The sequence below is a fragment of the Grammomys surdaster genome, unplaced genomic scaffold (genome assembly GCF_004785775.1).
Source record: "Grammomys surdaster isolate TR1022 unplaced genomic scaffold, NIH_TR_1.0 126313, whole genome shotgun sequence".
In the NCBI taxonomy this organism is placed as follows: Eukaryota; Metazoa; Chordata; class Mammalia; order Rodentia; family Muridae; genus Grammomys; species Grammomys surdaster.
The window spans coordinates 3,122,514-3,192,157 of record NW_021621113.1 but is presented as its reverse complement, the minus strand read 5'-3'; the positions used below and the strand labels follow the sequence as shown (position 1 = coordinate 3,192,157).

General features: G+C 53.2%; 2 protein-coding genes across 6 annotated transcripts in view; both read right to left on the bottom strand.

Annotated features, from left to right (window-relative positions):
- The window catches only part of Col16a1 (collagen type XVI alpha 1 chain), a 52,487-nt gene extending 42,545 nt beyond the window's left edge, over positions 1–9,942 (bottom strand). For 3 of the 4 annotated variants that reach the window (XM_028759735.1, XM_028759737.1, XM_028759738.1), the window contains exons 1-13: positions 9,812–9,942; positions 8,173–8,279; positions 6,199–6,273; positions 5,996–6,113; positions 4,939–5,062; positions 4,412–4,678; positions 3,756–3,836; positions 3,513–3,638; positions 2,773–2,826; positions 2,472–2,498; positions 1,960–1,995; positions 994–1,020; positions 1–55 (exon numbers count right to left, since the gene is read on the bottom strand). The exon at positions 1–55 is cut by the window's left edge and continues 8 nt beyond it. In XM_028759735.1, the coding sequence (XP_028615568.1) occupies positions 1–55; positions 994–1,020; positions 1,960–1,995; positions 2,472–2,498; positions 2,773–2,826; positions 3,513–3,638; positions 3,756–3,836; positions 4,412–4,678; positions 4,939–5,062; positions 5,996–6,113; positions 6,199–6,273; positions 8,173–8,245 (1,063 nt within the window). In that variant the 5' untranslated portion in view covers positions 8,246–8,279; positions 9,812–9,942. Of the gene's footprint in view, positions 56–993; positions 1,021–1,959; positions 1,996–2,471; positions 2,499–2,772; positions 2,827–3,512; positions 3,639–3,755; positions 3,837–4,411; positions 4,679–4,938; positions 5,063–5,995; positions 6,114–6,198; positions 6,274–8,172; positions 8,308–9,811 lie in introns of all 4 variants that reach the window. The other variant, XM_028759736.1, reaches the window with a different exon arrangement.
- Positions 9,943–35,070: 25,128 nt separating this feature from the next.
- Adgrb2 (adhesion G protein-coupled receptor B2) lies at positions 35,071–65,262 on the bottom strand. Of its 2 annotated transcripts, XM_028759634.1 has the most exons (28): positions 64,449–65,262; positions 52,315–52,398; positions 51,864–52,028; positions 49,708–49,872; positions 49,457–49,624; positions 49,278–49,379; positions 49,020–49,126; positions 47,952–48,146; positions 47,807–47,875; positions 47,619–47,727; positions 46,989–47,325; positions 46,157–46,262; positions 45,928–45,971; positions 45,571–45,697; positions 45,141–45,244; positions 44,944–45,046; positions 43,902–44,052; positions 43,656–43,725; positions 43,177–43,243; positions 42,929–43,014; positions 42,533–42,631; positions 40,307–40,478; positions 39,920–40,015; positions 39,600–39,639; positions 38,290–38,909; positions 36,297–36,332; positions 35,883–35,981; positions 35,071–35,378 (listed from the first exon to the last, which is right to left on the bottom strand). In XM_028759634.1, the coding sequence occupies exons 1-28, from the start codon at positions 65,251–65,253 to the stop codon at positions 35,190–35,192; spliced, it is 4,515 nt and encodes a 1,504-aa protein (XP_028615467.1). In that variant the 5' UTR covers positions 65,254–65,262; the 3' UTR covers positions 35,071–35,189. The 2 variants fall into 2 exon arrangements, with proteins under 2 accessions (XP_028615467.1, XP_028615466.1); XM_028759633.1 differs by lacking the exon at positions 42,533–42,631.
- Positions 65,263–69,644: the final 4,382 nt, after the last annotated feature.

The following is a 69,644-nucleotide window of genomic DNA, read 5'->3' as shown; positions in this document are numbered from 1 at the left end:
CCTTCTCTCCCTTGGGGCCTGATGGTCCAGTCAGGCCTCGTTCACCTTTCCCTCCCTGTGGGTAAAACCAGAATGAGGGTTGTGCCAAAAGGAAGCCCCCCAAAAGTGTCCCCCATTGCTTCCACTCATCTACTATGCAAACGAACAAACACACACACACAAGCACACACACATACCCTCCTCCTACTCCCCACACCATGCACTCATTACACGCAGTACATGGGTTCCAAATACACCAAAAGGCAGTTTGGCAAACCTACAGTTTCACACAGGGAGTGTCCCTTCCCCCACACCCACAGGCATGCACATTAGCAAACACAACAGCATATCCTCAGCACGTGAACACGTTACATAGACATGCAGGATGACATAAACCCATGACAGCTAATTGTCAAGTTTCCTGAGCTCAAGCCCCGTGCTTGCTAGCACAGGACTCGAGGCAGAGGCAGGTCACCTCCCTGAGACTCAGATTCTCCATCAATAAAATAGAATTGATGCAACACCTGTCTCCAGGCATGAGTCAAAAAGATGGGAGTGCTGCAGGCAATACGATGAGCAGAGCCCATTGTTCACAGCCGGCGAAGGAAGTGCAGCATCTGCCTGCATGAGCCAGGCTTGAGGCCCACTAGGCCCACAGGTATATACGGGTTCAGCCTGTGGCCACATGGGCGGAGACATGTGTTCCAGAACATACAGGCACGTTCACACACAATCCCTCTGACCTATGACTGACACAGTGAGCCTTCAGTCCCCCCTGATGCCAAAGGGGAGCACTTGCCTCCTAGTATGGGTATTGTGCACACAGAGCACAGGGCCTGCTACACAGAGGGCCTCAACAGAGGGTTGTTCTGGACTCTATACACACAACCCACTCATGCCAACACATGCTTAAGCACACTGGGGTAGTCCTGCTATAAACACAAGGCTACTGAGCCACATGAAGTAGGAAGGAACAAGGAAGATAGGGGAGTCCTGTTCACTTCTAGGTCTTACCTTGAGGCCAGAGGGACTGAGTGTGACCTAAGGGAACAGAAGAAGGAAGAGAATATTGAACTTCAGGGAGCAACCAGCAGCCCAGAGAGAGTAAGCAAGTCAGCCAGGTTCACACAGGATGACAGCAGGACCTGAGTCCCAACGCCAGTTCTGCCTCCTAGGTCAATTAGCATGCTGATTATTTTTTTCAAGGCTATAAAAGCCAACATAGGGGTCTACTTTCCCCAACCTGCCTGCTTTTGGCCAGCCCCACCTCAAATTGTTAGGCTAACATGGTCACTCAGTTGCCATGGCAACCCCAGCGCATGTGGGATTTGATGGGAAACTGGGTAGAAAGAGAGGCAGGCAGGCAGGAAGAAGTGTGGGTACTTCAAATTCCCCCCAGAATTAAGGGGTTCATGCCCTTTGCAAATGGATGCTCAAAACACAGTAACTCTCCCTGCCTATGGAAGGGGCATAATGGTACCAAACGGCTCACATGGGCCCTGAGCCCTGTTCTTCCAACTCCCAGTGGGAAGGCTGGGCTAGGCTAGTTTTCGAGGAGGGGGAGAGGAGAATGCCCAGGCTCTGAGCTGTGTGCCCAGGCTCTGAGCTCCAGGAGCACTGGGATGTTCCTCCCCTGCTTTAAGTCTCCAAGGTGGCATATGGTACCTTCCGATCAAAGTGGGTCCAAAACCCAGAGGCAACTGCACAGCTGAAATCAGCAACCAAGGTCCTGTTCTCTGCCCCACCCCATCCCCTAAGCAGGCTACCACCCTGGATCACAACACTCCATTGAGATTTCAGAGCCAGGGTAAGTCAGCCCTGGCTTGGTGGGCTTATGGGTGGGGACAAGCCTAGCTATGGGAATCAGGCAGGGGAGTGATGGGAAATTGAACAAAGCCCCCCTTGTCCTCTACCAGGAAGCTCCAGTCCACTCCAGGCAACACCCACTCCCAGACTGGCTATGCTCCTTCATTGACTCACATTGCTCTCCCGGGCACTGTGGGCACAGGGTGGGCACTGAAAAGGAAGAACAGGCCCGCAGGTCAATTCTGAGCCTCTGAAATTAGCCCTGCCCATAACACACACACACACACACACACACACACACACACACACACACACGCACACCTCAAGGCCCAAACAGCACCTCTTCAAAAAGAACAAAAGAAAGCCGAGACAGAAACAGTAAAACAGTAACCAGCCCAAGGCCACACAGTATGTATGTCAGCAAAGAAGGGTTTCACAGCTAAGACTTAGATTTTTCCCATGATGCCCATGGGCACTGGCCTCCAACTCAGCAGGAATGGCTTCCTGGACTTCCACTCTACAATCTAGGGCAATCAAGGCAATCTAGGGCCCTCAGGAATGTTGGGTGCTTCAGTTATCCATCACCCCCACACCTTAGGCTCTATGCCTCAAACCTTTATCCAGAGAATACGTGCTGACACCTCCCTCCCCAGAGTCCAAGAGTCCAGCCCAGAGAAAAGGCTCACCTCATTGACTCCAGTCTCCTGGTGGGCCTGAGAAAAAGGAGGCATGGGAGTGGGAGAGGAACCTGGGACTAAACATCACTACAAGCCCCTGTACGAGAGCAGGCAGGAGCCAGCTCTCTAGAGAATGCCCAGTATGTGTCCGCCCAGTCTGTCTTCCCTTCTCAGAGCTGGCAGCACGCAGCTGAGCTCTGTCCAGACAGGAAGAGAGTGGGAGTACAGCATCTTTTCCAAGGGTTTTATAGAGGGAATGCAGGGCAGACAGAGGGCACCGTGGGCTCACCCCCTCAGCCACCATCTCTACCTTTGTCCCCCGTTCTGCCTTCTGGCTGCTTCTTCCCACCAGCTGTGTGTCCACCTGGGCAGACAGAGGGATAGTTCTAGGGTCTGTGCTGGAATGGCGCATCCAGGCAGAGCACATGGATGCCAGGTACCCCCTCAGTTTGGCATCTGGCACCTCCCAGATCATCAAGGGTTTGCTCAAGCCACCGAGGCTGCCCCCACGGGCACCCCTTCCCCCTCCCTTGTGATGTCGTAGAAAACAGGCTTTGAATCAATGGGATCTTGTGTTTCTGCAGCCAAAGGCTGGGCATGGTGCCTGGGTAGGCAGGGACACTGCCCAGTCTGAGGGTGGGGCTGAGGGAAGGAAGGGGTTCCCCTGCCATCTCCAAAGAACCTGAGAGTGGACAGGGCAGCTGGCCATGGTGCTGGGAACTTGAGAGAGCCCAGAGTCCAGTACAGCCTGGCCTCTGGGCCCAGATATCCCTGTATAGGAGAAACTGCAAATGGGGTCCTGCCCTCCACAGGATGGTCTAGCTAGAGTCGGAAGTAGAGCAGCACAATGCTCGTGCCAACAAGTAGCAGGCACAGGGTTACCCCATGGGTTCACTCTCTGCCTCCCTGAGTTTCATAAGGTAAGATCTACATTGAGCCCACATTTGAGGGACTTCCCCAGCCTAGGCCCATGGTCAGCTGAACCTGGTGGCAGGCCTCAGCCAGGTTAGGGGTGGAACAGTCTCCCCTGTGTCTCCCCTGCTCACCCACCTTGCTGCTCTGAGGTTCCTCCAAGCAGAAGCAGCGGGTGTAGACCTTGCCCTCTGTCTGAGGATTGATCTCAATGAGCTCATTACTCTGGGTGTCCCGGCGCGACTTGGAGGTCTCTGGGGGACACTGCTCAATATGGGAGGAAGGCAGCCAGGGTGAGTACAGAGGCAGATGCATCCTTAGACCTTTGCCATCCCTGTGCAGGCTGCCTCCTCTCCAGCACAGCTCGAGCCGGCTACTCACCCCTCCCGGTAAGATCTCACAGCAGCCTTCCTCCAGCACCAGCTCAGGGTCACAGTAGATGTGCGCCTGCTGAAGGTCAAACTGCAGGGAACACAGAAGTTCATCTTATTTCAGATGATCAAATAGCTCTTCCACGGTCCCCAAAGAAGCTCAAAGACGTCTTTGCCCCAGGATTTGACTTTAGGGTCTTTCCAGGCTGGTCGGGGGAGGCCATCAAGAATAGAGCTGTTGCCAAAAGCAGAGAGAGGAGGGGGGGAAAGGAATGGGGAGAGAGAGAGAGAGAGAGAGAGAGAGAGAGAGAGAGAGAGAGAGAGACAGGCAGGCAGATAGACTATATTCCCAGAAGAACACAGAGGAGGCTGGCAGGAAGATGGGCTCCATTCAAACTGGGCCCAACCTGTAAATGAATATACAAGGAAAAGCATTGCAGGTAAAGGGAGAAGCGTGAGCAAATATGCAAATTTAGTAGGATCAGACTAGCATGGATCAGACTCAATAGAGAGATGAACCCAGATGGTGGAGGGCCTGGAATGTCAGCTTAGCTTGGTTAGGCCACATAGGTAAGGCAATGGCTCCAAACCTGGGCTCTGAAACACACCCTCAGGAGTGCAAGGCTCCCTGAGAGGTGGGAGCAGAAACCAGGACCCAGTACTCACTGAAACTGGCTTGCCCTGCTCAGCATCCAAGCCCAGAAATACATGTCCCCCAGGCTGGATGGATTGCCGGGGCCCCAGAGGCTGGGAGGAGGCTGAGACGCAGTCCACGTGTACAGAGGCCACACGGCCTGCCACGCTCAGCATCAGCTTGTGCCAACGCAGATCGAAGAGCTGGGGCACTGGGAAAATGCAGGACACAAAGTCACCATCTTGGCCCTGTGCCCGGAGCTCTAGACTCCGCTCCTGGCTGTTGACTTCCAAGGAGATCTGTGACAAATTGGGAAAGAGAAAGGACAGAGAATCAGAGCTCTAGAGTCATAGCTTGGCAAAGTTGGGGCCTCAAGCTCATCTCAGAGGAGGAGAGAAAGCTAGCTGGGTCAGCCAGCTCCTCTGAGAGCATCCTAATAGCATGTGTCAGGCGCTTCTCTTGATGGAGCAGAGAAGCCCAGAAACCAGTTTGAATAGAAGCTGAGTTGGACTAATACAACCATTGCCTGAGGACTAGGGGAGGGAAGGAGTGGACTCACCTGTGGGTACCCATTTGCATCAGTCACTTGGAACAAGTACCATGTGTTCCGGTAGGTGTGCTTCTTCAGAAGGACTGTCAGGACCAGGGCAAATTCCTCTGGGAGGCCCCGAGGGAACACTCGTCTGCAGTGGTGAAGAGAAGGCACACTGAGAACTGATGAGCCTGCCGGAGACAAGCATAGCTCACACCTCCCAAAACATACACATGTTCATCCTAACATATTCACCGAGCACCTTCTGGGTGCTAAGGGTTGGCTGGGTGCTAGGATAGCCATGGGTGAAATATGGAAGAGCTTATCCCCATGAAGTCTCACGGGGTCTGATGGAACAGAGAAGCATTACCAGAATCCTTGAATTATGATCTCAGATGATTGGAAAGATAGCTCAGTGATTAAGAGTATTGGCTGCTCTTCCAGAAAAATCAGGGTTTGATTCCCAGCACCCACAGAGCATCTCGGACCATCTGTAACTGAGGTCTCAGGAGGTCTAATGCCCCCTTCTGGCCTCTGCAGGCACTGCATGCATGTGGTGCACATCCATAACATGCAGGCATTAACACACATACACATAATAAATAAATGTTTTTCTATCTCAGCATTACATTCCAACTTTGACAAGGAGGCTCCCAAGGAAGCCAACGTGGTGTACAGGCCTGGAGTGGAGGGAACAATGCTGAGAAAAAGACCGAGGGTTCTACATGAACTCAGCTACAAAGAGACATTGGCAGGAGCCAGACTGCCCAGGGGCTGCTGCAAGCTGGGCTTCACACAAGGTGACACTCACGTAGACACAGGCTCTTGACACCACCCTGGGGTTCTCATAGTGACCGTGGGATTTAAACATGGTCCTGCCATTGCCTGCGAGAGCCAGGTGTCCCAGGCACCACATACACAAAATCCACGCTGCAAGTCCAGCGGTGGACAATAGGTAGACTTTTGGCAGGGGAGTGCCCAAAACAGCGTCTAGAGAGGCCCTTGGCTAGAGTCACACATCTAGAGTTGCAGGGGATGTGGCTGAGGTCAGTATGAACTCCAGTGGCCTCCCAGAGTCCTTTACCGAGTCGGTTGGGTCAGTGGGACAGCCCCCAGCCGCAAGATGAGTGGTCCTTTGGGGTTTCGGATCTTCTTTATGGCAGTTGTCTTCATGAGGTTCAGTCGGCGGATTAGATTGAAACCTTTGGGACACCAGAGGAAAAGCAAGTGAGGAGAAGCACAGGCTACTCCAGGAAGTGGGTAAAGGCTGGTGGAGGCTGCACTCACCAGTCACATTGGTTGATGGGTCACTACTGTGTTCTAGCTTGAGTCCTTCTTGCTGTGAAGCTGGGCACCGCTCACCTGGGACAGAGTTGGCCCAGAGCATTAGGAACTCAGGAGGATGACTGCCCAACAGGGCTCTTGGGGATCTCAGGAGGGGACATGTCCATAATCTTCCTTCTGGACCTTTAACCTAGTCTGCCTTGAGGCTGTGCTCACACTTGGCCTCTGAGCCTGGCTGCATAGGAACAATCCAGCACAGGGAGGGCTGAGACTTGTGACCTGCTCCAAAGCTGCTGAGTAAATCAACAGCAGAACAGGACCAGAGCCCCAGGGACCCCAGCTGGGGTGGGGGCTATGACGGGGGCGAAAGAAACAAGAAACACTAGTGGTGCAGAGCCCACAGTGGGAGCCGTGCATACGCACATGTTTCTCCAAGTGCTATGCCTCGGTAGGGACAGAGGAAAAGAGCTCTGGGCACCCTGGGTGTTACGTGCAATGGTGTGTACATGACTATACACGAATAAGCTATGCACACCCATGCCCCCAAGGCTGCCACGTGCACTGGCACACATGTCCTAGGCAATGGGTGGTGTTCTGTGTCCCATATTGAAAGTAGAAAATCCAATGGCTTTTCCCCTGCATACTCAGCTAGTGACACAACAAAAAGAATCAGACAGGGAGGCTGAGGGGACCGCAAGCTCAAGGGTATCATCAAGCCTTAGGCTCCAGACAAGACATATTAAAGCCATCTCAGCTTTTGAACAAGGGCACATGTCTAAAGTCCCAAAGGTACAGGTTGATGGCTATGAGCCTCCTTCTCCCTGAGGCTGTGTCTCCCTTCCTGGGACCAGAAATGTTGACGGAGGTGCTACATCAAACAGACAGGGGCTAAGATCAAACGGCCTTCCCAGCAAAGCTGATGGGAAAGCTGGGCCAAGCCAGTCAAGTCTCCTTCCTTCCAGGAGAAAGCCAACTCCCTGCCCAGCCTAGTTGAAAGATAGAGCTCTGTGTCCCTGGGCACAGTGACCCACTGGAATCTCCACCCCCAAGTCTGGCCGGAAAGACCATCACTGTCTTGAGCATCTCCGAGGCAATGGGTGACTCACCCTTGGCAATGGGCCCAGATTCCTTACAGATGTTGAAATCCTCTGCCCCAAGCCCTCTAGGGGACCCGGTGAGGGAGAGGAGGGAAAAATCTCTCAATCTCTCAATACACACACAGAAACACACGCATGTCGCATGTGTGTGTGTGTGTGTGTGTGTATACACACACACACACACAGAAACATACATGCGCATACAATAGCAGTCTCACACACCCCAGATGCCTGGACTTGGGCCCTAATAGTTGGGTTCCTTCCTGGCTAGGTGATACTGCTACCGAGCCCAGAGGGCACTCAGCAAGGCCAGGCAGATTGCCTGGTCAATTTCCCTTGGCTGTGGGCCCTGGAAAGTTGTACCCTCTCCCTCTCCAGAGGCTGAGCCATAGGGTGGGCAGTCATCAGAGATCCAGGCTGGTGCAAAGGAGGAGCCTATGCCTGGAGGATGGAGTCACGACCATGAGAAGGAACAGAGGGGCTGGGCAGCTTTCCGGAAGTGTTGCCTTTTGTAGGGAGAGTATAGTTCCCTGTTCTTTCCCATCTTGCTAGACAGCAAGAAATGCAAGGACGTGCTTCAGAGGGGGACGTGCTGCAGAGGGAGCCTGTTCCCCACCACCACCACTCAGAGACCCAGGAGGACATACACATGCATGTACTGAGCCTCTCAAGTTGCAAAACCAGAGATACACAGAAACAAGATGCACACACACACACACACACACACACAGCTCACTCCCACAGGCTCAAGTATGTAAACACTACCTGAGCTACCCTGAGCTCCTACCCTACACTTGCCCATAAATGACACATGACTGAGATATACATGGTCACACATGTGCAACCTCAGGGAGCCAGATGTAGGCCTGTGTCCGCTCACCTAGATTTGTCCCATGGCTGAAGGTGGCCCATAGCCCAAGCACCCACAGGCCAGGAGTCCAGGATGCCAACATGCTGGTCCAGTGAGATCAGCTGCAGCCTCGTCACCTGACGACCAGAGACATGGGGGGGTGGGCTTCAGGGTGCCCAAAAGTGTGGATTAGTGACAGCCTTCTGTGGGCCCCACGCACCAGGGACTGCAGGGGTAAGGGCTTGGTGTTGGTTCCTCTCAGGGGCCCCACACAGGCCTGGGGTGAGAATCTGGGCAGTGGTAATAAAGAAAATATTTAACCACCGGTATGCCCCAGACACCCACCAGCCTGAGCACAAGACTGGCTGAAGCTCAGAAGCAAGGCTCAGGCAGCTTCTGGCTGTGTCAGGAGCTCACCGCTGGGTTGAGAAGAGGTCTAGAGGGTTCTAAAAGACCACAGAGGCAGGGAGAGCGAGGGGCCTTGCACAGAGGTAATTTATCAAAATGCTTGGATGAATCCCAGAGCTTTAACAGCTGTGTTCTGCACTGGCGCACAGTGGCCCCATACCTGTGAGAACTGTTCTCAGCCGAGCACAGGTAGCCCTGCCAGGCACCCACAAGATCAGGGGCTGAAGACTGGACTGAGTCTCTTGGCAGGGCTCACAGGGCTGTGTATGGGCCAAGAAAGCTTCCCCTTGTGTGTACAAGGGCGGGAGAGCAGGTCACCAGGGCTCAGGACCTTGTTGCCAACCTCTCCCGCTGATGGATGCTCGTCTTTTCGTTTTATTAAACCCTGATGGATGGGCCCAGATAAATCAATGCAGGCTCAGCAAGTGGCCAGCAGAGCCATATATCATCTGGCCCCTTCCAGGACAGGCAGATAGTGAGCACACAAAGCCATGTGTGTCGGTACAACACATATAGGCACATAGGTGCCAGGACTATGCGATCAAACCTACCTGTGGGCAGGTGTGCTAAGAGACATGAGAACTGATAAGCCCAGAGTTTACATGCATGTGCCTGTCCAGAGCCAACCTATGAGCATCCCTCCAGGAGGCTCTTCTGCTGGTACTTTCTTAGGCAAGTCCAATTTGTACAGTGTCATGCTAACGTCTCTCCTTTATTGCTGGATACAGAATGAAGGGATGCCTTCATGCAATGTGTGTGTGTTTGAGTGCGTGAGTGCGTGTGTGCATGTGTATGGATGGGGCTGGACTCTTGGGATGGATCTGTGCCCCAAATGCAGTCATCTCCCATCCTAGGGGTGTGCAACTCCCACTCTCTAACCCTAGCCTGACCTTCCCTTCCTGACAGCCAGTGGAAAGGTAGCCGGCTCTGAGCAGCATGTGGGTGCATGTGGAGGCATGAACATAGATGTGCTCGACATGTTCACTTCTGGTTCCCACTCCCAGGCCTCAGACTGAGTGGAGGGCTGTAGGGATGCACTAGAGAGATGCTTCCAAGGAGACCCCGCCCCCCTCAACACGGTCACAGATGGAGGCAGAGACAGAAGGACCAGCATAGAGTTTCCAGATCACCCCACCGCAGAGAAGAGCCCTGAGGCCCTCAGAGAGGGCTTGCCACTTGTCCCAGGTCACAGAGCAAGTCAGCAGCAGAAAATGCCCTTTCAGCTCAGAGGGAGAAGGCAGCCCAGTGCTGGCCCACTTACCAACGGCCCGGGGAGCCCTTCACTGAGCAATCCTGGCAGCCCCAAGGCTACCAGCTGTGGGAAGCAGGGCCAGGAGTCCGAGGCCTACAGGGGGATCCTCGATCTCTCTGCCAGTCTGCGCTGTCCCCAGCTTCTCCGCGTCCTGAGTTCTCTAGACTGAGCGCAGCGCAGCGCACGCCTGCCGGGACTGCCGGCAGCTCCTGGAGAGGGAAGAGGGCGGTTCCAAGGGACTGGGGGCCTGCCAAGAGGCTAATGGAACACAGCTGGGTCGGCCCGCCAGGCTGGAGGAGGAGGGAGGCCGCGAGGGCTCGGCTGCTGCCTGAGCGCTGGCCACTGAGCTGCACCGCTGCGCTCCTGGCCTGGCCCTGTGCCCAGGCCCGCCCGTCCCGCTTTCCCAGCCAGGTGAGCCCGCGGGCGAGCGGGGCAAGGCGGGACCCTGCGTGCCCAGAGCTGCCCTGGAAGGGGCGCCTGCGGCTGGCTGGCTGGCAGGAGGGAGGCCAAGCTAGGCGTGCCCAGAATCAGGCCGGGGGTTTATGGAACCTCCTTCGTGCCCAGCCCCTGCTTCCTTGGCTGAGACCCCAGAAAGCTGGAGAGGGCTAGGGACCCTCCTCCATAGTCGTGGATCCCGCGACGTGGCTGCTGACCAAGCCTCAGTGGTCAGCTTTTTCCAGTGCCTGGGCCTAGCATTCCTAGGCTGTAGAATCTCAGTCTGCTCTGGGAGGAGGGGATAGAGCACCACTCCCCAACCCTGTGCTAAATTAACTCCTTCTGCTCTGTCTTCATTTCCACAGAAGTAGATTCAGGGAGTGCTCTTGGACTCCAGGAGGTTGGGAAAGCTCAGATCCTTGTTCCCTGCTCCCTGCTCCAGCTTTATGATTTTAAGGAGACCTTTTAAAAACTTAATTTATTTTGTATGTATACGCGCAAGAACGTGTACACAGGCATAGTTGTAAATGCCGTGTTGTATGTGTGGAAGTCAGAGAACAATCCGTGGAGTTAGTTATCTCCTTCCACGACACGGGTTCTGGGGGAATCATGCCAAGTTTGTCAGTCTTGGTGGCAAGCACCTTTACCCGAGGAGCCGTCTCCATGGATGGCCCTTAAACTTTTTTTTTTTAATCTGGATATTGAACATAGAGTTTGCATAGTCTAGCCTAATGCTCTCCCACTGAGCTACCCCTTAACCTTTGTGGTATGGTGATGTGCACTTTGCGATATAGAGGCGTGCACATATACTAATATACATGTGTGTGATGTGTACATTTGTACAGGTATACACACACACATGCCTGGTGGTGTCCGCCTGTGGCCTTTAATCTCAACACTCAGGAGGCAGAGGCAAGTGGATATCTGTGAGTCGAGGCCAGCTTGCTCTACAGAGTAAGTTCCAGGACAGCCACAGCTACACAGAGAAACCCTGTCTCAAAAACAAACAAACCAGACCACTCACTAAGTTGCCCAGGCTGGCCTTGAGCTGATCTATAGCAGCAGCAGACCTAGAACTTTCTTTTTTTAAGGTAAGTTCTAACTATGTAGCCCTGGTTGTCTTGGAACTCCCTTTGTACACCAAGCTGGCCTTGAACTCACAGAGTTCCTCCTTGCCTCTGGTTACAGAGCACTGAAACTAAAAAGCACTGGCACACCAGCACACCCAGCCAGGCCTAGATCTCTCAACCCTCCAGCCTCAGCCTCCTGAGCAGTTGGGACCAGCAGGCCTGGTTCAAATCTACTTTTTAATCTTTAATTCCATTTGCACATCTGTGAGATGAGATGCCGGCAGCTGCCCGTGTAGCTTTGTTAAAGGAAACTCATTAACATCTGTGAGAATGCTTAGCCGGTCTGGCACATAAGAGGAGAGATATTTGCTGCAATTTTCATTACTGGGGTCCTCTGTCGAGGACAGGGTCTGTAGGGAGTGGGGGTTGCCATTAAGGGCCAGGAAGGTTTTCTTTGTACCCAGGGTCTAAAGAGGCAAAAACAATGGAGTCTGGATGAACTTCAGAGGAGGAAGCGAAGCGGCTGTAGGGTATACATTGGGGTTAGAAAGGAAGCCACTAAAGAGCCTCCATCCCTGAGGACGGGCTTCTCTTCAGAGTAGGTGGTAGAGAACCTGTGGCCCCATCTAACCCAGGCGGACCCGCCATGACAGGCCTGGGATTTCCCACCTCCACCCCTGGAGGTGCTGAGTCAGTGGAAACCCTAACCAAGCTGCTTCGCCATGGAGGCGCCCCACTGTGGTCCCCTCACGGAGCCTTGGGCCCAGATGTGTGGTAGCAGCGGTAGGGCCTACGAGGCGCTGAGCTCAGCAAACAGGAAGTGTAGGAGGTGGGGCTTTCAGTAGCTCTGTCGGGAGGGCTGGGCCTGCACAGGGTTGCTAATGGAGCGCTGCCCAGCTTTGGGCAGGGAAAAGAAGGAACATACACTAGTCAGGTTCACAGAACACCTCAGGGGGCAGTGTTCACACCTCACCTCATTGGCTGAAGGGAAACCCAGAGGACAGGAACAAGTTGTCTAGCATCACATAACCCATTGGTGGTAAAGCGGAGACCATGACCAGCAAACCTGAGTAGCAGAAATGAGCACACCCTGTGCCGTCCTGACCATGCTCAGCCTTCACCCCCTCGTGCCTGCGCCAGGGCTCTCAGAGTCACAGACGCAGGAACCTGAGAGAGTGATGTCTAGAGACCTTCCTGCAGCACCCCAGAGGTGCTCATAAGAACCACCAAACCAGCTAGACAGTGGTGGTACACGCCTTTAATCCCAACACTCCAAGGCAGAGAGAGGTAGGGGATCTCTGTGAGTTCAAGGCCAGCCTGCTCTGCAGAGCAAGTTCCAGGAGAGCCAGGGCTACACAGAGAAACCCTGGGTCAAAAACAAAACAAAACAAAACAAAAAACATAAAAAAAAAACCCCAAAACAATCACAAAAAGAACAACCCACCTTAGGGAGCACCCTCCGACTGGGCCCGTCATCAGTGTAGAGATTAGCTCATGGATCTCTTCACTCTGATATGTGTGCACAGCCCCTGTGTGTGCTCACCGAACATGCATCTATAGACACTCGTGTTCACACAGACCCAAGCGCACACACAGATGTGACCCATGAGATTCCTGTATACATCCAAACACAAAGAGGTGCATCTTCTCAGAGTATATATGGGGTTAAGAGAAGTAGTATACACCTGTAATCCCCAGCTACCCAGGAGTGTGACACAGAAAGGTTGCGAGTTCAAGGCCAGAACTTGTCTCAAAGGTTGTTTTTTTTTTTTTTTAAAGGGCTGGGAAGGCTAATACATCCCCCAGAGCAGTTTCATACACAAGACTAGACTCACTCCCCAGGACTGAAAAAAAAATTGTATAGACTTGAGTGTGCACACACAGGCACGTATATGTACATAGACATGTGTGTACACAGGCATACATATAAAAACGCAGACATGTCCACTATGTCAGCGGAGATACCTGCAGAATTGTGGCATGCACAGATATGCGCATACACTCAGATGTGTATGCAGTTCTGCCGACACATTTATATTCAGTCAGCCCCACGAAGTCCCACACATGAGCAAGTAGGATATCCCATGGGACTGGGCTCGGTGCCCTCACCCCAGATGGCATCGCCACGAGGTAATCAACGCTGCTAATCGCCACCAGCTGCCCTGGAGCCCGCTTGCTGCTACGGGTGGGGCTACCACAGCCTCCTGGGCCTAGGGTAATGTGCACAGATGTTGGTAAAGCTCAAGGGCCTTTTCATTACCCCAGCTTACCACTGGGGCTCCCCACCTGGCAGGGGCTCTCCACCTGGCAGGGGGAGCCCTTGGGGCTGGAGGAGGGTTAAGAGCCAAGATAGAGCTTGGTCCCAGGATAGACCCAAGAGCCCCCAGACATCTAAGCAGAAGTGACCCAGATGTCTTCGGCTTGCTCAGGGATCCCGGAGCACACATGCACACCTAGATTTTGGCATAGATGAACACAGATGCATACACACCCTGAGACATATCACACCTGATGGATTGCTCATCAGAGATCTGCTTCTGCTTCTTCCTCCCAGTAAATGCCACCATAATTCATTTTGATGTTCAGGCTGCAGTCTACAGCTTGGTTCCTGCCTTCCATCCCCCTCCCTCGCCCCTGCCTGTCACCTCTACCCCCACAGTATAGGTCACATCTAACACTTCTACTGATGCCACCCTTGCCCAAGCCACTAGCACTTTTTACCAGAATTGATGCAAAAGCTCCCGAGAGCTCCAGCCTGCTACTCTCAAACCACAAACCCCACAGGTAGCTCCCCCACTAACCCCACCCAGGCCCCAGCCCAGCAGACAGGTAGCTCACAGCCTCTATCCGCTGCTACCTGGCTTTCATTATACCTAGAATAAAATTCTAATCTTGGGGGCTGGAAAGAGGAGGGTTCAGCAGTTAAGCTCACTGGCTGCCCTCCCAGAGGACTGGGTTCAATTCCTGGCACCCACATGGTGGCTCACAACCATCAGTAACTCTAGTTCCAGGGGATCAAATATCCTCTTCTGGCTTCCATGGGGACCAGGGAATCAGACATATATGCAGGCAGAACACTCACACACATAAAATAATAATAAATAGTTTTTAGAAAACTAAAGGCCCAGTTTTCCCCTCTAGCCTTTCCAAATGCTTCATGATGTAGCCTCTACGTTTGGCCCACCACCTTAACCCACAAGTCATCTCCCACTTTCTTTTCCAACCATGAATCCCTACATTAGCTTGGCTTAGGGAATTTTTTTTTTTTTTTTACTATTCCTCTTTCTTCTTGGAGGGGACTGCTCCTAGTCTTTGCAGGCTGGCAAGGTCTCTGCTCAGTGCCCTCCTTGACGTCCCAGTGTGAAGGAGTCTCAGTGGGCCTTTGTCACATGGCCCCTGTGGAAAGCTCTGCAAGGCTTCGGTATGTGTTATCTTTCTGACTGAGCATGTCTGCCATTTCTAGCACTCTATGACTGAACCTGGTGTTTTATCGGCACACACGAGCAATTGAGTGGGTTATACTTGTACCCTGTCCACACTGCACCCAGACAGACTGCACTTTCATGAGGCACCGCACACATACAACCACACACATGCACCTGGTGTGTGGGGGTGCCATGACTGACACATGCATATACATGCACACATACACACATATACATGGGGGGTGCCATGTGCTGACATATGCACACACACATGGTGGGGGGGGTTCCCATGTGCATAAACATGTATGCACACATACACAAATATGGGGAATGTGCCATGTACTGACACATGCATGTACATGCACACACACACGGGGTGCTATGTGCTGACACATGTACACACACATGCACACATACACACATGTACACATACACACATGCACACACACACATGGGGGTTGCCATGTGCTGACATATGTACACACACAGTGGGGGTTTCCCATGTGCATAAACATGTATGTACATATATACGGGGGCTGTGCCAAGTAGAGACTCATGCGCACACATGCACACACACAGGGAGTGTGCCATAGCTGACACAGGCATACATACACACATGCACACACATACAGGGAGTGTACCATGGCTGACACAGGCATACACACACACACATACACACACACAGGGAGTGTGCCATGGCTGACACATGCATACACACACACAGGGAGCATGCCATGTGCACACACAGTTTCTGAATCAGGGAGAAGATATTGTGATCCAGACAGGCCGCTTTTCTTCGTCCTCATATGTCTCATGGTGTCTTTCATCTCTTTCCTCCTTCACAGTGACTTGGTCCCTGTCTCCCTTCACTGTCACCTCTTCTTCAAACTCTCCCATGTGCCTCTCCCTTGAGATCTGTGTCTCTAAATCTGCACTTCTCTCTTATGTCGCTGTTTCTCTCTGTCTTTTTCTCATGTTTCTAGAGTTTATGTCCCCATCTCCTGTCCCTGTTGCTGACTTTCATGCTAGTGTTTCTCTGCCTCTTGTGCTCTCTCTCTCTCTCTCTCTCTATATATATATATATATATATATATATATATATATATATATATATATACATATATATATATACATATATACATATATATGCGCCACCTGGGCCTGGCAACTAAAATATATATATAATCTTTTCATCTTTCTCTAGCTCCAGTATACCTGCCTGCAGTGTTCTCCCTGAACCCACCTTCACCAGGGTCTCCCTCTGTAGCCAAGCCAATCTTTGAACTCACGATCTTCCTGCCTCAGTCTGCCTACTACTGCACTCCCACATGCGGCCATATCTGTTTCTAGGTCTTCCTTTCTGTCTTTCACTGTTTCTGTCTCTCATTATCCATGCTCCTCCCTGTCCTAAACCAGCAACAGCTCCATGTCCCACAGCTGCCCGAGTTCCTGTGGCAGGGAGACCTGTCTTTCACCACTGGCTATCAGCTTTATTATGGTCCTGGCGGGAGGGCCAGTGCTCCATGATGCTAATGCCCACCAGCCCTACAGGACTACAGCAAACTAAAGTCTCCCACCACCCGGGCCTGGCAACTAAGGACTGGTGACAGTCACCTGCCACCCAGGTCTGATCAGAGCATTCAGGGCATGACTATACTTTTTCTTGATAAGGCTACCTTGGATCTTCTAGAAAACAGAGCCCAGATCCCGGAGGCTAAGCTGTAGCCGTGTCTATAGCTCGAGCAAAGGGATGCTTGAAAAGGAAGACCCTTGCGGTTTACTGGGCCCCGGCCCTGCTGGCTCTTTGGGCTCCTTCTACTTCTTTTGAATGAACCATGAAGAAATGGCAGATGCAAAACTCTCACCTCTACCTTTTCCGAGACTCCAGTCCTCAGTTCCCACTGTAACAGAAGGTAAACTGTCAGTCACACTTTGCCCGGTGTGAAAGCAGCCATGAGAACTCAACCTAACTGCTCTAAGCCTGTGGGTCTCAGCAATGTCACACAGCCCTTCCAGACACACATGGACAATGTATGGAGACATTGCCACAGGAGAAGAAAAAAAGTGCCACTGGCATCTAGAGTAGAGGCCAGAGCTGTTACTAAACATGCTCCAGGGTCCAGGACATTCCTCCCAATAAAGAAGCATCTGGCCCCAATGTCAAGAGTGGAAAGCTAAGAAATCCTCCCTGCCTCCCAGGGCCAGTACAGCTCTGCAGAATCCCATGACCTCCTTTAAACTCCGACCAGGGATGGGAGTCATTAGAAGACCCAAGACTCTAGAAGAGTTTGACCCTTCTCCTGCCTTTAATAACCTCCACTAACATTTATTGAGCCCGTATCAAGCACTGGCTGGTACTGTCTATGGAAAACTCAATTTAGTCTCACAACACCACGGGAGGCCCCGGCGCTATTACCAGCTCTGTTCTGAGGGTGAGGAAACAGGCAGAGAGAAGGAGAGTAATCAGCACAAGGTCTCACAAAGGACACAGACAGATTGTGGATTTGAACTGGTCATTGGGGACAAGTCCAAAGGACAGAGTGCTACCCAAGGAAGAGCCCACATGACAGGAGTCCCAGCAAATCCTTTCTTCCTTTGACTCTTTTGTTAAAGGGACGCGGTACATCACTGAGCGCTGCAGAAGTTCTAGGCAGTTTGGCATTACCACAGCTACACCAGTACAGCAGGGATTCGGAGATTTAACTCTCAGAGTAAGGAAGGCTCTGCTCGTGACTTCTGGGTGTCAGGTCATCTCAGCCCTTGTGAAGGGGGTACTGTTGTCACATGGAAAAGGCTGAGTACACAGAGGGTTGGGCTTCTAAGTTGCCAGGTGACATGACCCAGAGAACCACACTGAGAAGCCTGGGTGGGCGTGCTGTCCGAGTCTGGGCCTGGGCTTACACTCACCTCTGGCTCTTACTGACGGTAATTTGGGGCTATCGCTTAACTCTTCTTCTCAAAGCACAGTCTCATCTGTCATTCATGGTTACTGCTAAAGGAGGACAAGATGGCAAGAGTCTGGACTCCCAGACACTTGAAGTGGGTCACAAGTTCAAGGCTAGCTTGGACTATACAGTGAGACTCTGTTTAAAAAAAAAAAAAGTTTACTCACCTGTAAAAATCAAGTAAGACTTGACCCTGGGATAAGGGTTGGATCCACCCCTACCATCTATTGAGCAAAGACTTGACAAGCTACTCCCTGCCTCGTGGAGTGGGTGTCCTCTTTTTGTTGGCAAAATAGAATTTTCCACACTTCACAAGGAGGATTGCTAAGAGGGTGCCTATAAAATACTGAGCATAGTTCCTGGAACCCAATAAACATTAGCCATTCCAGACATACAGTGAGCGTCTGCACCCTCCGCACCAGAGTCACACATGCTCCTGGTCACCTTCCCCCTCCCCTCTTCTGCTTCCGGCTCTACATGAACTTTAGATTTGTTTTTCTTCCTTCTCACTTGGGAATAGGGAAGGCAGTCAGAACTAGTCTCCCAGATGGGTGTATCTGAGCAGGTGTTTGGAGGAGAGAAGACAGAGAGGAGATCCAGGAAAGATGCTTGGTGACCCGTAAGGAGCCATCACTGATTGGTTAGAGCATCCAGTGAAGGCTGGACACCAGGCCTAGAAGGACCTGGTTTGGGTACCATTTCGCCAAAGCCAGTGGCAGAGCCTAAGTGGTTTTTGTTTGTTTGTGTGTAAAGGAGGCACCTCACCTCCTGCTGAGGACCAGAGCAAACCAGTCAGTGTCTTGGTGAGGCAAGAGAGGATGGAAGAGCCAGAGACTCAGCCCACATTCTTTCTTCACATGCACTGTGTGGCCTCACACAGTTGGACTCATAGAGTCACAAATTCGTAGAATCCTGGAATTTCTGGGTAGAGAGAAGCTCTGACAGATGTTGGCTTCACCTCCTCCAATGGCGCCCATGGTGGGGCTGTAGAGGCTGTGGAGGCTTGACAACTTGGCTAGCAAGACAAGCTGCAGCAGCGAGGCAGGCATGCATCCAACTTTTCCATCAAGAAAGAAAATAAAAGATCAGTAAAGGTCTGCCCCTGGTTCTGCAATTTCCTGGCTTTGTTCTCTAAGCCAGTGGTTCTCACCCTTCCTGATGCTACGACCCTTTAATACAGGTCCTCACGTCGTGGTGACCCACAGCCATGAAATTATTTCATTGCCACTTCATAACTGTGATTTCGCTACTGTTATGAATCATAATGTAAACATCTGATAAGCAGGATATCTGATCTGGGACCCCCACAGGGCTCACGACCCACAGGTTGAAAACTGCTGTCTTAGGCTAACTCTTTCCGTTCCCTGAACCACAGCCTCCGTCTCTGCTGAATGAGATGATCTGTTGAGAGGATTAAATGAGACCATTTATGAGATTGAGCCAAATCCACAGGAAACACTCAAAGATGGTAATCATCAGTCATTATGGAGGGGCTGCTAATGTACTGAGGACTCTGGTCCTGCGCCCCACAGGCAGGGTCCTCTGACATAGTCTCTAAGCTCCACCTCTGTCTGACTTATTACTTACCTGGCTGCCTTTATTAAGAAGCCAATGGTATTTCTGACCAATATAATAGCTTTTTTTTTCTGTGAAATGCTCTACATAACGCATAAAGAAATGAAAACTGACTTTGGGATTTACTGGCCTTGGCCTTCAGTAAAGGCCTGACACAAGAATTTGGGGGCAAAGAGGACAGTGGCTGTCGTGGTAGTGAGGGTCTGGGTTCAAGGCCAGGTCTGTTTGGGTACATTTGGCTTTAGATGGCTCCGTGCCCTTTGGCCAAAAGGGAAGGCTGAACTTGAGAACTCTGAGTCTGGAATCTTTTTTTTTTTTTTTTAATTTCAATCATGTTACTGTTCAATAATGTTACTTATTAGTTTTTTAAAGGTCTGTTTATTTGATGTAGATGCGTACACGGTCACCATCGGATCTCGTTACAGATGGTTGTGAGCCACCATGTGGTTGCTAGGAATTGAACTCAGGACCCCTGGAAGAGCAAGCAGGCAGAATCCATGCTCTTATCTGCTGAACCATCTCTCCAGTCACCCCACCCCCACCGCTAAGTCTGGAATCTTAAGGGCCCAAATATGTTCACCACTCAGGATGGGAGGACTCAGACCTGCGTGGATCCCAGCGGTCCTCCACTGTCATTCAGACCCAGGACATGCCTCAGTGTACCAGCTGCTCTGTCTCCATCCAAGGGCCCACACCACTTGAGCCCATGCTACACAGAGGAGGACAGATGTAAATGACAGACATGGCAGCTAACTGGCTGAGCTGGGATCACACCAAGCTCTGGTCCCAATCTGTCTCTGCTGCTTAACCGTTTTCATTTATTACTGTGTGTGGTGGTGGGGCAGAGGCTCATGACCTAGCACTCCTACAACGTCACAGGATATCCTTGTGGAGACAGTTCCCCCACTTTGACTGGCGCCTGGGGTTCAAACTTGGGTTGTCAGTCTTGTGCAGCAAGAGTCTTACCAGCAGAGCCATCTTGCCAGCCCCTACTACGACTTTTTAAAAATTATTCTCAGGAGTAGTGTATACTAAGTAAGTTTCCTTGTTCTCCTCTTACAGGTGAACAAGCCACCAGTCTGTGGTCATCCTCAGTGGGAACACTTTACTGGACGGGCCCTACGAGAAGCTAGGCTCATCGTCAGTGAGGAGAAGAACAAAGATTTCAGTATCAGGCTATATCACTCACAGGTGCTGGTCTCCTCTTGAACTTGTAACTCAGTTTTCTCATCTGTAGAATGGGCAGTGTTTGCTCCAGAACCTCTAAGATCCCAAATAGGCCATTTGTCTAGACCAGGTCCACACCCAGAATGCCAGAACAGCTTAACGAACTTGAGTGGTGAGGGGCAGGTGTAGACGTGACTGTCCAGCCAGGGATGGGCGCAGCAGCCAGATGCACAAAAACAACCAAATAAACCAGGCCAAGGAACTCCTAATCCTTCCCGGCTGTGGCTGCTACTGCTCACAGGGACTGGAAGCAGGGCACCGCTTGGCCAAGAGCACAGTCTGGCCAAGAGAATCCGAGTGATGCCTGGCCATCAAGACTGACTCTCTTCCCGAGGGGGATGCGAGAAGAGGCCCTCCGGACTGGTGACTCACACCTCCCTGACCCCCTCCTGGGTGGGCACTTTCCAGAGCCTGTGTCTATTTTTAGACCTGGCTCCAGGTCTGAGCACAGAATAGCAGGAAGGGGGGGCGGGGAGCTTGAGACGCCCACGCCTGAGTAGCTCCTCCTCTGAGGCTCAAGCCTTGAGGCCTTCCAGCTGTCCACCTAGAAATGAATAGAAGCACGAGGGTGCGAGCGTCATCACCTACATAGGGGGAGCATCGCAGGCACAGAGACAAGTCCCCTTTCCCCCCCTCCTACCAAGTCTGGCAGTTCTAGGGAGTTGGGTGTGGCCTCTGTTAAGTGAGGCCAGGAGCCGCCCGTTGCTGAAGTGTTTGTCTATTGGACTGAAGGCCAGGGCTGGAGGGGCCTTGGCTAACTGAGCCCGCAAGATTGAGAGTGGAGAGGGCTGCCAGGTTCAGGAACCCAGATCCCACCTAGCTGTCTGCCACGCCCCCAGCCTCACTATAGCCACGCCCTCACCGACCACGCCCTGAACTGCCGTCGGCCTCCTTTATGGAAGGAGAGTCTTCCTCTCAAGAACCTCACACTAGCCAAAGCCCCCCCACCCGTACCAACTTGGCCTTGCCCACCCCTGATCAACTACCACACTGTCCTAAAGTTTAGAGGGCCTGGATGCTTGGGCATGGGGCAGATATGAGAGAAATGAGCCCCCACCTTTAACCCCTCCCCCAACCTCTCCTCTCTGGCATTAGATCAGAGAGGAAAGGAGTCCGGTCTGGAGAATAGGAAGTCAGCAGTGGTGAGGCCTTTGAATACATAAAGTATAGGACACATCTGCTTCAGCTAGATAGACAGAGAACCTAGAAGAGCTGAGACAGCTCTGAGCACCTTAACAACCTTGTAGAGACAGACCGGGGGCCACACGATGGCTCTTAGGCAGTGAGAGTTCCTTAGCCCAATGCCCCACCACTAAGCCCCAGAGGCTCAGGCCACATTTTTGAGGGATGAAGGGAGCTGAACACGTGGGACCTGGGTTTTGGGTGGTCCAAGTCCAGAGCCATCCTTCTGGGGTGAGGGGCGGATGATGGGAGGTGGAGCCCGTTCTCCCGGCACCATCTAGCGGGAAGCTGAGGAATCGCGGAGAACAGATGGGGGGCGGGAGCGCTAAGCCTCCTCCCTCCCTCTCCATGTTCCTCCAGGACCTGCACACCACCGTTCTAGGGGATATCCACAGGGTTCCCCTCACTGGAAACAGGAGCCATTCTCATGGCTGTCTGCCAGCTCCAAGCCCTGCCTGTGTCTTGTTGCTCAGGATCACGTCCAAGCTGTGTTCTGTCTTTCCCAGCCACCGGTCCCCGAAGGACCTGCCAGCTGCTGCCTCCTGTCTTTCCCTTGCCCCATCTATTCCGGATAGACAGGCAGTGTTTCTACAACAGATATCTATCAGTATAACTCTCATGATTAACATATCCCCGTAGCTTCTCAGGGTCCAGATAAACTTCACACTTGATTTTTACTGATCTCTTTACCATTAGCCTCATCTTCTGTGGACTTCATCCCTCTGGTGGTTCCTTCCGTCTTTCCATCCCATCTGAGCCCTCCCTGAGATTGACCTGTTCCATCCCATCTGAGCCCTCCCTGAGATTGACCTGATCCTTACCATTGCGGGGTGGGGGGCAGCTTCCATGGCCCACAGAACACCTCTACTGCTTACAGACCAGTCTCCGCCTAGGACTCTAGCTGCAGGCCATTCGGCAGGACAGCTTATGGAGTTATTAATTGCTTTACTCTCTCTGTCTCTCTCCTCCCACTTCCAAGCTGGTAGCCAAGGCCTTTGATTTTCCTAGCCTGGGGGAACTGTGCTGGGTTGCACGCAGGAGCTGCTTGAAGTCTGATGGCTCCTGCCTACTTTTGAAAAAGGAACCTTCTGGAAGCAACTATGCCAGGTGTTCTCAAGGGATGAGTGGAATAGGACAAAGGAGGAAGAGGTAGGTAACTAGTTTCTCAGGGAGCAGCAGTGGGGGGTACTTTAGTGGAGATGTCCTTAATAGATGACAGAATCCATGGGGGTTGGTGGCAATGCAGCTGAGAAAACCGGAACCTGAGTATTGAGATACTGGCCTCACTTTCCCCAAGTGACAGAGGAAGAGCTGGCTTAGTGAATCTCATGGGGACCAGCACAGCAGGGTTCTCCATGGGGATAAGGTGGACCAGGACAGGAGGCAGCTCTTCCATGGTGTAGGAAGGTGCATTAGATCCTAGCACAAGTCTATGGAGGAAGAAGGAGGGAGTTCAGGAATGGCTGAAATGGAATTTTCTGCAAACTCACAGGAAAGAGCTTAGACTGGATCGGATTGGAGGAGGTTTTCAGACAATACAGACACAGGGTCTTTCTTGAGTCAAGATCCTGACTTGCTACACCTGCCTGCATGCATCTCAGACACAGAGCTGAGAGCACACGTTTCCTTCAGAATTTCTGCTTTGGGGTCCAGCGTGGGGTCTGGCTCATAATGAGCGTTCAAAAAAATGTTTTTTGTTGAATTCACTTTTCCTCAATGGAGTCAAAAAGTCAAGTCTGTTTCAGTGTATACACAAGGGCATCCCTATAGCCCTGCAAATAAGCTAACACTTAATCCCCTCTCAGCCCACAGAGCCCCCTCACCCGCACAGCCTTGACTCTGCAACCCACCCTCCACGCAGGCTCCTCTCCAGCCAAACGCGTTATTTGTAATTCTCCAACTCTGCCAGGTTGTTTCATGGTCCGTGCCTTTGCTTATGCGGCACCCCTGCCTCCAGTGCCCTTTCCCCTCTCTCTGCCTGCTGAGCTTTCAATTAGTGTAAGTTCAGCGCAAGTCTTCCCTTCCTGGTCTTGTCTGACACTCTCCCCTTTCCTGCAAGGCAGAACGCACCCCTCCTGCCCTGGAACCGATTGCTCAAATCCATGTTTGTCTTCTCCCCAGGCTGCAACCCAGACTTCTCTGGTATAGCAAGACACCTGTGCTCCTCGGAATAGTGGTGTGACCTCAGCATCCCTTTTGGCCTCAGTTTCCCTTTCTCTCGCAACAAGGGGAATGGAATTCAGTGGCCCCCGGGTTCCCTCCTACCATCGTTTGAGCTTGTCAGTGATGGCATGTAAAACACAATTCACCTGTGTCGCTGAAGCCCAACTGAAACCAGTGCCTGCTCAGACATGTAGGTGCACATAGCAAAGCACACAGCCACCAGGAGCAAGCCCTGCTAAGCAGCTGCATGTGGCCCACACATAAAAGTATGTAGCGTTCTGGATGCAGATGCTTGGCCCTCTCCACCCCATCCCCCATCCCCAGTCAGCCACTGGCCTTGACAGTGAAAAATTCAGAAGCAGTCAGGGCTGCCAGTCCAGCAGCGAGTTAATATTCAAGGAACGAACCTTCTGCAATATGCATGCCCTGAGGCTGGTGTCCTGTGGGGCTCCCCTTCCTCAGGCCTGCACAGGCTTCGACCTCCTATCCCACCCACCCCAGCTGTAGACACAGACACAGCCTGCCTGTAGCAGACCAGCAGCCACCAAGACCCAGACTCTCAGTTCTGTTTGTTTTCTGAGTATTTCCCTCCCAGTATCTCTTCATCCCTTCTTTCAGGATTGTCTCCGAAGTTCCTATGGTGTGCCAGGCAGCCAGCATCAATGGCAGTGACACAATGACCCTGTTCTGTACTCAGAAGGCCACAGGCCAGTGGGGGAGACATACTAGATATAATTTCACATAAAAATAAATAGCTGTGGAAAGATTAATATGATGCGATTTGGAAAAAAAAATGATTCAGGACCAGTGAAATGGCTCAGTGGGTGAGGGCATCCATTACGAAACCTGAATACCTGGTTCAATCCTGGAAAACAATGTGGAAAGAGAGAACTGGCTCCCACACGTTGTTCTCTGACCTTCACATACACATAAATGATATGTGCATGTTCATACACATGGATGCATGCTTGCACATGCATAACATGTTATATATACATATATATTGTTTTTAATGATTCAAAGATGGCAAGATATAATCATGGCCCTTCTGGGGTACACTGTAACAGTCTTTAAGAGTAACTTAGGGGGCTGGAGAAATGGCACACTAGTTAAGAAAAATATTTTTTGTTTTTATTTTTTGAGGCAGGGTTTCTCTGTGTATCCCTGGCTATCCTGGAATTCGCTCTACAGACCAAGGTGGCCTCAAATTCAGAAATACCCCTGCCTCTGCCTCTCTGTCTCTCTCTGCCCCTCTCTGCCCCTCTCTGCCCCTCTCTGCCCCTCTCTGCCCCTCTCTCTCTGCCCCTGCCCCTGCACCTGCCCCTGCACCTGCACCTGCCCCTGCCCCTGCCCCTGCCCCTGCCCCTGCCCCTTGATTTAGGCATTTGCCACTACGCCTGGGAAGAATACTTATTCTTACAGAGGACCCTGGTTTGAGTCCCAGCACTTGCATGCTGCGTCACAACCATCTGTAACTCCAGCTCCAGGGTATCCAGTGCCCTCTTCTGACTTCCATGGGTACAAGGCATGCACATAATACACATTCACACTGTTTCCCTGGAGTCATCCATCACCTCTGTCTTACGAGCTTTCCGCCTCCTCTTCCACACAGATCCCACAGTCTTGAGGGAAGGGCTTTAATGCAAACATTCCACTTAGGATTGAGGGCTTCAAAGGCTCTCGCTCTCTGCACATGCCCAGTTATAGTCTCTGTGCTCGTCTCCATCTACTGCAGAGGAAACGCCCCTGATGAGAGCTCAGAGAAGCACTGATCTGTGGGTGTCACAAAATGTCACCCAGAATCATTTTATCATTACGTTCCTTTAGCAAAATAATAGTCTAAGGTTTTATGACATATCTGACATTCGGCCTATGACATACGCAGTTTCAGGTTCTCAGCCACTTTAGCAGTGTCGGGTATGGAGTCCATCTCATGGAACAAGCCTTAAAGCCAACCAAAAAATGATTGGTTACTCCAGCCACATGTGTACCACTACTGTGCCAGTATGTCCTGTAGGCAGGCCACTTATAGACGGGAGGAATTGTATGTGGGAGATTCTGATGATTACAATTCTTGATTACATTTTTCCTCTGAGCGTACGCTGTGTACCTTCCGGTACTATGAATGCTGGTCAGTAGGGGTGATGCTTCTGGTTAGACACCAGCTTGACTTCTCTGTGTTCAGTGGTGTATACATGCGTTATCTGTGTAACAGGGCTTTATCATCAGGTGATGGAGGGTAACCGATAGTCTTGGCAATTGCCTGTGATGCTTGGGGGTTTCATGGAGATCCTTTGACCAATGACTCAACAAGAAATAATTCATTCCTGGCAGCCTTCTGTATTGTTTTTCAGATGGCCTTTGTTAGTGGTCCTTCCCATACTCTCTCATTTATCCTTCTCAGACACCCCCTTCCCTACGTAATCCTCCTAGTCTAGTTTCCCCTGGCCTCTTTATGACGATTCTATCTCCCTTTACTTGAGAGGTTCTCTCCTCTCCTGCAGTCCCTTACCAAGCAACTAACCTCTGTGGCGATTCAAATGATGGTACACAAATGGAAGGCTTGAAAGTTAGCATCCACATATAAGAGAAAACGCTTAAGATTTCTTTCTTAGGGTCTGAGTTACCTCACTCAGGATTTTTTTTTCCTAGCTCTATCCACTTACCTGAAATGTTCATGATTTCATTTTTCTTCACAGTTGGATAATACTTCATTGTGCGAGTGTATCACATTTTCATTACCATTCATCAGTTGATGAACAGCTATGGTGTTTTCAGTTTCTGGTTATTATAAATACAGCAGCAGTGAACAGGATTGGGCAAGTGTCTCTGTGGTAGAATGTAGAGTTTATGCCCAGGAGTGGCATGTTGTGGTAATTTCTTACCCCAATAAGCCCATATAAAAAACACACAACCTAGTTATTATATTTATAAGCTATATGCCTAGATTAGGCAGATCTATCACTATACTAATTTATTCCCCAGCTATGAGACCTCTTGCTACTTACAGCTTCTCCAAGCCATGTGGTTCTGCTCCATATTGGCTTCCACGTCTTCTTCCTTCATCCTCTCTCTTTCTCCTTCCTCTCCCCTCTGAGACCTCCAGTCCCACTTTTCCCTTCCACTGCTCAGTCATACAGACTTTAGCCTATTTGACCAGTTAGAATGGGGAGAAGGTTCAGAGAGATCATCTGAGTAAGTGTCTACTCTTTGCCAAGAGCAGCCCCTCCTGAGGAAGCAGAATTAACATCAAAATCCAAACAGCACCAGGGCAACCCACCACAGTGGTATAGCTGGATCTTGAGCTGCATCAATTCCCAGCTTCCTAAAACACTGGCACACTGACTCCCACCACGCCTGTACCAGCTCACACTCCTACCAGCAGGTAAATAAGTACTCCCCTTCCCCTGAATCCTTGCCAGTATGAACTGTCACTTATTATAAAATATTTTTTAATGTGGCTCGAGCATGGTGACACACACCTGTAACTACAGAATTGGGAAGCTGAGGCAGGAGGATCACAACTGGGATATACAGTATGACCTGTCTCCAAAACAAAACCAAAAACAAGCAGGTACCAGGGAAAAGGAGGAATTGGAAGTCTTTGGAGGAGATCATACAGCAAATTCAAAGGCCCTAGCAGGAGACAAACCATGAAACCAGTTCCAGAAGCAGATGAGGTAGCCACAGCTGAGCCTGAGAAGAGCTATAGCAACGATGGTGACCAGGTGGGGACCAGATTGTGCTGTGTCTCTTGAACTGTGAGAGAAGATTTACATTCATTCAAAGAGCAACCAGAGGCCCTGGACAGAATATCTGTGGCTTTCACCAGCTTTGCCACATCGGTAACTTAGAGACTATATCTTCCTCATTTTTAGGTGTCACTGCCCAACCTGTGGCCCAGCACAATGGTTACGGAATGGCCAAATCCTTTTCTCCTAGCCCCAGGCTTGACTCCAAGGCCCAGAGTAGATCATCTGGGTGATTGAGGAGTCCTTGGATAACTCAGGATAGGGGGTCATCTGGACCAGGTGAGCACATATAAATGTCCTTTAGAAGTCTGGCCTTTCCATTCAGATCTACAATGGAAGCCACATTAGTCCACGAAATGTAGCAACTTACCTATCTAAAACAAAAATAACCTCTTTTGGATTTTCAGTATCAACATTCTGGATATGTTGTTCATCAAAGCAGAATTTTGTTCATCAAAGCAGAATTTTATGTACATTGTGCCTGTTTGGATGATATATTTCAAGTTGGATATAGACTGCCCACTAAGTCATTCCAGGGTAGGTGTCAGGGCTTGCCCAATAATGCCATCAGTGGTATAGCATTGGTCTGAGAGACACAGCACACTATCTGATCCATAGAATGAACAAAAACAAAGTAGAGGGGCTAGGAATGTAGCTCAGTTGGTAGAGTGTTTGTCTAACATACAAGAAGCCCTGGGTTCGACCCAGCATCACAGGGTAACTCATGCCTATAATCTTACTACTCTGGAGGCAAAGGCTGGGAGACCAGAAGTTCAAGGTCATCTTCTGCTGCCAGGGAATGGACAGACCTGGGTATGAGCAATTAGTTCCAAAGCAGGAGGGGTCTGTATAGTAAGACCAAAGTCTGTCTGGGCTACATAAAAATCTGTGTTGGTAGGAGGTGGGGTGAGACCAGCCCAGCCTTAAAGGGAGCCTGCCCTTGCTCCAGCTGCCACCGCCACCTTTTCTTCTTCTTCTTCTTCTTCTTCTTCTTCTTCTTCTTCTTCTTCTTCTTCTTCTTCTTCTTCTTCTTCTTCTTCTTCTTCTCCTTCTCCTCCTCCTCCTCCTCCTCCTCCTCCTCCTCCTCCTCCTCCTCCTCCTTCTTCCCCTTTCCTTCTCCCTCACCCCCTCCCCTCCTCCTCCTTCCTCCTCCTTCTTCCCTTTTTTCTTTTTCTTTTTTTTCTTTTCTTTTTTTTTTTTTTTGCTGCTGGGCTGGGTTCTGAGCCTCTATGCTCAATACTCCCCCAAGTCTCCCCTCTAGGATCTAGAAAGAGCCTCACCACAGGGTCCTCAAGTGGGTTCCACAGCATCTTATACTCTGTACATAAAACTGTAAGGGAATTAGACCCAGTCCCCAGCTAGGAGAAAAGTTGGCCTACCCACAATCTTCATCCCCCCAAACTCATTGTCCTCCGGTGATACTAAGCACAGAGCTCATGCTCAGTGGGGATAGGAGGCAGGGTGTCTCTGAACAGCACTCCTATACAGCCCAGACTCTCAGAGCAACTCCAAGCTGAACTGTGACTTCACTGGGTTCGAGCATCCCACCCCAGAGCATGCTGTGAGTAGGAAGAGACAAACAAGCCTGAGGAAGTGGGGGTTGAAGGGGGCTGCCGATCGATGGCATTAACATGGTGCCCAAATTAAATATTGACTTTCCTGGTTGACTCTAGGGACGCCTGGATTGATGGCTGGAGCTGTGCAGTGCCACCATAGCAGAAGGGGACATACCAGCCTGGAGCAGGCACCAAAGGAAGCTGAGACCTGTGGGGGAGGATTTCCCTTGCTCTTGCCTGCTTAGGAGGAGCAGAAGCTGGGGCTGCAGGGTGTTGGACTTGTTTTTCCTTCTCATGCCTGGGAGCTTCCTCATGGAGCCCAGCATCCTCCTCCCAGAGGCCTTAGACCCAGATGTTATCAAATGTCCACCCCCAGAACTCCCTCCCTCCCATCTCCAGGAACAGTCCCTGGCCTATAGCCCAACCAATGAGCTTAAATCGATCTCTGCGATGAGCCCCAATTACTGGTCTCAGGACCCTGCCTCAGCATGGTAGGGCTGCTTATTTCTCATTATATAGGAACTTGGCAGGGAGGATGGGGGAAACCCTCTCCGGAGAATTCACCTTCAGCAGGCCCTGAGTTTTCTTTTCAAAGCTTTGTGTCAGAAAGTGTCTACACTGCTTTCATTTCTTCCCCTCCCACCTGCTCAACAGCCTACTCCAACCCAGCTCCCTGCATTGTCACTGACTCTAGCCAGTTCCCTCCTGAGTTCCAGTCATGTGTCCAACCGCCTACCTTCTCCCAATGTCTTCCCCTTAAGTATCTTAAAGTTAACATGCCCAAGGCCAAATGCACGACTGTCTTTCCCGAAGCAGTTCTTCTGTGCTGTCATTGGCATGGTCACCTCTCCAGGTGGGCAAGAGAGCTCAAGGGCTATGTCTCCCTTCCTCAGCCCAACCACAGGAAGGAGCAGAGAGGTCTGCATACACGCAGACCACCTTTCTCCTCAGTGACGGTCCCCACAAAGTCTCCTTCCTGTGGACTGCTGCCTTGTTAGTCTCTCTGCAGCCACCCTCACTCTTTAGTGCCCCCAAACTTATTTCTCAGCCATCCAAAGAAACCATGTGAACACCCAAATGTCTTCATGCTGGGCCTCTGCTAGTATCCCATAACCCTCAGCGGAGTTGCTTTTACCCCATACACTGTGTATGTATCTTTGGGGACTAAGGGGTTAATAGTCTTACCGAAGCAGGTGGCCTTAAGTGAGCTAAAGGAGGGATATGGAGACACTGGAGATTGGCTTCAGAACACGCTAACATGGCCCCCATGAAATAGAGAGTGTGGGTATGAGGAAGCCCAGAGAAAAGGGAGTCCTGAGGCAGAAGTCAGCAGTGACTGCCACAGGCCTTCCCTCAGGCCACCTAATTCCCTTTTAATTGGTACCTAATGAAAGAAAATTAAACCCAATTGAGTTGTAATGTGTGCATTCAAACACCAGCCCCAACTTGATTCCTTTTTTTTTAGGATCTGGGGTTCCAGGAGAAAGAAGCTAGGACAAGGGTGGGCTGGGAGAAAGAGTACCCTTTTCTGCGCCGAAGGCAATCAAGGCCTTTCCCTCAGTCCTCAGGACTTTTTCCTACTTTCTCACACCACCTCTGTCCCTAGAAGGATCCCCAAGACACCAGATGCCATGAGAAACTTGGGACTTCCTTCACACTGGCACTGTGTTAGGGACGTATCCTACACCTCCAGGGACCCTCCCGGGTCCCGGTGGGACACGTCACAGTAAGATTCCTCCTTTTCAAAGGATACTGTGTGGACTGCCACAAGATGCTGCCTCTGTTCTACCTAAGTCAGGCTGGGCCACACAAGCACCAGCCATGGACACTGAGGTGTATAACATGGCACTGAGCTGTGCACCACGTACACATGAGAATTCAAGTATGAACAATAATACATGAGGCAGAGGATCGTGAGTTCAAAGTCAGTCTGAGTTATTTGCAAGACCCTGCTGTGATTGATAAATGAATAAATAAATAATAAATACTTTCTTGGTAATTTTTATATCTTATATTTTAAAAATGATCCTGTTTAAGCAAGTTACAGAGGCATGTACCTGTAGTTATAGCATTTGGAAGACGAAGACAGAAGAATTAGGAGTTAAAAACCAACCTCAGCCTTTCAGCAATTTTAAGATCAGCCTAGGCTGTCCAAGACTATGTTTCCAAAAATTATAGTTTAAATATATTGTGTTAAATATATAGTTACAGTTAATCTCAACTTTTTAAATGTTGTCTTTTCAGATAGAGTCTCACTTTTTAGTCTAGGCTGGCCTAGAACTATGTAGCCTAGGTTGGCCTCAAACTCATCACAATCTTGTCTCAGCCTCCCCTGTGAGCCACCATGCCTGGTTTAACTTTATAAAACATTTTTTAAAAAGAAATATCTAGGCCAGGCAGTGGTGGCACGTGCCTTTAATCCAAGTACTTGGGAGGCAGAGACAGGGAGATTTCTGAGTTCGAGGCCAGCCTGGCCTACAGAGTTCCAGGACAGCCAGGGCTACACAGAAAAACCCTGTCTCAAAAAAACAAAACAAAACAAAACAAAACAAAAAAAGCTATCTGAAAATTGTCAACAGGATGTATCATTTCCAGGTGCTTCCCCAAGTGGAGGAAAGCCTGGTGTGTCCATTCTAGGAGCACCACACCTGCAAGGCAAGAGGAATGGCAGGTGAGCTCACTGGGCATGAAGTCTTGCCTTCTGTGTCTTAGCATAGGAAATCCTTTCAGCACCATGGGCAGCACCCGACTTGGTTAGATCCTACAGAGGCCCCTGGACTGCTACAGGAAGGCTTATCACCTACAAGATGTTCCCCACCTTCTTTCCCTCCTCGATGTCACCTCCCAACACTCATCACTCTCCCACTGATCTACAGCCCCAGATGGTTAGAATGCTTGCCTAGTATACACAGGCTTTGGGGTTAATCCCTTTCAAAAACTGTAGGGATTATTATTACCTACCCTGCAGTGCAAAGGAGGAAACCAAGGCTCAGTAAACTCTATAAATTCTATCTTTGTTTGGTTGGTTTTGTTTTCTGGTTTTGAAGACAGGATTTCTCTGTGTAGCTCTGATGCCTTATAACTCACTCTGTAGATAAGTCTGGCCTCTTAGAAGTCAGATTGCAGACGCCCAATGAGTGCTGCCTGCTGAGCCTGGGCTCAGACACAGCATCACAAACAGGGCTTCCTAAGCTGGAGGAACATAATTTGCCAATTCAACAGGCAAGAGTAGAAGTGGAAGGAAAGGCATAGAGGTGAAAGGTCAGAAGAGACAGGCAGCAGCCATGCCTTCTAGACAGATCTTCATGCCTCTGCTCTGGGCAATGGACTGCCAGATCTGTGATCTAGAAAGATCATATATGGGCCATGCATGTGAAGAGCTGGGGACCAGAGACAAAGAACATGAGGATAATGAAGGGATAGTCAAGCCTAGGAAATGCAGGATGTTAGAAATCGGTGCATATAGAACAGCTATCGGGTCAAGAATGGGAGCTCAAGTCTGGCTTAGCAATTGGTTGAGTGACAGCCTGCTTAAAAGCTCTGGGTTCAATCTCCAAGATCTCCCTTCAAAACAAATGAAATTCAGGTCAGACAATGTCCAGCAACCTGCCCAAGATCATGAGGCAGGTGAGTGAGTGAGTGCCTGTGGAAGTAGGGACTAGGGGTCAGGCAGGGGCACAAACCCACCCTAGCAAAGCTTAGCCCCTGACCATGGACCTGATAGGTCTCAAAACTGTCAGGAGCCTCTGCTGCGAGCACTGGCTGCTGAGGGAGCGGAGTCAGCAAGGTGGACCCAATTTCCACAAGAAGAAAGTAGGGGGAGGATTCCACCTCACAGCTCAGCCCCAGAGAGCTCACAGGAGGTGACAGCTGGTGCAGCCCAGGGATGGGAAGGAATGGGAGTAGAGGAAAAGGCAATAAGAATTCCGTTAGAGATGCAGGGGCGAGCTCTGAGGAAGGCCTGGCAAGGATGGGAAGTGGGGTCTTGCTGGCACCAAAGCAGGGATTTGTTTGTGCAACCCTATTGCCCCCTCCTAGGAATAAGCACCCCCACCCCACCATTTTGAGACTGTTTTCCCTCACCAGGACTCCTAAAGAGACTGGCAATCACAGTGCTTGGGACCAATCAGAATTTTTCCTTCCTTGGACATTTTTCTAATCGGAATTCAAGAGAAAAATATCTTTCCCTTTGGGGCCAAGGCAGAGTGATGGCAGGGGAGCCTTGTTTGGCCCAGGAGGTGAGGAAGGCTGGCCAGCAGAATGGAGCAAGCGGGGAGGGAATGAGGCACAGTGAGACTCAGCCCATCACCCACGGCCAGCCACCTACACCCACGTCTGTCCTTGTCCTGGGTGTGTATTCCTGAGTGAGTGAGGTTCCCCTGTGCCTTGCCGGCTGGCACCAGGTTCTGCCTCCTCTCCAAACATGGCCCAATTAGTCACTCACAAGCTGTGAGAGATTAGTGTCTTCTTCCTCCTCCTCTCCCTCCTCCCACCTCCCATGGTGGCCTGGGGTCAATCCTGTGCCCCTCATATACTGGGGGAGTTGGAGAAAGTCACATCCCTCCTGAGTCTCACTTTCTACATCTGTAAAACAAGGAACTTAAATATCTGTCTGGAACTCAGATAAATCAGTGTCCCAGTGAACACTGTACAACTAAACACTGGGGAATGGGTGGTGTACATAGGCTAGGAGCACAGTCCTGGGAGGACTATGATCTACTCTAACCAGGACCCACCTCAGGCAGGATTCCAATGGAAGCCTGTGCCAAAGCCTGCAGAATCAAAAAAAAAAAAAAAAAAAAAAAAAGTCCTGGCCCACACCCTTCATCCAGCCAGTCTGAGGCTGTCATCAGCTGTGACAACCCACCCTAGTGACCCGTTCCTTCTCACATTCCGATCCCACAGCAGCTCCCTCAAGGGCCTGGATTTGTGTGTCTCAAGAGTCCCTGCAGGTCCAGAGATGGTCATGTTACTCAATGCCCAGGCTAGCAAGCGATGCCTGTGGCTGCCACAGCAGCTCAGCTCCTGCTTACTTGGAAGAGCGACAGCACATACCACGAGACCTTCCACATGCTGCTCCCATGCTCCATTGTACGGGTGCCCAGGAACTCAGACGTGTGGAGAATGCAATCCAGCAAAGGGCCTCAGAGCCCCGCCCTCTAGCACCAAGCCAGCTTTGCTTCTCCACCCTCAACTCCATACCACACCAGAAGCTCCCCCAACAATCCAGCCCATCATAGCTCCACTGTAGTGATGAAGGTCAAGTCCCAGAAGGCCGAGCTGAAATGCTACCTCCACAAGCCTGGGTGTGTGAATCCAGGCTCTGCCTTTGACCATGGCCCTGAGCATGTCAGTTTCAATCTCTTCATTCTGTAACCACAAAATGTGTAATTCCCTAGCATGGACGCTGTGAAGCACCAGAGATATGTGTAGTGTTCCTAACACTCACCTGAGATCCTGTCCCCTCACAGCAACTCAGTGTGAACAGCCCGGGCCCATGCCCTGGTGAAAGGTAGCCATGATCAAGGTAGTCACTCAGTTACAGGGTGTCCTACCTCAGACGTCCAGCTTCTTATTCCAGCGCAGATCAGGGGAGGGGTCTATACTAAGGGAGTCAGGGCCAAAGAGAGGGTCAGCATGCAGCTATCCCCTTCAGTCAGGCTTGGCCTGAACCCATTTTACAACTAAGGAGCTGGAGGAACAAAGTTGGGGTCTCAGGGCTGGGCTCTGCCTAGGGGCAGCAAGCAATTCAGCAGCCAAATCCACAGAGTGAAGTTTATTCCCAACAAAGTTTCCCTCCCTCCTCCCCAGCCCAGGACAGGGACAGACAGGCTGGGGCAAAGATGAGGCTCCCGTGGGTGGCTAAGGGGCCTCTGAGAACAAGGAGGGGCCCTGGCCCCCAGGCCCTGCCAGTCTGGCTGCCCCCAGCCAGGCTGAGTCCTCTGCACCTCCTGCCCAGCCTCGGGAGGGGGAGGGGCGCTGGCTCCTGGTAGTTCCAAAGTGGAGTGTGAAAATAGATATATATATTTCTGTGCAGTGGGCAGTCCGGCGTGGCACTCACACCTCTGTCTGGAAGTCACCGTCTGGCGGTTCTGTGGGCTCCCAGGCTGCTGTCCGGTGCAGGGCCAGCCGTTCTCGAGGCTTGGGGGGCAGTGAGCCCAGTGTCATAGATTTGAAGGTGCTCCAGCTTTGATGCCTCCTGTGCTGTGACAAGCCAGGGCGTCCCCCCGGGGGGCTGGGTTTCTCCTGTGAAAGGAGCAGGGTGAGCCTGTGACACACTCTCATCCACTGTACAGAGCAAACCGAGGATGTCCCAGAAGGGTCAAGACTGTCCAGTGTCACTGAATGATCAGGTATGAGGCACAGTCAAACACAATTAATTGCCAGACCCTTATTGACCGCTACTGCAGCAGTGTTCCCCTGAGGTCATGTCTCCTGTCTGCCCATCCTCCTTTCTAATCTCGGGAGACCCTGTTAGTGTCTGCTCTCTGGGGCACCTTCCTACCTCTATGGAACCTTGAAACTGCTGCTTATGCAGGCAGTTCCTTGGTGAGGCAAGCTGAAGTTTTCCAGGCATGTGAGTTCAGCAAGACAGGAGGTCCTCGGAGCCTCACCCAGAAGGACTTGAGCAATATATGTACCACGCTACCCAAGGACACACTCTACCAACAGGGTCCAAGTGAGAGGGCCACCCCTCAGGAACCATGCACTCAGTGGGGTGGGCAGGGGCAGCAACAGAAGAGCCCTCACCTTGGCTGAGGACTGGCTACGGTAGCGGTCGAAAGTGTGGAACTTCTGGTTGAGTTCGTGGTAGAGTTCCGAGTGCCGTTTCCGGGTGTGCATCACCTTCTAGGAGTCACTTGGCTGTCAGAGGAGTGCTCCCTGCTCTCTGCCCTTCACCTGTGGGCCCCACTGGGGCAAGGCTAGGACTTCCCTTGCTCTCCTGCGCTAGCCTCTCCCTCCCTTCCCTCTTTTTTTCTGTCTGTCTGTCCTCAGACCCTGGCTCTATTTCTGCCTCAGAGTAACGTATGTGAGCAAGACATTGGGTTAGATCTCGGGGAATCCAAAGGCTTGGTGGCCCAAGATTGGGCTCTGCAATGGAGCGTGGGATAATTTTAGGACTCAACCTTCTGGGACATGCCCCCTCCCAACATCAGTACTCACCTCAAAGTCCAAGTCTGAATACCGAAGCTTCTTTCGCTACGGAGCAACAAGCAGGCCATGAGAGAGGAACTTTTCACAGGCAACCTTGGGCCCTAGGACTCTATGGTACCTTCCCCTCACCCAGACCCTGGAGTTGAGAACCCTTATCTTATGAGCTAGCCCTTGGGGTCACAGCACAGTGGCTGAGGTCTGCAGTGCATGTATGTGAAGAGATGTGCTCCTGGGAGCACACACACGGATGCAGACACGGGTCAGCTGTGACGAGGCAGGGTTACCATGCTTATTGTCTGTGCCCTGGATTCTAGCATTCTCTCCTGCCCCATGCTTCCCGCCCCCACCCATCTCCCTAGAATCCTGTACTTGCCCTGCAGAGAGAATGTTAGGCTTTTCATGCCCAGCCTGTGTGCCCCCACCCTGCCTCTTTTGACTCCCTGCTTCCTTGTGCTCTTCTGACCCTTGCCTGGCCAAGGTCACCTTCAAAGCCCCAACAAGCTCGGTGACATCCAATGCCACTGGAGGAGACTTCAGTCTTAGAATGCTGGCATGGAGAGAACTCACAAGACCAAGGTCAACTGTTCCAGCTAGGTGGGGAAACTGAGACGGGGGGGGGGGGGGAGGAAAAGGGACTTGCCACTTGGCCCCAGGCCCTCCAGAGGTGATGTTAAAAGCACGAGGTGGATTTTGTAAGACCCACCGACTCCACTCTCTCGGTTTTCCTCCTGTCTTCCAGCCTACTCTGCCTCCAGCCTGATTTTCCATCACTAAGCTTTGCCCATCCCTACCTTCATCTCTATTTCTACAGACAACAGCACCGATATCCTTACCCATAGTGCTCTACGGTTCAGCCGACCCACGCCTGTGCCTCTATTGGGCCTATACTATTCTAGACACTATCCTTGACCCCTCAAGCATCTGCCATTTCTTACCACCTCCCACACAAGAAGCCAAGCACTGGTCCCTCCCCAGTGGTCCAACCGCAGGCAGGTGCCACAGAACAAAACCTACCGGGGTGCTAAGCACACTGCGCCCCCCCCCAACCCATCACTGATGCCAATCTCTGTCTCTGTCGTCTTTTCTGTCTTTGGGAACGCCTTCCTGTTTTGTTGCCATCTGTGGCAGGAGCAGGCACCAAATGTTCAGAGAACATTTTAGGCACAAAGCTAAACTTTGTGACCTCTCTAGCTGCTAACTTCATTGTCTTTGCGCAGAGGACAGAGAGCAACTTTTCCAGGCTAGACACAAACAGCTAATTGTGTAGAAGCTGGGACTCCGACCTCTTTCCTTATCCACATCCCCCTCATCCCTCCAATTAGATTTCTAGAATACCCTTGAGTCCTACTTTGGGCTTCTACTAATCTGTATGTCCCCAGGGATGATCTGCAGGGGGCAGGGCAGAGGAAACAGAGGGGCTTCCATTTTCCCATCCGAGGTCAAGGGCAGCACCTTGAGCCAATTTCTGTGATAACAGTATCTTCCAATTTTCTAGCGCTGTGTACTTATTCCACACAGGAATCAAAGGCTTATATCATCCCTTGCTCCAAGCTATCCCCACTTACGCACAAGGAAGCCAAGGCTCAGAGAGACGGCGCAGTGTGGTCAGCATCTCACTGCTGGTCAGCAAGTCCAGACCTGACTCAGATCCACGCGCTGCAGAGGCCCAGGCTCAGCCTCTGCCTTACGAATTTGGCACCTGAGCCATGGTGGCAGTGATGGAGGACTCATCCTGACCAGTCACCCCAGAGTGGGTACCAGAGCTCTAAGTGAATGGACTCATGAAGCTTCACCCATTTGAAGCACTCAGACAACCCAGAGTCTCCTGGAAGCTGAGCTCTGTGAACCCCAGTAGAAGGAAGGATACACATTGGTATGAGCCCGCCAGCACTGCTCTGGGGAAGGCTGATAGCTGTCCCTTCCTGACTGCAGCCCATGACTTAGACATGATCTCAGGTACTTAGTAGGTAGAGTCCCCTCCCTACTTTTCGTAGCCCCTCACCTCAAGGGAGCCCAGCTTCATAGTGGAACCAGGGACTGTACGGGGCATGGTCCGGCTACGTTCTCCTGGCTCTGGTACTTGGCGTGCGCTGGGTGTCGGTGGTGGAGGTTGGAAGGTCATCCCATATGGGTTCTGGAGAGACCCATAGGCAGGGCCCAGCCCTAGACCAGAGTGCTCCACAGACAGGAAGCTGGGGTAGCCTTCAGTGTGGGCTACCGTCTTGGCAGCCCGCCGGGGGGTCCCCTCAGGCCGGGCCCTTGGGGCCTCCTCACCCCCTGTACCCCCACCACCAGGCTGCAGGCTCAAAGTCCGCCGGGGCAGCACCATGTAGTCCCCCTCAGAGCCTGGTTCACTTGGCCGTAGCCATGTAAGGTCCAATTGCCGCAGGCCACCCTCCCCACACATGTACACAGGGTTGGTCTCCTGGGGTGGTGGTGGCTCCCCTAGACCTGGTGAGGCTGCCATGGGTACTAGGATGTTCCCAGGCAGTGGTGAGAAGCTGAGGCCACCCTCAGGACCCACGAGACAGGACTTGGGCTCCTCGTCCTCATCCAGAGACAGGCGGGACAGAGTGCCGGTAATGGTGGACGGGTTGCAAGTGTTGACCTCCTTGAACAGAACTGGGGAACAGAAATGGGAGGAAGAGGTAAGCCCTAAGGAAGGGAGGCCATGTGAAGAGAACTTCTTGCCCAGGTTTGGCTGGGGACTAAGCTTCTGACCTTGAGCAGTGAGGGAAACTGAGTTCTGGGGAGGTGGTTGGTACTCTCCCATATACCAGAGGGACCAGAAAGACAATTGGCTCATGGGACCAAGGGATGCAGAGTAGGAAATCCAAGGCTGAGCTGCCATGAGGGCCCTGGTACAAGTCCTAACTTCTTCCCCACAGTCCCAAGACTGTGGGAGGAAGGCGCTGCTCCCCTCCGTTCCCTAGGGAAGCATATACCTTAGAGAAAAGATGGCAGGTGATGCCAGTGAAAGCCACTGGACTTATGGAAGAATGCAGTGGTTAACACATGCCAAGGCCCCTACTGGAAACTCAATGTCCCCTAATTCACGTAGGCCCTGGGCCTTCCACCCGACAGGAGATGATGCTATTTTCGCCTTCACAGGTGGGTAGCTGAGGCTCAAGAGAGGGGATTTTGCCCAGAGGCAAGTGGTAATTGGCCTTCCCAGATGTAAATCTAACCTGTTCCTGTCTAATGTCAAAACAGGACACTAGCAGTCTGGTCCCCATCAGGGCTGCTATGACAGCATGTGGGCTCCTGTCTTGCCCACGCCTACGGCTTCTTAAATCCGTCCAACAGACTCACCTGTCTGACAAGCCAGATCCACGTCCTTTTCAAAGTCTGACTACAGGTCGAGAGGGAGGAAGCAAGTTGGCAGAGGGAGGAGAGATGTGTCAGGGTGGGAAAGGCTCCGGTTCTCCTTCCCCAGCTCCTCAGTCCTCCCACCTGAGCGACTACCCAATATAACTTCAAACTGCAGGGAGGAAACTGAATGGGGCAAGCCTTTGCCCAGCACCTCCCGGCAGTCAGCAGCTGACCGAGACTTAAACCCAGTCTCTGTCTCAGATGGGATGGGGAAGGAAAGGAACTTAGGGCAGGGGATCTGCTCAGGCCTCCTCGCTTACCAGGATCTGCAGCTGCCCGTTCTTGCACGAGTCTGGGGAGTCCTCGCTCTCATCAGCGCGGCACACACCCATCTGACATTTTACCACGTCCTGTACCTGGGGACAGGAAACACCTGCTGGGCCCAAAGCCTCCATAACACCCCGCAATAGTGGGCAGGGTTTCCCACCCCAGGTGCCCAGACTAGAGGTAGGAGGAGAGACAGGGATAGGCTGGGATGTTAGGGAGAAGGAGCTGAAGGAGGCCCAGGCCTTCAGGGCTACCAGAGCTATAAGTGCTCTCATCAAGGGCCTGAAATACCCTGGTCACCCTGTTCCACACAGTGGGGAGAAGCCAGAGCTCAGTGGGAGGGCAGGGGGCGGGAAGACAAACACGAAGAGCCTAGCCACCTCTCTGCGCAAGAAGCAGTGCACAGCGGTGATGACAAAGCCTTGCGCAGAGTTGAAAACGGCAAAGAGCGCCTGGAATAGGACGGAGCGGCGATCTGTCATGGCCAGGACAGCAGACATCCAGGTAAGCGCCAGGAGAGGCAGCACCACGCAGGAACTCCAGAGTGAAGCCCTGAGAGGGACAGCAGCAGAAAGTCTGTCAGCATGACACTCTACAGGACTGGACGGTGGGAGCCTGGGCCTCCACTCAGCTTGGGGACTGGCAGGGCCCCAAACTCCAGGACCTCAGGAGTGTTTCCAAGCAGAGAGGGCCCAAGGAACTGGAGGAGAAACAGAGGACAAAGACGGAACTACAGGGCCAGAGCAGGGGCCATGAGAGGTATGGATACACAGACTCAGTGGGACTCAGCAGAGCAGGCACAGAGGTGATACTGGGAAGCAGATATGAGGAGGGCCGAAACAGGAGGGAAGCAAGGGCAGACAGTAGCAAACATGGGGAACGTCAGGCCCAACTTGCACCTTGGAAGCTTTGGAAAAAAGACACAGTTCAGAGCCATATCTCCAGAGATTCCAAGACAGTAGGCTGGGGAGAGAAGGAGCAGAAGACCAAAGATAGATGACCCCACAGTAAGAAGAGTATGAGACAGACGCCCCAGACAGGAGGACTAAACAGGCAGAGATGTAGAGAACACCACATCACAAATCCTTGCAGAGAAGATGGGGCCAAGCCTAGCCAGTTGGAAGCATGGAGGAGCCTCTGGAGGCATGGAGGAGCCTCTGGCTCCTGGTGGTTGCTCAGAGCCCAAGCCAAAAGGGTCATAGCTGGGGTCAGAACCAAGCCCATGTATTCCCAGCCTCCTTGCAGAGAAAAAAGGCAGACAGGCAGTGGCCAACAGACTGTTCTCCATCCCCGCAACTACTATAGCCCACGAGGAACAGGAGATAGAAGGAGCTGCCTTGCCCTACCAGGCAAGGAGCCACACCCAGCCCACTGTACCCCACCCGCAGCACCCCCAGTGGAGAGTCAGGCACAGCTCCAGACAGGGCAGGGTGGCACCATTCTGCAGAGACAGCCAGAGGCTGAGGCAGAAAGATGGGCGGGCAGGGGGCCAAGGCCTGTCCTGTGAAGAGAGGTTCAGGGCTGTTGAGCCAGGCAAGGTTGGGGTGGAGGAGGCACAGTGTCTGTCAAGCCCTGGAGGCGGAGCCAAGAACCAGAAATGCTCTAATCACAGTAATAAGAGCTGTCATTGATTAACCAGCGACTCTCTGCCAGGCCCTCCACTGAACACTTTACATAGATTATTTCAAATTGTGATCAAAACAACTCCAACAAACAGGCCCGGGGACTAGTATCCCAATTGACAGATGAGGAGACTGGAGTGTGCCCAGCTGGACCGGGAGAGGAGAACTGGGACAAAAATCCAGCTTGGCAGCAGACTCTAAGGCCCACCCTGTGATCTGCTGGTTCAGCAGACTAGGCATAGAGCTGTGGTAGCCTGAAGCAGAGGAAGCTCTCAGCTCCTTGAGCACCATGGAGCTCCACAGTGATGGCACCAGACGCCTCCACAGGCCCCCTGGGGAATGTGACAAAGCTGTGCCCTCACTGGTTGGCGTGACTCAGGTGGACTTCCAACCCTGGTAGGAGGGTTGGGCCCAAGGCCTTTGTACTCTTGCATGGCTGAGGTTCTGAGCTCCTTAGCTGCTAGGTGGGGTGCCTCAGTGAAATAATTGTCTCCTTCCAGGATTCTGCCTTGATTGTGAAGGCCAAGGCCTCTGAAATTCAAGTCAGATTCTATGACAGATATGTATGTTTCAGTCATTCTAACAGTCTTACGAGTCTGATTGTCTAAGTCTAAGATTCTTCCATTCTAATTGGAAGGTTTTAATAGCTCAAAACTTCTAAGGGCCTACGATACTCAGGGCCTTGAGGTTGGTGGTCAGAGGAGGGGTCTGCAGCTGTGCCTGTTTAGAAAATTAAGCCAGAGCAGGGGCGGGGACCAGAGGGCAGGGTGAGCAGGGCACCACAGCACCCTACGGAGGAAGCCCCATTGTCCTCAGACACCTCATCCCTGAGCTCCAGGGAGCATATAGCAGTTAGGGGGGCAGGGGCAGGGCAAACTCTCCAAGGCACTGGGCTGATATCCCTCCCAACCCCCACCATGGGCACTGCCCTCCCGTTCCTTAGCCCCTGCCCGCCCCCACCGCCCCCCAGGGGGCACAACTAACATGGCATTCCTGGCCGAGGCTGAGCTGAGCAGGGGGCTGGGGACCGCTCCACACGCTGAGCAGGGGAGGAGCAGGCTGGCCCAGGGGCACCGCTCCGACCTCGGGGGGCGGCACAGACACGGGAGAAGGGGGAAACACATGGGAAGCCGGGAGATGGGGCAGAATGAGCCCCGAGAAGGGTAGGAGGGGAGGGCAGACGAGAGAGAGAGAGCTGGGTTAGGGTGGGCGAGGGTCTGCAGCTGAGCACTCCGGGCGCCCACCTTGCCTGCACCCTTGATGTCCCAAGGTTGGGAAGCCTGGGTCGGCATCAGCAAGCCCTGAGTCTCCGAGGTATCCTCGGCCCCCCCTCCCTGCACACTGCCCAGGAAGACTGAGTTGCAGAGACCCTCCCCTTACCCGGCCCTCTGCTTCTTAGATTTGTCTGAGACGCCATCTCGAGCCATGAGCTTGTTGAAGACGATTATTCCGATGAGCATGTTCACCTGGGGGCCCGGTTGAGCCGAGTGGGAAAGACAGGATCACCAGGTGCCCTCAGGGCAAGGACACCCCCAGGTGGGAGCTGGAGGTCAGGGAGAAGGCAAAAGGAGACGATGACCCTCTGGGGCCACATCCCTCCCTGGATGCTGAAAGGGGCACACACATACCAGGACAATGACTGCCGCTGGACCCACGAAGGCGTACAGCAGGCCTCCCTCTAGGGACAGCCAGCAGCTGGAGAAGGGGAGAAAAGAGGAGATCAGATTCCCAGCAAGTCCTTCCTCCCTACATCCTCAGACCCTGGGTGGTCATGGCCACATCATCGAGAGATACTAAGCCTCCAGGTGGAGAGAAACACAGCCATGTCTTGATAAGTCTGTTCCTCTCCCACAGAGACTCACATCGGGCCCCCAGAGAAATACAAGAGTGCTGACCCCTAAGTGCCGTGGTGCTTAGAAATGACCCATCCCAACATGTTCTTCTACAGCCAGGGAAACTGAGGCTCAGTGAGAAGGAAGTTTACCCAGAAATCTGCAATAAGTATAGGTGAAGACCTTAGCCTGAGAAGACCTAACACCCAGTCCAACTCCCCCAACAGACCCACAAACCCCTCCACCCCCACCATCATCACTGGAGGCGCACGTACTAGCTGGATGTACCGTATCCTTTGGTGCGAGTAAAGCCAACAGACACAGCCACCACCAGGGCAGGGAGACCTGGGGACAGGGTTACAGGTGAGAAGGCTGCAGGTGCTCAGGCAACACCTCCTTATCATCCTCCAACCCAACTGACTCCCATCCCCAGAGGGCTGGGCCAGAGTCCAGGCAGCACATTCCTGGCTTTCCCTGCCACTCCAGGCCCAACAGCAGAGTCCAGCACCGGCCTTGCTCACCCCAGCCCAGGCAGAGGAAGCGCTTGCGAACCAGGCGGGTGCGCATCCGCCCGATGACAGCCAGATAGGATTGCCAGGCCTCTGTAAGCACCCAGCAAAAGGAGGACAGAAAGAAGAAGTGTAGGAAGGCAGCCGTCATGGTGCATACGCCCTGCAGGGAGAGGTAACAGGAGGGAGTGGCCCTAAGCAGTGGCCGGGGTGGGAGCTGCCAGCTTCCCACACTGAGTGCTAGGCCTAGGCACTGCATGGCCGGCCGCCTACCTGAGCCCCCCTCCCCCACCAGAGCCCTGCCAGGCACCCCCGCCTTCCTGCACCCACACACAGCACGACACAGGCCTGGTGACATGCACACAGCACTAGGCATCCGAGGAGGCGGGCAGGCAGGCCACCCACACACAGACAGGAGCACTTGCCACGTCATGGCCGAGCAGAACCCCACACCTGGCTCCCACAGTGCTCGAACTGAGCAGGGAAGGCCTCGTGGGGTGGGAGGGGCAGTCAGCATGGAGCATCCACAGGCAGATGGAGGACTCACAGACAAGAGGTGGGGTCCAATGCCTCCCGCCCCACACACATGCACCTAGGCGCTCACGCACACATTAACTGATGTACACAAACACTCATTACTCATTACACACACACACACACACACACACACAGAGCAACGCCTTCAAGTACGTCTGCGCCTGACTTCACACACGTCTTCTCCACCATAGGGTCTGAGTGTACATCCGTCCTGAGTGTACATCAGGATAGCTCAGTGGTTAAGAGCACTGGCTGCTCTTCTAGAGGACCCAGGTTCAATTCCTAGCACCCATGGCAGCTCACAGCTGTCTGCAACTCCAGTTCCAGGGGATCTGATTCCCTCATACAGACATGCGTGCAGGCGAAACACCAATGCACATAAAATGAAAAGACACTAAAAAGAATAACCACCTCCCCTCACTTGCAGGCACCCTCCTCCTCCTCCTCTTCCTCCTCCTCTTCCTCCTCCTCCTCCCTTTATGCCCCTTCCCACACACCCCCAGGAGCCTGCACCTGCCTTGCTCAGCACCCGGGACTGGCCAACGAGGATCAGGATGTTGGAAGCCAGGATGGACAGGCAGAAGTTCAGCAAGATGATGGAGCGTTCTGATTTTATAAACCTGACAGGGCACAGTGGGCAGAGGCAGAGGCATTGGCTGCCTGCCTAACCCTGGAGAGCTGGCCACCTCCCATCCTGCTCAACGTCCGACTTACCTCCAGAAGGCTGCATAGATGGCAAGCAGTGTGAGCAGAGCCATGCAGGACACCGCACAGCCGATCACCAGAGGGACAGAGGGAGCACCTGCCAGCTCCAGGGTCTGTGGGAGACGGGACGCTGGGAGAGGGCAAAGGTGGGGCAGCCCGTCTCCCTGTCTGACGCAAGCAGGCGTGCTCCTCATGTGCACAAGGGCACGCGTGCACAGATGAATTCACACCCATTCACCCACACTCTTCCAGACACAACCAAATGTATGCATGTGCATACACGCTCACTCTCACTTACTGCCACACACTCCCGAGCAGGTGTCATGACTGTGAACAATAACAGCCTCCCTTCCCATGTGGAGGTGCAGGCACATCTGTACAGAATCGCGTTTGGGGTTACCCGGATGCCTTGAGCAGCCCAGGCCTCTCTCCCACTCACCAGGTCCTTGGGTGGCTGGGCCAGGACAGCAAAGGTGGACAGGTGCTGGCACTGGCAGCGGGTGTGAGCTGCCTGGGTCTCCAAGGTCTGGCAGCTCTCGGTGTTCCAGTCCCCCGAGCTGGCATCTCTTGGAGGAGGGAGAGGTGGCATGAACCCAGGGCCCAGCTCTGTAGCCCCAAAGCTGACTACTTCCCAGTCAAGTGAGACTCCAGGACAAGTCTACGTCCACGAGATGACAGCAGGGAGCCCCAAGATGTGCTTTTGACCCCTCAGCCCAAGCACGGCACCAAGGAACCCTTTGACTTTCTAGATGGGAGACCATTTCTGATGAGAGGGTCTAGGGTTGCCCCAACTCACGCTCTCGAGTAGTCCCAGCTGGCACAGTGGGGATCGGTGGTGCCCTGGAGAGCAAAAAGATGTGTACAGTCGGGTGAGTAGCCTGCCATCCCTGGCCATCACTGAGCCTGCCACAGAAGCTCCGACACAGGTCAGGCCCACCGTCCAGCACAGAGCACCTCCCTGAGAGAGCTAGCCCTCAGGCCCTGTGTGGGCAGATAGCTAGGGTCCCCATCCGGGCCTCACTCACATTGATGATGTAGGAGAGTTCCACTGTAATGAGGGGCTCAGCTGGAGGCTGGGTAGGGGGACGCACGGTCACTGTCATCACCCTGGAGGTGACCGCAAGTGGAGGCCTGGGGGGACAAATACTGAGGTCAGCTCCTGCCGGCAGGTCCCCAGACTTAAAAACTTTAACCTGTTATAGATGGGACTACCAGGGCCAAGGGCCAAGTGTGAGCGCAGAGCTCTATGGGGCCCAGCACAGCCTCTGGGAACGGACTAGGTGTTTTGGTTTTGTGGATCTGTGTATGCATGCACATGTGTATATATGCAAGTGCTTGTACATGTGTGTTCATAAAGACTACCTCGGCTGTTCCTTAGCCACTTTCTTAAGGCAGGCTCTCTTACTGGCCTACACTCTCAAAGCTGGCTAGTCTAGTGAGCCTGTAAGCCCAGAGAGCTACCTCATTCGCCTTCCCAACAGCAAAAAAATGCAAACACATTGTTAACATGCCAGGCTGGTTTATATAGGTCCATGGTTCTCAACCTGTGGGTCCCGATCCTCTTCCCCCCAAGAAGACCATAGGAAAATACATATTTACATTACAATTCATAACCATAGCAAGATTACAGTTCCGAAATAGCAACGAAAATGATTTTATGGCTGGGGGGGGTGGGTCACTGTAACATAAGAAACTGTATTAAAAGGTCGCAGCATTAGGAAGGTTGAGAACCGCTGACACTGGTCCTGGGGTCCTCATGCTTGTCTTTCATGTTTCTGAGAAGTGACTATGTCCACAGCCAGACAAGGGACCTCCAGGCATACGACGGCAGGAGGAGACGCTCTCCAGCGGACTCACCTTGGGGGCGGCAGGATGAGGCCAAGGGTGCGGTAGAGCACAGCACCGATCACGAAGTAGGAGGAGGACTCTTCCGGGTCAGCTGGGAGAAGGCGCTGGTGGGCGTGGCCTGGGCCAGGAGGTACCGTTCCTGGGCCCCTCCCCCTGCCGGGGCTGCCTGCGGTGGCTGCCCCAGGTGTGGCTGGCTTCCCTGGGGAGGACAGGCTGAGCACCTCCTTGGGTAGGAAGAGGCGATCCTCTGAGTGTCGCACCCAGTCCTTCATGCCCCTGCGGCCCCGCATGGGAAATGTGATGTCACTGGACACCGCTGAGATAGGCTCTCTCTGAATGCTGATCACTGCAGCAGAGGGAGGGTGGGCAGGGCATGCCAAAGACAGACGCGGGGAGATGCACACCAGGGAAGACACACGGACGTCAGAACCAACATAGAAGCGAGGTGCATGAGCACAGAGACGGTGGAGGAAGGCGCACAGAAAGACAGAAGCACGGGGTTAGGTGGAGGGAAGGACAAAGCTTGTAAATGAAAGAGCAAACCAGAAGCTTCCCTCAGCACCATCCCTCACCCAGGGAAGTAGGGTGCTAAGGTTCTAATCGGATTCAGCACCCCCTCCCCCGCCTGCGACCTTTTACCCAGATTGTCCGTGACGATGAGAGAGCTCTGGAAGGCCTTGAGAGCATCGCCTACGAGGTGAATGAAATCCTCCACAACACGCAGCAGGTGCACAGAGCCAGGCGACACCTGGGAACAGACAGGGTCTGAGGATCTGAGGCAGGGTGGTGGGTCCTAAAAGGAGACTGCTGGAGGCTGAGCCCCTCACCTGCTGAGCGTCATCCCACTTGTCCTTGTTTTCTGAATCCACCATGAAGCTCACCACCTGGAAGAAACGCTGGGGAAAGACGGATGGGTCAGGAGGTGTGAGCCTCCGAGCTGCCCCAGCAGCCCCCGCCACTGTGGAGCAGTACCTGCACATCATCAGCGGAAGGGACATAGGTGGCCCTCTTGAAGGTGTCAGTGACGTTCCTTAGGATGTCCACTGAGAAGAGGAGGTCCCCGCTGTAATAAGTGCGCCGTGCCAGTAGCTCCTGCAGGCTCCGCACCACCTGGGACATGCCCTCACCTGCCAGCATGCGCTGGCCCTTAGCCAGGTGCTCCCGAAGCTGTAGGTAACACATGTGTCCCTGTCACTGTAGCATCAGAAACTGGGAGCAGCCCTTGGCCTGGCCTCCCTTCTACCCACTAGGTGCATCCAGGAAGAGAGAGGGCACACAGGATCAAAGAGAGGCTCCCAGGAGACAGTCTGAGAAGGAGGCAGAGATGATTTTGGAGACAGAAGGAACTCAGATGTCCAAATGCAGAATAATATGCTGATTTGGGGACTGTGCACCTCCCTGTCCCTAAGTGGCCTTGAACATTCTGAAGCACCACACACACAGGATCTCTCAAATACAAGCTTTTGGTGCAAACACAATATCAATACCCAATTTGGTCAAAAGCATGTACACACAGGCCACGTTTGTTGACACCATCCTTGCCCCCACGCAAGCCCTGGGCTGGGAACTAGGGACACAAAGATAACTCCAGCATTGTCCCTGCCTTCAAAGAGCTCCCAGTGTTGCAGAGCACACTTAAATGCATTCTTTGTTTGGGTTTTGGTTTCTTGAGACAGGGTCTCTCTATGTAGCCCTGACAATACTGAAGCTTGCTATGTAGACCAGGCTGGTCTCGAACTCAGAGGCTGCCTCTGCCCCTCCAGTGCTGGGTTAAAGGTGTGTGAACATGCCCAGCTTCTATGCATTCTTAACTCTCTATGTCTAAGAAGCTCAGGATGAGGCATTGTGGGTAAAACACAGGCATTGTGGGTAAGAACAAATCAGACATAGAGGAAGATACCTAAGAGGCCCTGACATAGGAGTTTGCCAAAGAGAAACACAGTTTACACCAAGGCATGGGGGAATGGATGGGACTTAAGCTCCTGCCAGGGTTGGGACACATCGTATGCCCCTCCTCCCAACCCAACCATGCACACTCACGGATAGGTACAGGTAGCGGTATTCATGAGATATGCAACGAGCAAAGCTGGGCAGTCCCCAGTATGCCACGCCCTGGGCGCTGAGGAGACAGCGGCGGCTAGCAGAACCTGCAGAAAGATAAGACAGTGGCAGGCGTTATTGCTGAGCGCTGGCCTATGCCCCCTCGATATCTTGGAATGCAGACCCAGGGCTTGGGCCCAAAGGTGGGCAGGAGGGATGGTGGGGGAAGGATCTTCGGGGACAGCCACCTGCCCTTACCCGAGGCATTAGGGGGACACTTGTTGTAAATGATCTCGCCAGCTGCCGCCCTCTTCCACGTCATCAGCATCACGTATTCATCCCTGCACATCTCATGGAAGGCTGTGGGGAGAGGGTGGGGGTGGGGCTCAGCTGGGCTCATACACGTGCCCCCAGCCCTGGGGTTGTATAGGCAGTACCTGGACACCTCTTCTCACTGCAGGGCTTCACTTCCTCTCCTGTGCCCTCGCAAGGGTAGCCCTGCGTACCAGAAGCCTGGCACATGCGGAAGCGGCGTTGCCAGCCCGTGTCACATGTCTTGGAGCACAGGCTCCATGCGTTCCACGGCCCCCACTTGCCATCAGCGGCTACGACAGAAGGGAAGCGTAAGACGCCATGCATATCTCCAAGGTCAGGGCTACCACCTGCTACCTTCACACCAAGAACTCACCCGGACAATCGAGATTGCTGCACTCACGGGTATCGGTGAGGGCACCTGCGCATGTGGCCCAGGCTGGACCCGCCACACTGCACTTCCGGCTGCGCTGCTGGGTCCCATTGGCACAAGATGACGAGCATGGGCCCCAGGGACCCCATTCTAGCCACTGGCCTTCCACTGCATGGGGAGACACAAGCAGGGGTGGCCGTTGAGCAGAACGTGGGTGGGCTAGTAGTGGGGGGAGTTCCACAAGGAGATGGCAGAGCCTGCTGGTCACTCAGACCTGCGCCAGGCCAGACCATCTGAGCCGGGCATATGAAAGGGTCTGGAGAGAGTGGGTGGTGACTGGGCCTCTTTCTGCCTGCCCCTCACCAGCTCCAGGAATACATGATACCTCTCCACGCAGCACCAAGGGCAAGCCCCAGCGGTGAGATTTTTTGTGTGAGGATGTAGGTTGTAATGGCACCTTTTGATCTTTGCCTACCCGTAAGCCCAGCTTTGTGTCTATGGTACCATGGACACCAAAGTGCTATTTACAGCAAGGGCAGCTGAGGGCATGGAGGAATGGGCACTGGAAAGCAGGTCCCTTCTGATGAGGTCACAGTGTACCAACTCCAAGTCAGGGCTGGGTTTCACCTCCCATTGGTTGCTGGCAGCTAGACTTCTCCAGTCTCCCCATGCGTGGTCAAAGCTACAGGAACCCACCCCTCCAAGGGCACTGAACCTGACTGCCTCCCCTCTGTCTTCCGATCCCCCCCACCCGGCTGGGCAGCGCCTGCCTAGAAGCCCCTTGGCGCTACTGACCCGGGCAGGCGGCCATACTGCAGAGTTTAGTCTGCAGCTCGGGACCCTCGCAGGCCTTGCCGCCGTGCTGGGGGGGCACGCAGGTCCGCATCCGGCTCCGGGACCCCCGCCCGCAGCTGCGGGAGCACAGGCTCCAGGACCCCCACTCCTCCCACACGCCGTGCACTGCAAGGAAGCACGTGGCCGGTGGCTGGGCGGCACCTTGGCTCCGCCCACAGCCAGCGCCAACCCATCCGCCCACCAATCAGGAGTTCCGCAATTTTACGACCACTCCTGATTGGCTCCTCCCTGGGTTCTGTTGCCAGGGCGAGAAGGTTTAGGGTCCCAGGATAACCACCCTTTGTGGGGACCCAAATCACACAGGACAGGTTCTGTGAACACCCACATAGGGTGAGCAGGACCAGCCTGAGGAGCCAATGGTCTTCCTTTCCTGAAGGGCACAGGAAAACCCAGGAAAGGATCCAAGATCCATCCCTCTCTTCCCTTCCCACCCCCAGGCCCAGGGCCTGAATTCAACAGGGCAAGCCTGGGGCACCAAAAGTGCCCCCTCCCGGCCCCAATCGCATAGACACACAGACAGACACGAACCTCTACACAGACGCTGACAGACACAATGAACTCACAAGAGAGAACACAGCTTTGTCCCTGTGCTCCACAAGCTCCTGCTACACTCCCAGGCTCTGAGAGCCTCCCCCAGTAGGCCCTACTCTAAATCCACTGCCAGCTCTCCACCCCAGGGAAGCAAAGAGCAGAACTGGTTGACACCGGCCTGTCTCTCAGTCACCAACTGCCCCAGGCAGACAACATGCATTTCCTCAGTACCTGCGTGCAGTTCCTGCCTGTTAACTGCTTTAAGCATAATGGTCTAGCAGAGGCACCCAAGGAAGCGGAAGGGGAGCCCAGAGCAAAGTGGGGACCATAGGGGAGGGTATCATTTTAAAATAAAGTGGTATACATCTTAGATCTAAGGGTGGGATGAATGCTTTAGCCAGGGCGGGGGAGGGAAGGGCAAGAATAAGCCAACGCAGAGAGCTGAGATGCTGCCAGAGGCGCTGGTAAGGGCAGGACTGAGGGAAAGGGGATGAGCCGATGTGCGGAGAACAGCCTTGACTACCAAGATGGAGGCACCAGGGATGTGAAGTGCCCAGAGTGGGAGCCAGATGTATGTTCAGATTCTATCGTAGCCCCAAGTGATTCATGCCAGGCTGGCATAGTGCCTGGGTAAGGTATACTATGGCGGACAGGCAAGTTTGTTGAAGGCAAGGAATGGGGTAACCAATCATTTGTGGGGACAGCTATGTTATGTCCTGTCACAGACAGGACCTGACTCTGCTGGCAGATAGGGCAGGAAAGAGGACGCCTACCTGGGCAGGTGGCTGAATTGTTGCAAAGCCGGGTCTCCCGGAGGGGCCCGCTGCACAGGGTCCCATAGGGGGAGGACACGCAGGAGCGGGTCCGCACCTGCAGACCCTGCCCACACGTCAGGGAACACACGCTCCACGGGGACCACTCCTCAGCTGCTGGGTCGCCTACGAGAGAGGGACAGCGTCGCAGCAAGGGACACCTCCCAGAGAACTGCATGGGAGCATGGAAGGACCAGAAAGATGGGGGAGAGGGAGGCGTCAAAGGGACCCTCCTACCCTGACCCCAAGTGGCAGGCTCTTTAAAAGGCAACCCATCCCTGCCCACAGGCCTCACATGGCAACATAACTGAGCTCCAGGACATAGACACAGACAGGCACACGCCAGCACACATGCCACCAGACGCCACAGTCGGGCCCCCGCCACAGAGGAAGAGAGGCGGGCCCGAGTTACCTGTCTGCGCCATGTATAGCCCAGGCTCATCTGCAGACCTTGGCCACTGGGTTTTCACCTTCGGTTCCTCTTCCGGATCCTCACCTGGAACACGGAAGTGGTGGCAAGGGGCTTAGCAAATGCCACTCAGTGCTGCCACAGTGGTACAGACGGCAGCCTCTGGTCCTCGGCCTGAGGGCCTGGAACCAACTGTAGGTGATGCAGAGAAAGTGTCCCATTCTGCCCTCTGCCCCCCCGCCACCATTTTACAGATAGAGAAACTGAGGCTCAGATGGGACTGGGGGGCGGTGGTCAACATGTTGCATTCTGGGGAGGTGTCCATACTATCCCAAGACATGCCTAACACCCATCACCTTTAACCCCTCACTGACTGTCATCTCTGTTAAGGTAGGAAGCTAAGGACTGGAGAATGACTTATCCAGAAGCATACAACCCATCGAGCCTGCAGCTGGGCTGTTTCTCCTCCTAAATGATACACAAAGGAGCCTGGCTACCCCCAGACCTACTCTTGGGTCATGATTTGCATGGGGTGAACCATGGTCTTGATGTTCAATGTAAAACAGTAACAGACCATGATGCAAAGGCCCTAGCTGGTCTGAGCCCCAGGGGAGGACTCCTATACCCAGCTGCTATACCCTATACTCTCCTCCCACTGAGCTTGGAAGCTTGAGCCTGCTCTGCTGCACGCAGCACTTCCTACAGTTTCAGGGCCCTCCAAAAGCCTGTGGGTTTAAGGTATTGGCCTCAGTTTGGCCCTATTGGGAGGCGGCACTATTGGGTAGAGCTTAGTAGGTCTTGTGGTTCCTGGAGACAGGAAGGGGATAAGCAGACCTTGTCCCTTCTTTGCATTCTTAAATGAGATGGTTTCCTGATACATGTTTCATTCACACTGCTGTGCTCTCCTGCAGCAACAACTGGAAAGCAGCCTGAAACCTCCAAGCTGTGAGCTGAAATAATCTTTCCCACAAAGTAAGTACATAACCTTTCTTCTTTACAAGCTCATCTCTCAGGCCTTTGATACAGTACAGGCAAAGCTAACAGCCTTAAACTGGATGCTGAGGTGAGGACCAGCAGAAATGCACAAGGAAGGCCACACCCATAGAGGGGCCGCTGGGCAGATGAATGGAAGAGCATTTAGGGGTGGGTCTCCTTCCCCCCTAGATCTCTCTCCTCTGGTTCAAAAAGCTGGGTCAGCACCAAGCTGGGGTCACAGAGAGCTGTTTTCCTTTGCCCCCCTGCTGCCTCTGCACCTGAGGAAACTGCCAACCAGGCCAGCAGCCAACTCCAGAAAACCTACTGCCCAGGTTTGAACTGCCCCTGCACGGTATCCAGGGCTTGCCATCCCAATCAGCCTCAGGGCCTGTGCTACTTGCTGTAATTTCCACACAATGTCAGAAGCCTGGACACCACCAGGCATCACTGGGCCTCCCCTGGAATATGGGCACCGGGGACCAACACTAGCCAGCTAAGTAGCTCTGGGCAGCCCCTTCCTATCTCCTATCCCAGCTTCTCTGGAGAACAGCGTTCATAGCATCCCACCTTCAGGATTAACCTTAAGATCCCTCTTGAGGGAAGACAACAGGAATTATGTGAGCTGTCTTCTCTCCCACCACCCTTCAGCCTCCATGCTTCCTCGAGCCCTTGTACAGTCTCAGCCTCCGCTGCTTGTTTTTGGTCAACTTAACATAAACCTCCCAGATATAGGAGAAGAAATCTTAACTGAGAAAATCCCTCCATCAGACGGGCCCATAGGCAAACCTGCAGTGCATTTTTTTTATTAATAAATGATATGGGAGGGCCCTGCCTACTGTGGGTGACCCGAGTGTATAAGAAAGCAGACTGAGCTGGGCGTGGCAATGCACGCCTTTAACCCCAGCACTTGGGAGGCAGAGGCAGGAGGATCTCTATGTGTTCTAGGACAGTCTGGTCTACAGAGTGAGTTCCAGGACAGCCAGGGCTACACAGAGAAATCCTGTCTCAAAAAGGGAGAAAGAGGGCTGGTGAGATGGCTCAGTGGTTAAGAGCACTGACTGTTCTTCTGGAGGTCATGAGTTCAAATCCCAGCAATCACATGGTGGCTCACAACCATCTGTAATGAGATTTGATGCCCTCTTATGGAGTGTCTGAAGACAGCTACAATGTACTTACATATAATAAATAAATAAAAAAACCTTTGGGCTGGAGCAAGTGGGGCCAGAGTGAGTGGGAGAAGGAAAGGGGGAAAAAAGCATATTAAAAAAAAAGGGAGAAAGAAAGAAAGAGAGAGAGAGAGGAGGGAGGGAGAGAGGGAAGAAGAAAGGGAAGAAAGGAAAAAATGAAGGAAGCAAGCAAGCAGGATGAGCAAGCCATGAATAGGCGCATTCCAGTAAAGCAATGCTTCTCCACGGCATGTGCACCCATTCCTGCCTTCAGTTCCTGGCTTCCTTGGTTGATGGACAAACTGTAAGATGAAATAACCCCTTTACTCCTCGAGTTGACTTCGGCCATGGGGTTTTACCACAGCAATAGGAACACTAACTATAAGACACGGTCTCTAGCAGTCTTCAGAGATGTTGGAGCCGGGCCAGCAGCTCTTCAGTCCCCTTTACCCAGCTCTTCTGTCACGCCTGCTCAGGCATCCCAGCCTAGAGCTGTATGACAGCCACTTTCTCCACACCCACTCCCAGGCTGCTGAAGGCCCTAGAGCGAAGCCAGCTGGCCCTGTGACAGGTTGGGGGCTCTGTGTCTGCTAGACATCCATGTTTCTCAGAGGCCCTTGTGGGCTTCGTTCCCCCTCCTTACCCCCTCTGTAGCCCCACTGGCCTTTACCTGCTCTCTCAAGACTATCTCACCCACTTCTTTAGCCGAAGCCTCCTTTCCAATTAAGGGAGAAGCTAGGGCCTCCTCTCAAGCCCTGACTTGTGGCCACCTCTTGTCCATTTTCCCAGAAGGCCCCCATCCATCCTTTTTGTGAGTGTTCCCTCAGCAGCCTCTCCTTGTAGCAAGTGGTTGACCCAGGCTTCCTCTGTTCTAGGGTGCTCTCCCTGCCTCCCCGCTAACACATACACACTTCCTCCTCGAGCTGTTGCCCTTGGCTTCCATCCAATACCGCTGAGTGGTCCCCAGCTGACACTCCACTTTCTCACCTGCCACTCACTTCCTGGCTGGAATGTCACCTCCCCCGTTGATCCACTGCAGTCTCGCAGCTGCCCCCATCTTTCTCCTGAAACTGGTCCTGACAAAGCCATCAGCTCTCTCTCGGCTGCTAAATCCTGGGGACACTTTGCAGGTCTCATCTTGCTTGACCATCAACATCGTTGGTCCAGTTGATCCTGGCTGACTGCTGCCTCCTTCCTGCCTTTCTAAAGGGGTTACTTGGGTGCCTCCCTTGACAGTCTATCTACCTGTCCCTTCTACAGCATAATAAATCCCTTGAGCCAGCCCTCCCATCATCCTGCCCAGACCCTGCCTGTCCCATGCTCCACAGCTAGGTGATCTCCTGAACAGCTTTGTGTCCGACCCTATTCAACACATCACCTCACACCTGTCCTCGTGGGTCCTCACCTCCCTTACCTAGAGAACGCCTACTCAATCCGAAAGCCCCTTCTCCAATAGCCTCTCATCCCATCGGCCATTCCCAGGCAGGAGCTGCCCTTTTTCCTATGTCCCTTTCATTATAGACGGATCCTGTTTTGCCTGTATATATGTCTGTACACTATGTGCATGTAGTGTCTCTGGAGGCCAGACGTCAGGTCCCCTGATACTGGAGTGTGAGACAACTGTGAGTGGCCACGTAGGTGCTGGGAAGCAAACCCAGTGCTATGATAGGTCTCAATCCCCTGGTTCTACCTTTTAGCTGCAATGCTGGTCTCTCCCTTTGAATACTTTGAAGCTGTATATAGTATTATTCTCTCTCTCTCTCTCTCTCTCTCTCTCTCTCTCTCTCACACACACACACACACACACACACACACACACACACACTTACGCAGAGCCTCCAGAACACCAGCCCCACCCTTAAGCCCAGCATCAATCATAGTCCACATTCTGGAGACACTGAGCAATGGCTCCTATGCGCCGTAGATGCTCTGGATGCTGCTGTGATTAGACCGTGTGCACATCCCTCGGTCTGGAGGGCATCCTCCTCTTCCCAGCCCAGCATGCAGTAAACCACAACTCAGGACATGTCAAAGACCATCTGACCTGCGTGCATATTGTGGGCTTGCCTTGCTCCCTGTAGACCTCACATCCTCTAACCAAGCCATATGTGGGCTAGCCCCATAGTATAACTAATCACAAGATTTCCCAAGCCTGGCTTTGGGGGTCCCCCCTAGTCTCCTGAGCTGGGCCAGATTGGTGGAGGAACAAGCCTGAATCTGCACAGCTGGGACCCACTCCCGCACCCTCTCCATCTATGCAACACCACACCTCCCTCAGAAGTAACCAGCGATTCACCTCCTCACTTGGGAAAGCCGGTTGTCCCTGAAGGGGACGAGACAGATAAGACCACCTGGCATTTACTGCCAGGAACATTTATTTAGTATGCATGAACTGCCCTGAACAAGGCAGGTCCATGGTGAGGCTGAGGCAGACGGCTTCCAAGAGGACAACGAGGACCCAGGAAGGGAGTGAGTGTCCCTGTAATACCCAAGTGTTCTGCCTATGTGTGTCTGTGTGTGTGTGCATGCATGTTGGCATGTGTGAGTATGGGTCTGTGTATGCCACAGCACACATGTGGGAGTCAGAAGTCAATCAGAAGTATAAGCACTCACCTTCTACCTTGTGTGAGACAGGATCTCTTATTGTTCGCCACCGGAAATGCCAGGCTAGCTGGCCAGCAAGCTTCCAGAGTCTTCTAGTCCTCCCCTCACTTTGTTGCAAGATCACAAGGATTACAAATGTGTACTACCATGTCTGGCTTTTATACCGGTTCTGGGGATCCAGACTCAGGTGACAAACAGTTTCCCCACTGGGCCATCTCCCCAGCCCTAAGATGTCATTTATTAAATAGCTCTGGGCACTCAGCGTCATGTACTCTCCAGGACCTCAGTCCCCTTGGGTTCAGTTCACCCTGCCTGACTCAGATCTCCTCTACAGAACTGCCCTGTTCTGACAGGATGAAGCTTAGACATCCAGAACCTTCTTGGATGTCTCTTACTAACATCCATGGGGCCTCACACAAACCACGGGCTGTCTAATCATTCCCGGTACCTCTAGAAGACTAGAAGACTAGAAGACTCTGCCTCCCCTCCAACACTGCCCCCTGCCACCACAGGGCCTAGCTCTCCTCCATGACCTCCACTGACCCTTTGGGAGCCTAGCTCTAGGCACGTGACCCCCCTCTCCTGAGGGGGCCTTCAGTAGACACACACACACACACACACACACACACACACACTACTATAACTGCACTATAAACCTCTGGCTCCAGTTGGCCTGTCCAGCCCTGCTCTCACTTTCCCATCATACAGTCAAACGTACAGCAAGACTGCTGGGATGGTTCTGGAGCTGAACCAGTAACGGGTGTCACTTCTAGCCCTGCCACCATCTTGCTGTATGCTCTCAGCCAAGGAATCTGAACTGCTCTGAGCTTCAAAGTCTAACTGGACGTTAAGGATAACACCTACCTCATGTCTCCATAGTGGGGATTAGAGCTATGGACTGTCTGGAACACGATAAAAAGGGGGGGATATCTCTGCCCCTTCTCATCAATCACACAGATGTTTTATTCTATCAGTCCTGTCTGTTCCTTCTTTATGCCCTTCTCTCTGCCTCGTACACAGTAAATGTGGTCTCTTCCAAGAAGCCCTCCTAGACCGGCCACACAGGAATTTAAGAGTGATGACACCCCCCCCCCCCGTGGCCTCATTCTTAGATCAAATCTTACACTGGCTGTTTCAGTCTTCTGTTCCCACAGCTCCCAAGACCATCAGCCCTCTGGGTCCTGTGGCACAGACGGTCCAGACTGAGTAGCCAGGCACAAGGAAATCATCCAGTAATAGGGAAATAAAGAAATAGGCCAGATCATCCTGGAGTCCCTTCCACCAGGGGCTACCCTCGGCTCACCTTGGCTCTAGAGACAGAGGCTCCACAGGCCCTCTGCCTCTGGTCCATAACTGCAGATACCTGCCATACTTGTTCCCTAGATTCTGCATGGTTCAGCACCCAAGACCTTGATGTCATGAATGTGCTAAGGACAGCCACAACAATCACCACTTCCTGTGACTCCCAAGGCAACTGTCCTTGCCAGGGCTTTTGGTGTCCTTCCTCACACTGACCCCAGAGCCTGGTGGTACCAGCAAGGCCCTGCTGTGTTCTTCCTTGCCTTCCTGGCTCCAGCAGTGAACACAAATCCCAGGGGTGCAAAGAGGGAAGCAGCTCTTGAAAACTTCAAGCTCTCCCATGCAGTCCAGTGTAACCAGGTCCCTATAAAACCAGGTACCTGCCAGGATGCCGGGTTCCCTTGGGAATCCTCTTCCTATCAACCTACCAACCCGGCCTTCCACGTGAGTTAGATCCCTGTTGCCCTTCCCGCCATGTGGCCACATCCTCCTGGAAAGCCAGGACCACAGCTGCCTCTGTCTGCCTCCTCCAGAGTCCCACTTCTTGCTCCATCCAAGCCCCTCCAAGCCACTGGCTAACAGACTAAGTCCCCAAGCAAGGCATGCATCTTGCTTGGGACAGCAGTCAGAGCCCTGGCCCAGTCTCCCCTCACAGCCAGCAGCTCTGCTCCTTTTAGCTCCTTCCTCCACGTGATAGTTCACACTTCCCGCCCTTGCGCAGGCTGTTCCCTCGGCTAACAAGGCCCTTCCACAGGCTCCCACCAAGTGCCAGCGGATGACTGTGGTGACTGGCTCAGAAAGGGCCTTGAGGACAGGGGAAGCCGCCCTTTTACAGGTCTCTTCTTGTTGGGAGCAATCCTGTTGGTTCCTGTTGTCCTGCTGAGATGGAGCACAACTTCTTACAGTACCATCGAATGCCCTTACAACCTCAGGAAGGCAAGCGTCACATGAGCCCCAGACTTTCACACAAAGCCTCCGGGTGCTAATTTCTCTTTCTAACGAATGATGAAGCCAGAGAGCAGCAGGCTGAAATGTAATACCGCCGCTTTGTTTGCTCTGAGCTTGTTGCCTTTGTTATCTTCTATTTCAGATAAGTGATAACTCTTTCCATTTGTGATATGAAGTCTCTTTTTAATATATTAAATTTAAAAGGCAATTCAACTTACGGAGAAATTTCACAGGCTAGTGAATTCCTATTCATTCCTCAAAACCCACCTCAGATTCATCTCCTTTACCTGCCTTCCCACTCCTTCACAGTTCCATCACCCACTGTCCCTCCTCACCCTCTGTGACACTCAGAACACTACACTATGATAGCACCCCAAGTGTTTACTGTCCAGCACTGTGGTTTAGGCATGGCTTCAGCGTGGGTCCCAAGGATTCCTGTATAGGAATTTACTCCCCATGGTGAGATATGAAGAGAGTGAAAATTTAGGGTCAGACATGTTGACCCAAGCCTGTAATCCTGGGGAGATGAAAGCAGGAGGTTCAGAAGTTTAAAGTTATCCCCAGCTACATTGTGAGTCTGAGGCCAGCCTGGGCTACATGAGACCCTGTTTCAAAAAAATAAATGGTGTTTAAGAATGTAACTCGGTTGGTTGAGTACATTCCCAGAATGCATGAAGCCCTGATTTCAATCCTCAGCAGTGCATAAAACTGGACATGGTAAGCCCAAAGCTCGGGATAGAGGCAGGAAGACTGGAAGTTCAAGGTCTTGATCAGTTACATAGCAAGTTTGAGGCCAGCCTGGGATATTAGAGAAGGGGGGATGGAGAGAAGATAGAGGAGGAGGAGGAAGAGGAAGAGGAGGAGGAGGAGGAGGAGGAGGAGGAGGAGGAGGAGGAGGAAGAGGAGAGGAAAAAAGAATTTTAACTTGAATATAGTATTAATAGGGAAGCTGGGCATGGTCACATGACTTTAATCCCATCAGAGTCAGGTGGTTCTCGGAGTTCGAGGACTGCCTGGTCTACAGAGCAAGTTCCAGGACAGCCAGGGCTACATACTGAGAAATGAAGGAAGGAAAGAAAGAAAAGAAAAGACACTTGGTCCCTCTCTTGCCATGTGATAGATACTATATACTACCTAGGAACTTTGCCAGCAAGAAGGTCATCACCAGACATAGTTCCTGACTTTGGAACAGAATCATGAGCCAAAGTAAACCTCTTCTCTTCAGAACATACCCAGGCTGTGGTATTGTGACATTGGTAACAGGAAAGAAGCTTAATATAGCCAGGTACCAACCAAGCTCTCACAGTACTACCTCACAGTACTGCAGGGCCCAGCTCTCCTGGCCTCTCTTCAGGGATGACAAGATAGCTGTGAAGTCGCCTGTCTGCGGTCACATGGCTCGAGACTGGGTGACTTCAGCCTGTGGCCCTGAGTATCACTGTATACCAGCGGGCACTCTGAGACTTAGGAGTACACAAAGTGTCCCTCACTCTGCCCTGGTCTCACTCAGAGGTGGACCAAGGTTTGGGAGGAACTCTACAGATAAAGACATAGTAATGCGTCTGAGGGGGATTTACAGGCCATGCTGAAAGCCCTGGAAATTCTGTACTGACAGGACTCCAGGACACACTGTGGGCTAAGTCTCTCCCACTTTGCAGAGAGAGAGGAACTGCCTCCTTACCATGGGAGCCTCAGAGAAGCAGGTGAGGTGCCATTTCCTGGCATGAGACCAGGTTGGCCAACACAGAAGACCTGGGCTTGAGCTCAGAGGGTGAAAACTTACTCTCAGGTGGGGCAGTCCTTCCTAGCAGCTACAGGGTGGTAACACATGTGTATACGAGGCTTAGCAGGATGGGAGTGTCCAAGTCACCAAGGGTGAAAGGCATCCCTAGGAAGGTAGAAACCCAAGCGGAGACAGAAAGCAGAGGCTCTAAGGTCAATGGGAGCGTCCGTGAGCAAGCAGGGGGAGGGGGGGGGAGGCAATAGAGTAGACAGCTGTGCCCAGGAGAGAGTTCCAAGCACACCAGGCTCGGGTGCTCTGGTAGAGCTATGGGCTCAGGCACTGGATTGGGAGAGTGACACATAGAGATCTTGGGTCCCTGAGGCATTCCAGGAGAGACTGGCAACTTATCCAAGTGACATGGTGACAGAGGCAAGATAGGGATCCAAAGCCATTCTTGCCTCCCAGGAGTGCACAGTCTCCCCTGATGGCTATGCCTCAGACATGGAGTGCAGATTAAGGGGAGAGGAGGCTAAGAACATCTGGCCCAGGAGAGAAAGGGCCCTGAGGAGAAGAGTTGATAAGCAGAGAAGAGAGGAAGTTGGACTGGGAAGGGATGTTCTCCAGGTATCACCAAGCACAGCTATCTCTGTGCACAAGTGCCCCCTAGCCCAGGGGGATTGGTGGGCAGGGGCTGGGCCCATCCTCAGCTCCACAGTGGGCACCACTTCTGTGACTCACCTCCCAGCTCTGGCCTCAGCCAGCCTCTCTTCCAGTCTTCTGAGAGCTCCTTCCTGCCTGCCTTCTCTTTCTTCCTCTCCCCACACTTAACAGATTGCGGCAGCAAGATGGCACAAATTTATGGCTCAACTCACCAAAAATAACAAGAGATCTATCAAAGGCAGTTTGCGTGAAATTAACAGGCGCCTGTACCCTCTTGTCAAACGCACTCAGCTCCAAAACGGGCCAAGGCACCCCACTGCCCCTGGCCTCCTTCTCGTCTGGTGTCACCCTGGGTCCATCCCGCTTTGTCTTCTGCTGACTTCTCTCAAGGATGCCCCAAAAAGGGTGAACCTAGCTCCCTTCCCTGCCCCAGCTCCTGGCAGAGGTTCCCTTCCTGCTCACCATCCCACAAACCTTGCTTTCTGTCTGGCAGCTCCGTGCCAGCCTATTCTTCATTCTAGGGTGTGGCACAGAGAATGGTGTGGAGGAAGCCCAAGGTCTTGGTGAGAATAGCCATGTGTTCTGGGCCCTGACACAGCTTCTCTGGCCAACAGAAACACCCTGCCCTGACACATGGAATGAACTGAGTCAGGTGCTCGCTGTCTCTCACATCAGAGAGGCTGGGCAGGACGGAGGAGGTGGCAGAGCAGAAGAGCCTCCTGACTGCTTGGAGGAGAGAAAGGGGTTGTGCCAGCCAGCTCTGGGTACCAGTATGCTGGGTAAGTTCAGCTCGCTTATGTCAGCTGATGCCACATCCCCCATACCAGCTCCCTACAGGAACCCTCACTACAGAGCAACCACCTGAAGAGGTGTCAGACGGAAAGGGACAGCGTAAAGGTTATGGCTGAAGATGGCCAAACCCTCCAGCTCAGCCATCTCTGCTCCAAGAACCACAAGAACAACCAGCCATCTAACCACCATCTGTCCCACATGCAAGGGTCCTCCCGCAGGCTCTGATAATACTACTCTTCCGGTCACTGGCCCTCTCTGACTCCCAAAGACGCCCTAGCTACCAACCAGATCCTGCTTCCGGCTTCAACCAACCCCAGCTGGCTGTTCCTGGCTCTGTGCTCCACATGGCAGCCTGCCCAGCCAGTGCCCATCCAGGAGGGCAAAGCCTTGCTCCGTCTACTCCAAACCACTGGGGCCAGTGGACCTCAGGGAAAGCCAAACAAAAGGACTTGCCCTTAGCTGAGCAGAATAGGGGAGGTCCTACAGAGTGACAGTAGTGGCAGCCATGGCCACGCAGGAAGAGCCATAAAACTCCTGATATACGCCTGGCGCTCTCGGCTGATGTTCGACAAAGAAGCAAAATTCAATTTCTTCCTGCAGGCACTAAATCCCAGGCCAGCCTCCAGGGCCCGTAACCTGCCCACGGCCTGCCTGTCACACGGATGGCTTCATCGACCGCTGTTAGAGGCCAAGCTGGCCTGGGAGAGAGGCCACAGCAAGGCCACTGGGTGCTCACTGTGCCCACATGGGCACGATGCCAGATGTTTCATGAGGGAGGCCGAAAAGGTCCCCCACACTGGGAGAGACCATTGCCATAACTCCCCTTATGACCCGGATACCTCCCGGTTTCAGAGAAACCATGCCCCTTGTTAATGATGCAAATCCTCAAAGATAGTGCCCAGCTCCTGGGCTCTAGTCTCCAAAACAGGGCCAGGGAAAGGTCCTGCCCTCTTCCAGTCCTTCCAGTGCCCTCGAGGGAGCCTCCTTGACCCCTTTGTAAATACTCAGACCTAAATGCATCCTTCATCCTCTCCAGGGTAGGCCAGCATTTGGGGAAACTGAGGCCCAGAGAGGCCCAGGGGCTCCCAATACATGGACCAGCTCCCAGACCTACTCTCTCTCCCATCTATCTTTGATATCTATCCCTCTGGCCCCTAAGTCAGTTCTTGGCTTAGCATGGTCACCAAGCATGGAGGGTCCAGCTGGCAGGCAGGAACTGGGATTAGAAGGACAGGAAGCGGGTCAGTGGAAGGTGGCCGTGACTGTGAAGCTTGGGTGGGTGTGGGTTGCAGGCAGGCGCAAGGACTCGAAGAGCTTTTGCCCAGTCAGCAGGAAGTGCCAGCAGCTGGCAGCCTAGGTCCCAGAAGACATGGGCCCAGTGGGGGAGATGGGACACCGGGAGCTGAGCCAGCCCAGCCCTCAGAGGCATCCTCAGAGCTCGGGCCTCTTCACCCGGGCACACTTGTCCTCACCTCCTTCTGCCCTGACCCTGGGGTACTGCCAGAAGTCATTGGCCTGTGTGGGCAGGGGCATATCTCCACTCCCTGTCTACTCCAGCCTCCAGGCGAATTTGTCCACTCACAGCACCAGGGTCTGCCAGGGCCACTTGCTCCAACTTTGGGCTTCAGCGCACTTGTGCTCCATCTGCCTGAGAGGCCCTCACCGCTCCTGTGGTCTGTCTCCTTCTCACCTGTTCTACAGGTCTGTGCTCCCACACCCTTCTCTTCAGGAAGCTCCACTGGCCGTCTAAAGGGCCCCTGCCCAGGTATCTACCTCACTCTGAACTCCCTCATCTGCATCCCGCTCAAGTGAGATCTGATTTTGATGACCTTTCCATCCCGACAAGGCTGAGCGCAGAGGCGACATCCGTGAATGACTCTGCAAATGGCTGGGACCGGCCAGGATGAACACTAGCAGACACCAGCAGTCCCCTCAATGCCCCACCCCCATCAGGCCTTGCTCACACTCACCATATCTCATCTCGGTGGTGAACAGGTCATTGCTGCTCCCCGAGTGCAAGTCAGCCTCAGCAGGAGGGGCTGGGCCCCCAGGCACCAGGGCATTGGATAGGGTGTGGGCAGCCGGAGGCCCAGGAGGTGTGGTGGTGGCAGGGCTGGCCCCAGCCTCCCCAGGGCAGCTACACCCTGGCTGAGCAAAGCCACAAGCCCGGCCTGCAGCCCGGCCACACTCCTCACTCCAGCGGCAGAGCACGCCGCAGGTGAACTGGCTGGAGTTGTTGTTGTTGATAAGCAAAACCTCCACAAAGCGGAAGGCCAGGGCAGCAGGCGCTAGCAGACGCGGGGCCTCGGAGGGCTCAGCCGACAGGCACAGCTGCACAAAGTTCTTGTCGAAGTGCAGAAAGGTAAAGGGGCCTGAGCCACCGCACAGCTCCAACCCCGATGCTGCCGCCTCCTCCTCCTCCTCCTCTGGCCGCCCCACCTCTGATTCTGCTCGGGCTGTGGCTTCCTCTGGACCAGGCCGCAGGCAGGTAAAGTTGACCAGGTAGTGGTCCAGGGGCAGCAGGCGCGGGGCAAAGTGTGTGCACACCTGCTCCTGCCGGTTGAAGCGCAGGTAGAGGGAGTACTTGGTGGGGTCTGGGTTCTCCAGGGTCCAGGAGCAGCCCGAGGCGATGGTGGGAAAGAGGTCCTGCAGCGAGAAGGCCCCGTAGAGCACGCCCGAGGCCAGGGCAGAGCAGGCACTGGGGGCAGGGTCGAAGGCCGTGGCCAGGCGCAGGGACAGAATCACAGACAGTAAGAGGGGACAGGCTGGGGTCATCCTATGTCCCTTGCCCTGTGGGAAAAAAACAGAAGTCAGCAGGGGGCCCAGGTCAGTCAGCAAGTGCCCTGGGGCTCCAGTGACCAGTCGCAAGCAGTAGGGCCTGTGGTTCTGATCATGGTCTTTTAAGTCACTTGGGCCTGTCTGTGACCTTAGACCAAGCGGATGATCTCTCTCTACCTTGGTTTTTCTTCCTGTAAAATGGCTGGAGCTATCTCATAGTATCCTATAAATTTTACCTTTCTCATCTCTCCTACAAGGGCAAAATGAGATAACTTAGGGGAAAGTTCCAGAAGGAGGCTTGGATGCTGGTGATTTCTAAGAGCCTTATCAATATCACGTAGAGCTCCGCCTACTCAGCGTGCCCACCAGAGGTGTCTGGGCCTGACATACACATCCAGTGCCATCCCTACACCCCTTGATCCTCCAGAGACACTGCTCTCAGTCACAGCATGTCGTGATCAGCAGCGAGGAGTGCCGTGTGTAATCCAGCAGCCAAAGTGGCGGTGTTTGACAACCATTTGCTTTTTTATAAATCAGCGAGATTCAAGGTTATTCCCGGAACAATGTTCTCACTCTCTCCCTTCACTGAGCAAGAGAGGAAGGGGCGGAGTTACTGCCAGGTGCCAGGAACTGTGCCCAACCCAGCCGTTGCCCATGGAAGGCAGGATATTGCCTGTGTGAATGCCATGGGTTCCGCTGCTGTGGGAATGAGGGAGGTACCAGGCTTTGGCCCAGCTCAGTTAGCCACTAGCTGGGTGGGTGAGCCTCATGAACCTTGGTTTTCCGATCTACAAAATGGGCACAGTCATTCCCACCATAGCCCCCCTCTTCCTGTCTTCTCCACAGGATTAGCTTCCAAGGCCTGGCAAAGGGCCCACTGCTCTCAGTGTGTTCTCTCAATGTCTGAAGAGTGAAGTCTCTTGACTTCCTTCCCTCAAAGTGCTATGCTCAGCCCATCACTCAGCAAGAGCAAATTCTCTCCAGGCAGGGCACATAAGACCCAAGACCCACCCTGCAAGGTAATCAGGCCAGGAGGCGGTAACTACCTTCCCACCCGACAGACCAGGCAGAGAACCGCTGACTGCTCCCACCCAGCCTCTACCCCAGTGCCTCAAAACAGCCTGGTACAAATCTAGATCTGCCTCTCTTCCAGTCCACTTGTAACATGGCCACACAGCCTCTGTCCTCCCTGCCACCACACAGCCCACGGGACTGCACAGACTCATATAATTCAGAGCTTCCATGTTAGAGAAAAATATAAGGCCACCTGCTCAAAATCACGTGATGGTGGACTAGTTAGAACTGGAACTCAGGACCTCAGTCCAGGCCCACGATTGTTCCCCCGTATCCCATCCCCACCTGCCCGTACCCCCACTCCCACTCCCACCCCAGGACTTCTTGCTTCTGTTCTCTCTTAGCTTGTTGCTCGGGATTCCACCAAGTGGACAAGCCCACAGCTTGGCTAGGTTTTCCACAGGACAGCCCACAGCTGTGGCTAGGTTTTCCTGAGATACAGCTGTCCCCTAGGAACAAATTTCCCCAGGACTGTTCTAAATAGTTCCAGGAGCAGGGGACAGATATTTGAGCCCCAGTCATCCCAGCCGGCTGCAGCATGCACAGAGTTCCAAATACTACTTTCCCATGTGGGGCACCTCTGAGCCAGGCCCGAGACCCAGGCATAGATGTGCACTGTCCTTCTCCAACCATCCCAGAAAGGAAGGAGTCCAGGCAGCACCAGGCTCACTCAGTGAAGAGGAGCTGCCCCACCCTCCTCCAAAGACCAACAGAAGCCAGGACAGGCTGTCTCTGCCCTACTCTCCTCAGCAAGGCTGAAAAAGATGCCGGAGCCCTGGCCTTCCCTCCTGCAATCATGCCTGTCCCAAAGTGTTCAGCCCGCCCAGCCTGCTGCGGCAACCAGCGAAGCTGGCAGAGGGTGATGAGTGACATCCAATCCCCCCTGCTGCCCCCAATTATTTTTAAGCAGGCTGCAAAATTCAGGCCATGGCTGCAGCTCAGCAGAGGGGAGGTGGGGGCTCATTATAACTGGCCTCCCCTCCCCCACCTAGAGCAAGGCAAGGAACCTCTTCCCCATGTATATATGCCTCAACAGACCTGGGCTTCAACAGACTGGAGCCCGGAGACATATACATACTCAAAAGCATGCACACACGGATATGTGTGTGTGTGTGTGTGTGTGTGTGTGTGTGCACGTGCTTGTGCATTTACAGTGTTCTCTATGTGAACAGGCATACATGCATGCAGGTCTGTGACAAGCACAGCATTATGACCTCATATATACATGCGAGTGCACACACCACACGCCACACAGTGAAGTCAGACCACAGTACACATACAGAGATGCATCTATTCCCACGTGTGGACACGTACAGGTGCTTGGCCCTGTGACCCTGTATATGACAGCTAATTGGGTGGGACTGTCCTTGCGTGAGTCTGCCCATTACTCCCTCTCTGTGTCTTTAAAGCTGGGGGGGCATCACAGAGCCCTGGTCCCATCTCTTGGACCTCTGCTGCTCCCAGTTCATCAAGAAACACTAAGCCCAAACTGGTCCTTGCCAAGGTCTGGCTTCTCCAGAAGGGAGCCACCTGTACACACTGGCCCGTTCCCACATCCACTTAGTCTCCTTCAGACATCCCATAACCAGTCCAGGATTTTACCCTGCCCTCAGGGTATGACCTTCATTGCTCCATAGCTTCTGCTTCAAAAAGAGACTAAGGCTGAGAGAAGGTATTTTACCTTCCTACCCTTCACATTAAAGACTCAGCTGGAGCTGGGTCACAGCCATGGTCTCATTCGACATCTTCCTGAAGTGTACGGTGGTGGCCTGTCCTCCTAGAGACATGGACCCTGAGCCCATACCCAAGAAAAAGACTTGCAATGATCCAAATGGTTATCATCCATGTATAACTTCCTGGGCCTCAGTTTCCCTCTCTGGGGAATACCCTTGGAATGGCACATGCCTTCTCCATCTGCCTCCCTAACACATAGTCTGACCCACCACAAACCGATGAGCTCTGTTCCTGGTCTCTTAGAACTGTGCTGATACTCTTCTTGCCTGAGGTCCGGGTTCCTGCACCGGGGGATGCTCTTTGGGTTAATCCAAGAGTAGTATTGTCACCTCAAAGTTGAGGAGGACCACAGACCCTCCCAAGATACAAGTGCTAGAAAGTAGAGAGGCCAAGGTCAGCTCTAAGGCAGAACTTCCTGGGTCAAACAAGGTTGGTGATGGCCTAAGGGCTTCAGGACTTTCCTTCACTGAGATGGGAGAGGAGCTGTCTGGAGTAGTCTTTCTTTCTCAGGGACCCAGTCCTCAGCTTAAGTACTCCCAGAATTCCCAGGAGTTCCTCTCTGCCTAGGTTCAGAGAGAACCTAGGGGAACCTGTAAGACCCCACAGACCTGCCAGCCTCGGGCTTCCTAAAAAAGATACTAAGGAGCTGGAGAGAAAGGTGAAGAGCAGAGGGGGTGGGGCACCTCCGGGCCGGCTCTCCGGAGTGTCCCCTGGATCAGATCGACTCTAGTATACAGGGAGATCAGATGTGAGCTTGGACACTGGGTAGGGAGTGGAAAGCCCTGGCCTTGGACGGGGGAGGGGAGACTAACGGGGGAAGGGGGCGCGGTGACGCGCACATCCGTCGCGTTTATCCACCTGGCAGCTCCAATTCACGCGCCCGTCACTCATCCTCGGCCTCATCTGTGCCTGCCACGGGGCCTCCGGGTCTCCCGCCCGGGCTTCGAGCTGGGGGCAGGGTGCTCGGGGACTCCTCTCCAAGAGCTCTGGCACCCAGGGAGGCGCACACCCTCCATCCAGCCTCCCGAGCTAGGGGGCGGGACCGAAGGAGCGGGCGACCCGGGTGAGGCCCTCCCGGACCGATGACAGAGAGGGTCGCTCCGGAGGCCTGCCGCAGACACCGAGAGAAAGGCTGGCCGAGCAGACTGGGATGAGGGGCGGCCCCCGGGGGCGGGGGCGTTCGGGTGGCAGGGGAGGGGGCGGTGACTCAGCCGCCCTCCGCCCGCCTCCCCGGAACTTTGCAGCAGCTGGAGCGGTTGCTACAGGAACCGAAAGCTTTTGTTCCCCAGTGTCAGGGCTGCCCCGGCGGGAGGATAGCTCAGAGGCTGCCACTCCCCGCTAGAACCCAGGTCCAGCCACACCGCCAGAAGACGAATAACCGAATAACAGAGAGCACCACGGGTTCGTGTCTCTTTCCTCCTCCTACCAGCCCTTCACTGAAGCGTTCACGTCAAGGCTAGGCTTCTCCAAACTCCACAGCTCTCAGGCCAGGTTGCCCCTAACTCTGACCTGCAGCGCTAAGAAACCTGTAAAGTTCCTAAGGATGTCTGATCCCCAAGGGTTGGGAAGAGGGAAAGGCT

Excerpts from the sequence above, each read along its gene's own strand:
- Adgrb2 (XM_028759634.1), bottom strand. The coding sequence starts at position 65,253 with ATGACCCCAGCCTGTCCCCTCTTACTGTCTGTGATTCTGTCCCTGCGC. Across the intron at positions 48,147-49,019 it reads ACCGCTACCTGTACCTATCC|CTTCGGGAGCACCTGGCTAA; the intron begins GTGAGTGTGCAT and ends TGTTACCTACAG. Across the intron at positions 40,016-40,306 it reads ACTGCTTCTTGCGCAGAGAG|GTACAGGACGTGGTAAAATG; the intron begins GTGGCTAGGCTC and ends TCCTGTCCCCAG.